Raw genomic sequence first — 72089 nt, 5'->3', positions numbered from 1 at the left:
GCCATTGTCCGTGTTGATGTTAAACATCCACTTCTAAACATTCTTTTGTTGCCGAGATTGCAGGCAAGCTGCAATTTTCTGACTGATGGAATATTTAGCAATAAAAATCGATCAAAAGCTTTACAAGAAACAACTCAGTTCTAATAAATCACTGCTGTGAGTCTCTCCTACACACAGTGTTCATGTAACTTCAGCAGCTTGTGTCCCATTTTATAGATTTGGACTGAATGGCAGCTGATGGAATTGTAATTTTCAAACTTATGAACGTGATTGACAAAGTTGATCCATGTAAATTGTTCATTATAGGAAAGGATTCATGCAACAGGTGACGCATGTTAAAAATAAGTAAGTTAGAAGTAAGTACAGGAAACTCGTTTAAACGGCACCTAAATATCCGGAATTCTCTATTAACCGGCAAAATTCATACTCCGAAAACAACACCTCAATAACCGGAAATGTTGCCGAGTCCGAGTCTCCCGCAGTGGCCAAGTTAGTCAGTGGGGGTAGTTCTCCAAACTGCCACTATTCGACTTCTTGGCGCTGTCTGAAGTCCGAACACCTCAATAACAGGAGTCTGACTCTCCCGCGCTGTAGGTGAGTACTCAATTACTGTATACTGCACATTTCTTGATTTTTTTATTTTTGTTTGTTAAAAATAGCCTCGGTAGATAACCCTCTCTGTCATCCGGAATTTTTAATCAACCGGCACCATCCCGGTCCCGTCGGTGCCAGATACCAAAGAGTTTCCTGTAATAGAATTGTGGAATATGTTATCAGGACAGGGCATTGGAGTAGACGTATAAGTGAGTTCAAGAGGTAGTCAGGTCTGTTTCTGCAGAGGGGATTATTGAATGTCATTTGAAAGCAGGCAAATGGGATTGACCTATGATAAAGGCAGGAGGAACTCCCCCGTGGTTTCATAGGCAAAGGTACCAGCTGGTGTACTGCACAGCCATACAGAGCAGAAAATCTCAGCTTTAATACTTGGTCTGTGCAGAGGTAGCTGATTCGAGCTGGGTAAGTGATTAGGGTATATTTTCGTGCCCCTGAACTAGGAAGGGAGAAATCAGCTAGGGTTCCTGCTCCTGATTGCTCTCCTGCTGGAGAGGGCAGGATTGAGCTTGGCTGTGGTGCCACATTAGGATTGACCAGCCTGAAGACGCTTGATAGCTAGGCTCATATATGAAGATAGGTGAGGTACTGGAGGTTGTCTTCAAGAAAGGAAAGAGAAATCTAAAGGGAGAAAAATGGATAAAGAGGTTTTTGTTATGTTCCTGCAAATTCTCCTGTTATTGAGATGGTTACTGTTACATCACCTGAAGACCATTTAACCTTCCAAATGACTCTTCGCTCCTGACCTTCTCAGCTCTTCACATTCAAAGTCTTTGCTTTAATATATCATCTGTAACCAATTCTCCTTAACACTTTAGTAAACATTTCTGTGAAGTTGATTTACAGAAATCCACAGAACCATGAACCATATCTTAACTTTATCGGGAGACAAGAGTGAAGGGCCAAGGCCCATAGTATAGGATATGACCAAAGTTGAAAAGAGTAGAAGAAGTGATGATGTAAATCAGGAAGTAGTGGTGAGCTGATGCCAAATTTTCCACATAACAAAAGAAAATTGCAAGGCATATTCTGTTTTGGAAAAGTTGCTGGGAGATTATTCTATTACTAAGCCAATATCTATGTGCAGGAAGCAGCATTTTTTGTTCCTAAGTGATATAAAGTCCATCTGGAATTAATTTTTTATGAGTTAACTCTTCTCTGCCTTGATCTAATCCTGTCCCTGCCAAATAAAGGACAACTCCGTATAGTTACACAGTGAGTAACCCTTACCATGCTGAATAAACAGGAACTCCATACAATTATGCAATGAGAATCCATGATCTTGTTGAATAAACAACAACTCTGTATAGTTACACAATGAGTAACCCTGGCCCTGCTGAATATGCAACAGGCAAGCAGGAGATGGGAAATCAGGCAGAAATCCATGTTACCAGATCTTCCCTCCTGCACAAAGTGCATGAGTGCTTTATATAAATATTACAATATTTGATCATAGCAGTATAGGCCAGACTTTTCTTTATCTTGGTGGGTCTGGTGCGGGCGGTGGCCATGTCGGGTCCCGACCCCACTGATGGCTCCATCCAGCTCTTGAAAATGAACTTACCTTAATGGGATCTATAAAGCCAGCCCAATGAGATGGAGCCGGGTGATGTCATTCATGACGCTTTTTCAGCCGGGATCTTTAAAGAGACCATGGCCACATTACATTTGAAGTTTAATCTAACAAAGTGGGTGTTGAATCTTTACTCTATAATAATAAAATAAAAGTTATATATGAGTGACAAAGAACTAGTTAAATAATATTATCATTAAGTAATATGATGCCATCTACAAATAGGATCAAGAACATAATTAAAAAAGCACATTATTTGGGAAGTTATTGATGCTTTAACCACAAATCTATAGACTTTTGTATCAGTAATTGATACAAATAAAAGATGTGTTTGTTTAGGTAATATATAAAATTAAGAAGATTTAAAATGTAATTGTAAAAGGGTGGATTAACAATCTTTTGCAAGTTCAGCAGAAGAGCTGCGGAAATCCTGACAAACAGTGCAAGTGGTGCTATAATAAAAACAGAAAATGCTGGAAATACTCAGCAGGTCAGGCAGCATCTGTAGAGAGAGAAACAGAGTCAATGTTTCAGGTTGATGATCCTTCATCAGAACTGGAAAAAGTTGGAGATGGAACAGGTTTTTAAGCAAGTGCTGGGGCAGGGAAAGGGAGGAGGGGTGGAAAGAACAAAAGGGAAGGTCTGTGATAGGATGGAAGTCAGGAGAGATGAAAAGCTGGCGGGACTGCTGGGAAAATCCCCAAAAATGGAAGCAGGTCCCAAACCCGCTCCCAACCCGCCTCTAACCAATCTTCCCGGGAGTCGGGTCCCAGATTTGCGCAGGGACCTGACTCCTAGTGGCGGGAAGAGGATTATAGCCACTTAATTGCCTGTTAACAGGTAGTTAACGGGCAGTTAACAAGCTTTTTCCAATTATTCAACTGCTGCTGTGGGCTTCCCAGCGTTGGGAACCCCACCAGGGTAATTGAGGTGTGCTGTGGGTCTGTTGTTATGTTGGTGTTTGGATGACAGCTGCAGAAGTGGTGTGAAGGATGCAGTGGAACATTGGTTAGTATCAGAGGTGAGGAAATGTTGTGAAAGTAATTTTTAATGTGGTTAGGTGTTTCTGCAGGTGACAAGCTGTGAAGTGTTTGTGTGGCCTCAGCTCATTGGGAGAAGTGACAGTTCACCTCTGCAATCTCAGCTGCAGCTGCCATCTGTTTTATCCTAAGGAGAGAGTAATTGGAGAGCCTGGATGAAAGGGCTCACCTGTGTACAGTGATTGTTGGTGTTTGACAACACCTCAATGCTGTCAAACACTGTCAAATCATCTGTCAAACAAGTGTGGTGCATATGCCTTTTAGAAAACCGGCAGATGAAGCGTCATCAACTGACGTCATCTGTTACCCACTTTCCCTTAATTGGCCGGCAAGCCTGCAGGGTGGGCTTAACAAGGCCAATCAGGGCAAAATAGCATCTGCTCATCAGACGTCGCTGGGGGCGGGACTGGAACCTGAAAACCAGCAGTCTTGCCTCGAACTTGGCCTGGAAGGTAAGATTCCACCCTTTGAGACAAAAGGGATGATGGTGCAAGGCAAAAGGAGATGGTAATGGGACAAATTAAGAAACAAAAGATGACTCTAGATGAAGTGTAAATGGCACTGGCAGAATGATCGACAGCTGCCATGTGAGAGAGAGAAAAAAATGAAAAAAAAGGATAGGGGCCGAGGTTCTGGTCTGAAATTGTTGAACTCGATGTTGAGTCCAGAAGGCTGTAGAGTCCCGAGTGCCTTTCAAGTGCAAGTGGTGCTTATGTGTTTCTGGGATTTCTGCAGCTCTTCCGTTGAAGTTAACAATGGACAAGTGAGAGAACCTCTGCAGAAATTCACCCCCACAGTCTCAGACTGAAAAATTTAATTAGTCATATTCAGGGACTGAAAGCAAATTGAACCAGTGGAATGAGTGATGAGAATGAACTTGTTACGGTTGATGATTTGATTTAATGTGTAACTGGACAATCACAGTATACTGTGAGGAAAAGCCTGACCAGAAACAGCACAAAAATGTATTTAAATGGTATCTGGCATTTTTTATAATGCAGATCAATTCACTGCCGTTACTGTTGCATTGGAAGGCAACAGCCGAGAATGGCCAGTGAAAAATGTATTTCCCTCATCATCCAGGGTAGGAGGGGAGTCTTCAGCATTCACATCCCTTCAGGAATTTCTGAATTAACATTTAGCAGTAGCTTTTCAAGTAGAATAGAATCTCCATCAATCTGTTAGCTGATGTAATCAACATGTTTTTATTTTGGTCTGTTTTCCATGCTCTCAAGTAATCAGCTGGAGCAATGGCCATGGAATTCATGCCTTAGGTTGACAGACGTGGTTCCCGAGCCACGTGAATCCCGTGGCCATGCAGGGAAATTAAAAAAGTAAGAGGAAAAAGGCTCCTAAATGCCTGTCAACTACCTGATAATGATCTTAATTGGGTCCTCCTCTGCTGCCGGTTGGGTCGGCTCCGCGATGACAGATGCGCCTGTGGGAAAGACGTGTGGGAGCGAGATGACACTTTTACACCCGACCCGCCACCGATGTCGCCCGCTACCACCCCGGAAAATTCAGCCCATAATGTGCACACGCATGATTTACTCATGGAGAATGCATTGTGTGCTTAATTCACCCATATAAAATGGGCGTTCGGGGTCAGGTTGGTCTAGAGCAGATAGGCAATGGCTGCTTAAAGTACGACTGTTATGTTCGTCTCAACATAGAATTTAAAGGCCTGATTTTTCTGGGGCCCATAGACATGAGCACCATGTGTGGGCAGTGCACTGGAACAGCCCTATGCCTGAAGTCCATTCTCTGTGTACCATTTCCTTTAAAAGCAAATTTGCATGTCATGGATATTACATGGATGTGCGTTAAAGGCTTTATTTGGGCTGCAGTGCATCCTGTAGATACTACATACTGCAGCCATGGTACACCATTGAAGACAGGGATGGATATTGAGTCCTATGGCAAAGATGCCAATCAAGCTGACTGGGAACTTTCTCATCCTGGCCTGGCAGGCTGGCCGCAGGCTGGTGCACCGAGTGAAAGCAGGCGTACCCATCTGCTGAATGCCTGGGGCACAGCCTGGACCCACGAAGAGTTTGAAATATGAACGCATTTCATAGCCTCTTATAATGGGGGTGGATGGGCACAGTTTTGGGATATTTTTGGGGAGGGCAGCACCTCACTTGGATCTAGCACCCTCTGCCACACTTTCGTCCTTTCCTCTCTGGCAGTGCCCAAGATGCGCTCCTTGTTTCACAGGCACCTCCCCCTGGGTTTGTGTGCTTAAAATAGACAAAATGTGTGGCCCAGAAAACTTCCACCCTCAAGTCTTAGAAGTGATCGGGGCTGAAATGAGTAAAGCTTCATCTGATTTTTTTTTTGTAAAGTTACTAATGCAATTCCTTTGGTACTCCTCCTTGTCTCTATATTGAAGGTTGAATTTTAAAAATGTCATAAGCTTTCTATAACATTTTATGAGCCATAGTTGTCAAGATTGCAATCAGCACATCTGGATTATTGAATCGTTCAGTTCTTATAGGGGTCAAGGGACTCGAATCCTGCTTGTTGCTGTGATTATGATGGCTTCGCACTGGATGGTTTAATTCACTGAAATGCGTATTACTGGGCTGCTCACTAGAAACAATTGTGTCCATTTATATGAGTGCTTTGCACAAAAAATACTCCATTAAAATCCCTGATGAATGACGCTCGGAAACATGTGCACAATATTTCTGTTCAAGGTAAAACAATGGCTTACATTGAGTTTCCCATTTTTGTACCATATTTTATGTATGATATTGCCAGTAAACCATGAGAAACTGATACTCAATTAATGGAAAAACCTTGTAGAGTTTTGTCATTTTTGGGATAGGAAGGCTGGCACATACATGGCAAGATGTGGTACCAGTGGTTGTTTTCTAATTGTTGCCATCAAACCGTGGGCATTCAGAGTCTAGTCATAGAAATTGGGGTGGATTTTCCATGGTGTCAAGTGCATGTTTGACCATATTTTAGCACTGGTTCCATAGACCATGCATGGCTTGGTAAAGGGCTGGCATGTTGGTTAGATTGACAGCCAATTTTGACCATGGTAGAATATTGATAACTTACTAATACATTTTATTTTTCATTTTTAATTGTAAAAAGGGTAACATAACTGAGACCAATTGAAGAATAATAAGAGGATAGACAAAGGAATGAAAGACTTGTCACTGAGTTGTGGGACAGAACTGTTGGATGAGAGACTGAATGGTGGGATAGGGATCTGCTCTGAATGAAAGGTTGGAGATCCAGTCAAATTGCGGTTCTCTCTTAGTGGTAGGAAAAGTTATCAGCAGTAGAGCATTCCTGTGCAGTGGCTATTGCTAGCTCCATGATACCCAGCTACCTTCCTGCAAGGACTTACTGAATCCAGAGCCTCAATTTTAACTGGAAGTGGGAATCAGGCGGGCAAGGGGCGGTTGCGAGGTAGGCGCCAAACTCCCCTGGCCTTGGCAGGGTCAGGCCTGGGCAATTTTAACTCCAGGCTTCATCTGCATGTCAACACCAAGGGAACGAAGGCCGGAACCCAGGTAAGTCGCGGGAAGGGATTTTTGGGAAGATCTTATGGGAGGGAAGGGGGGCGGGTGGAGCCTAGGGCAAGGGAGGACTAAACTTTCCTTATGGGGCCTGGAGGAGCACTCTTGCTCCTCCTGGTCCCACAGGGAAAGTAAAAAAAAAAAAATTTGGGGGGCTCCTTCTGGCCCTGGATCCTGTTCCGGCTGCCTTGAACTGGTGGGAAAGCCACGACTTCCCTGCTCAGGCTACTGCTAAAATTTCAGTCAGGGCCCACTGCTGTCCTCAGACCCTGATCTGCATATTTAAAGAAGGAGCCCACCAGCTTCGGGCAAGTGTCCTCGCTGTCTGCTCAAAAGAGTGGGTTAAAATATAAGATAATGAGATATTAGCAAGTAAGTTACCTGGTTGATGTTAACTGCACGCCCGCCTGGTTTCCTTTGGGCAGGTAGGGTTAAAGTTGCCCCTCATATCTTTTAAGGAAACTGAAAGCATCCGCTAACGGAATATCCACTTCACAGCTCACTACTGTCATCATCTGATTACTCTGAAACAAATCTTTATCTCTGTTTCTCGATTTGCATTAATTTATGCCAGCTCTATATTTAGATTATCTTTGTACTTGGGACAACAATCTGCAGTAGGTGGGTAACTTAGGCAAGATGTCATGGGTTTAAATCCTTCGGAGTGAGTGAAATCTAGGGATGCATATCTTTCAGACTTCCTTCCTCTGCACTGACAATGCAATGACCTTGTAGGACAACCTTGTGCACTAATCCAACACACTGATTTTGCACTGACTCTGCGCACTGACCCACTGCATTGACTCTCGACACTAGCCTTTCACACTGACCCTCTGCATAATCTGGAAGACAGAGGTCAACATGGAGTAACAGCTAGTGACCTACACATGCTGGAGGTCTGATTACAGAACGTAAGGGGCCAAGGGCACCTGAGCATGTAGTGGGCCTGGATCATCTCTTAGACCTGAGAGATATTGAAAATTGTATGCATCATTTTACCATTATCTACTGCAAGCCACCATAGCACTGAGCCTACAGCATCTGTCTAACAGCTTTGAGATCTGCTAGGGATATATGAATGTTTACTGAGCACTTCACAACACACCCGACCGCTGCTTGTCACTGTAATAATTAAATTATTCTTCCTAAACAGTTTCAGCACATTATTTTCACATCTTGACGAGAGATGACTAGGAAATCCCTAATTTCTAAATTATGCTTTGTTTGTTTATAGAGCATCATTAATCTCAGACATGCAGTAGAGTCTCCCCTGAAATGTATGAATGAAGCTCCTTAGCAATACAAATACCATCTCTGTTTTATTTACTTCTCATTAATCACAGCAATTTTACCAGGGGCAAGCGAAAGGACCTCTTTAGCTGAGCTATGGCCCAAAGAGCACTCTGCTCATGTTTTAATCATGCCCAGACAGCCAACTATTTTGGGCAACCATTTGGAAGATAACCAACACCAAGCAGCTTGGCCATTGCAACCAACCCTTCATGACATGCATATTGGCACTATGGTCATGAGGAAGATACATCCATTGCATCCCACAACAAATGTGTGGATAAAGTACCTGCGGGTTATATGCCAATCAAATGGAACTGGGAAAAATTGGGCAACCTGTACCCCTTCATGGAGGCCTACTGAGCATGATCCTCCATAGGATTCCCTCAGTGTCATCCATAGTGTTTCTACTAGCCAGCCAGTAAAAACAGCAATGAAAGGACAATCTACAAAGTGAGAGTGAGGTGTCTCAGCCCAGGATGTCCACTCACCTGCTTACTCCACCCACAAAACTACAACCAACACCCACTCCAACTCCCTCATGCATAGCGCAGCCCAAATACATGCAACCTTGCTATCATATGCAATACACATTTGTACGATTTCAATGTACAAAGTATTATAGGACTGTAAACTGTTAGCATTACCCAGTTAACAAGCTGGAATAATAAGTTGACAGAATTCATTGACCAAATTATTGAACTCTTTGTTAATGTTCGAATATTGATGGACTCACCCAAAAGCCTTGCGTAACCCAAGGACAGGACCTGAGGAGCAACACAATGCAGTGCACATCTCCACCCCGTGTTTACTATAGCACACCGTCAGCATCCTCAAGCAGCAATTTAGATGTCTGGACAGATCGGGGGAGTGTTAATGCATAACCTGGCCGAGTTATCAAGAATTACTGTAGCCTGCTCTGTCCTGCGGAAATCAGTCATATAAAAGAGCAAAGCTATGGAGCCAGCAGAAGATGAAAGGCAACAGCAAGCAGAGGAAGAGGACGAGCACAACCACGAGACAGAAGAAACAGCTCTGTTAACAACAGTCATCAGCCAGGATCTAAGGCTTCAACTTTGCGAGGTTCCATTTCACAGGTAGCGGGTATGAACCAAAAATCGCATGATTGAATCACTGTGTGCCGGATTTTGCAATGTGCCATTTGGGGCCAGTAAGTGAGACCATGCTATCAACGTGCGTGGGCCTCATTTATATTGTAAATTGATTCCGAACAAGCAGTGTCCTCTCAGTCATATGCTCTGCTGCATATACTCGGACAGCTGTAGAAGGCTTCTAATGGCACACAAAAGATGTAGCAAATGCCTTCTGCCACTGCATCAGCTGCCATCTGAATGTAGGCCCAATAGGATGCCAGTCCCTTGCCCATAATTAGACACATGACTGAGTTAGCAGTTTGCCTAGGTCTTTTTTTTCCTCTCTGGCCACCTTCACTTGCTCATTCCCATTTGTGACCTTTGCTTCACCCAATGGCTCTTCACCAACCTCATATACTATTTACTGTGGGGTGATAGTATCTGGGCTGATGCTAGGGGAAGAGGGAATGTTTGACACAAGGTCCTGTAATATGTAACCCCTCTTGGTCTGGCCACCTCATCTTATAAAGACCCTGCCAGAAGAGAAATATGGTACTACCTCCACCTCCAGCACTACCTTCTGCTCCAGTACCATCCAACACACTCACTCTTCCATGCACCCCATTCCTCCCCTCCACTCCTACATGCTGGTGCCCAACCCCCTGCCAAGCTAGTGTAAACCCTCCCCAACAGCACTAGCAAACCTCCCCGCGAGAATATTGGTCCCAGCTCTGTTGAGCTGTAACTGGTCCGGCTTGTACAGGTCCCCAGAAATGGTCCCAATGGCTCAGGAATCTAAAGCCCTCCCTCCTGCACCATCTCTCCAGCCACGCATTCATCTGTTCTATCCTCCTATTCCTGTACTCACTAGCACGTGGCACCGGGAGTAATCCGGAGATTACTACCTTTGAGGTCCTGCTTTTTAATCTCTTTCCTAGCTCCCTATAGTCTGCCTGCTCAGACTCCCTCCCCTCTGCCAGAATTTGCAGAGTCAGCAGGAGGGTGCCCCATTAGCATGGGGCAGGTGGGTGCAAGCGCCACTTCGGGTGTATGTCTGGCATTCACCTGCCCATGGTGGCTGGAAACTCCGGCGCTCATCTGTCCTGGGGACAGAGTTAACCAGGCCCCTACCCCAGTCCCCCTCCCTTAGCCTTGATCCCCTTAGTCAAGGTGGGCTATCTATGAAAAGGTTCTTACAAACACTTCTCTCGGGGGATCCAGGCTGGCCTGGAACTCACCAGTGGGGTCCACATCTGCATTTGTGAAAGCTAGTACACCTCAATGGACACATTGGCCTCCAGAACTATACCGGGTCTGTACTGTGCCTAAGGAGCAGGAATACCTAACATAGGAAGTCCTCATCTCTGGCTCCATTTCCCTGATATCACTTGCCTTGTAAGGGACTGACAGAGGTTCTGCCCCTAACAAGGCAAAGAGGAAACTCCCGAAAATGGCAGAGACCAGCGTAACTGGGTCTCTGCTATTTTCCAGGGGTTCCACTGATCTCTCACCAGAGTTATAGCAGGACACCAGCAGAGCCCTGCCCACCTTGCATTTTACAGAGGTGAAGGTGCTCACACAATGCTAGGTATGGAGTTGTACATCAATAGGCAGTTAAGGTAAAGCATTCCATACTGTAATACTCCTCTATGTGGAAACAATTCTTGTAACTTTCCCATCATTCTTCGAATAATGATCCTCAGTACATGCTTCCTTGTTACTCATCTTCCAAGCAGCAAAAACAGTCTTTCACTATTTAGCCTCTCAAAACCGTTCCTAATTTTGAAAACCTCTGTTAAATCCCCCTTAGCTTTCTTTGTTCTAGTGAAAAAGTCCTGTTTTTTCATAACCGTCGCCTTTCATTCCAGGTATCATATATCTTTGCTGCACCCTTTCTATGGGTGTAACATCCTTCTCATACTCGGGTCCCCAGAACTACACGCTATTCAAATAATGACCTAAACAATGTTTTGTACAAATTTAACATCACTTCTTGTTTTTATGTTCAATGCTGCTATACACAAAACCCAGAATCCCAGTTGCATTTTTATGGTCTTTTCTATCTTTAAAGATCTCTATATCTGCAAACCTAGATCTCTCTGCTCTACCACTCTGTGAATTTTATCATATTGGGCGTACTTCTTTTCACTTTTTTTCCACAAATGTACTACACATTTCTCTGCATTGAACTAACTCTACCATCTATCTATGCTGTCTGCTAACCTAGCTGTGCCTGCTTGCACTCTGCTGCATCTTTGTGCATCACTTGCCATGCCATTAATTTGATATCATTGGCAAACTTCAATATCATTTTTCTTTTTGCCTAGAAACAAATAATCTGTACAAATGGAAAACAAAAGAGGTCCTAGCACATATCTCTAGGTATCAGGATCCCTATGTTAGGATCTCTGTGTTAGGATCCCTACATTTGAATCCCTCTGTTAAGTTCACTGTATTAAGTTTCCTGTTCTGATCCTTTCTGATCTCTGTATTACTCTCCCTCTATAAGGATCAATACACTAAGATCTCTCTGTTAGGATGCTTGTATAAAGATCCATATATTAGGAGATCTTATTAGGACCCCTATATTAGGATTTTTATAAGATCACTCTATCAAGATTCATGTACTAGAATATGTGTATTAGCTTTACTGTATTAAGATCTCTTTATTTGGATTCCTGTACTAATAGCCCTCTGTTAGAATCCACATATTAGGATTCGTGTTTAAAAATTGTGCTTCAGGATTTTTGTGTTAGGATTTATCTGTTAGGATCCCCATAGCACGATTTGTATTTTAGGTTGCCTGTATTAGCATCCTACTGTTATAAATAATTCCTGTGTTGCATTTCTGGCTTCTTTCATTCTGTGGCTGTTGAAACAATGATTTTTCTGTTTGAAATGAAGGTCACTTTTATGTGCCTTTGAAATATTCAACGACTGCCTCTTACAAATGCTGCAGTAACTGTGCTGAGCTATTCAAATACCAAGAACACAACTAAAGGAACCCCCTGTGTTTTCTACATTTCAAAATCTAACAAAAATACTCTTGTACACAGCTTAGAATATGGATTTCAGGGTCCACTAAAACTTCCGATTGATTTTCAAAGGGGTTGTTCCTATCCTGTCAGCAATTATAACTTCATTGAGATGTTTTAATAGAGCTCTCCAATCAGAGACTAACCTGAGTACAAGGGCACTAACGAAACCCCTGAGAAATCGCTTCTCAATGTGAGAGCAGAGATTTGCAGCCTATTATTACTGGGAATCAGACTCTGTGCTGTTAAAAGATTTACTTTATCTGTCCAATTCAGGTACATGTTTTGGAGCAGAGTGAGCTCCCTCCTGCAGGCCAGACTACAAGACTAAGAACAGGTCCTTACTCTAGCAGCAATTCATCTCATCCCGTTACACCTAATTCCAAACCATTCTAATCCAACCCATCTAAAACAATTCCAAACCATTTCAAGTCAGGACGTTCTGAACCATCTCATCCCAAAGTTTCCACACCATCTCATTTCCAAATCAACCCGTTCGAAACTGCCCCATTCCAAGTTACCCCATCCCATTTCAAGGCACTTTATCCCATTTCAAACTTTCCCACTCTAAACAATCTCATTACAATCCAAACCATTCTGTTATTTCAAATCATTCCATCCCATTCCAAACTATTCTATCTCATCCCATTTGATTCCAAGCCATCCTATCTCATTCCAAATCACCTTATCCTATTCCATTACACTAAGTAATGTCTGGCAAATGTTTCTTCTAGGTTTGGATATGAAATTCATGGCTGTGTAAAGATTTCTGATCTATAGTAAGCACTAATTGGATTTTACCTGTCAGGGGCTGAAGTTCAGGGTCAGTACTTAACCAGCTCCTGTCTCATCCTTTACCTCGGGAACGGTGTAGAATGCTCATATTTTATACAAAAAACAACTTGTACTAGCATAGTGCCTTTAACATAATGAAACATCCTCAGGTGCTTTACAGACAAGGGACGAATTGAACACTGAGAAAGAGTCAGAAAAGAAATGGGGGCATTGCCATAGACATGGTCAACAAGGCTTTTTAAGGTGGGAATTAATGGAATAAGGCAAGCCAATTTAGGAAGAGAGTAGGGAAATGATGGCTGAAGTTTGTTATCCATGGTGGAGGGGAAAGGTAGGCACAGTAGGCCAGAGTCCGAGGAGCTGAGGATTTGAGCTGAGGATGGAGGGTAAAGGTATGGCAGAGAAGGAGGAGATTGAAATAGCCAGCAGATAGTTTTGAAATCAGAAAAAGAGAAACCTACGACTTGTTTACATTTGGCATTAGAAGTGTGGATGAGGAAAGGGGCAGGGTAGGAGATACAAGGAAGTGGTTTGTGATTGGAAAAAAAAGAATTATGGGGATTTTGTTACCCTCCAGGATGATCCTGGAGTAACAGGAGTACTTGGTCACGGAGGAGTAGGCAAGTTTACTTGAGGTAGTGATGCAGCTGGAGAGGATTGACATTCAATCCAGACTTGTGTTATAACTTCAACATTTCCACAAATACATTTTTTTACAGGTGTCAGATGCAATCATGTGAAATATGCTAACTTACTTTCAGAACAATAACATGCCTGAGATATCACTTTAAACAGTGAGGCAGAGGCATTCAGTTGAGGCGCATCTTGAAGAGGGGTGCATCAGCATACTACTGAATATTTCTCAGTAGAGTTTGGGGTGGTACACTGAGGAGCAGTATATAGGAACAGTGCCCTGTAAATTGCCGAAGGGCGCCTTCGAAGTTTGTAGGGGCAATATGCTTAAAGTGGAGTTTTAGGTTAAAAGCTGATCATACAAAATGGAGTTCAGCTGTTGAATTGAATGCTGGGAAAAGGCCTTTAGATAAAACTAGTTCTCAGCTTGTTCAAACCATCACCCAGGCTTTTGGCTATGGAGTTTTACCCCAATAAGCTGGCAATATAGTCTTCTAAGCTAAAGGCAATAAACTAGCCATGGCTCAGTGGTAGCAATCTTGCCTCTAAGTCAGAAAGTTATGGGTTCAAGTCCCACACCAGTGACGAGAGCACACCATCTAGGCTGACACTCCAGCGAAGTGCTGAGGGAGTGTTGCACTATCAGAGGTGCCATTTTTAGATGAGGTGTTCAACCGAGGCCCTGTCTGCCCTCTCAGCTGGCCCTAAAAGATCCAATGTCAGTATTTCGAAGAAGAGCAGGGGAGTTATCCCTGATGTCCTTGCCAACATTTATCCCTCAACTAATATCACTAAAACAGATTATCTGGTCATTATTGCATTGCTGTTTGTGGGACCTTGCTATACATAAATTGGGTGGCATGTATCCTACATTACAACAGTGACTACACTTCAAAAGTACTTAATTGGCTGTAGAGTGCTTTAGGGTGTCGTGAAAAGCAATGCAATGTGTAGATTTTAAAATGCTGCAAGCCTGTTTGGCCCAGTGGTAAGGGCATGAAATGGTTAAACTTTGAGGCACAGAAAAGGTACCAGTCATTAAAGTCTGTAATTCTTGGAGAACACATTGATACTGGACAATGAAAGCTTGGACTCTTGATCATTTCACAATCCTTCAATCTGATTGGTTAAGGAGGTACACAGTTGCTTGCCCTGATCAATCAGATCCAAGATGACCTATAGCGATGATGGTACTGTTTCCATCTTGCACTTCCAGCAACTTGCAGGGCAAAATATCACAGAAATGAAATGGTCAACGGCATCTAACTAACAACGGGCACCGCTCGTTGGCCTGCCACAGCAATTTTGGGGCCATCGTCGACACAAAATCTGTCTTGCTGGAGGAAAAGCCATGTCTCAGTGATTCAATGACAGCCACAGAACTCCACTTTTATTAGGTTTGATTGGCAGAAGGGGAAGCCAAACCTTCTGGCACCAGTATCATTCTGATTGGTTAAGTGAATCCCTCCAGCACTGACCCCACCATGTGCAATCCCAGTGTAACCGCTGGGATTGTGACTTATGGATTTTCAGTCCCAGTGTGTGTTACGTTGCTGTGCTTTTTATTTTATTCATTTATGGGATGTGGGCATCGCTGGCAAGGCCAGCATTAATTGCCCATCCCTAATTGCCCTTGAGAAGGTGGTGGTGAGCCACCTTCTTGAAACGCTGCAGTCCATGTGGTGAAGGTACTCCCACAGTGCTGTTAGGGACAGAGTTCCAGGTTTTTGACCCAGCGACGATGAAGGATCGACGATATACTTCTATGTCAGGATGGTGTGTGACTTGGAGGGGAACGTGAAGGTGGTGGTGTTCCCATGCACCTGCTGCCCTTGTCCTTCTAGGTGGAAGAGGTCGCAAGTTTGGGAGGTGCTGCCAAAGAAGCCTTGGCAAGTTGCTGCAGTGCCTCTTGTCGATGGTACACACTGCAGCCACTGTACGCCGGTGGTGGAGGGAGTGAATGTTTAAGGTGGATGGGGTGCTGTAGTGTATGTCTGTGTTTCAGTAAAAAAAAATGAATGAGTAAGTGAACAGGGGGAAAAAGAATGTTAGCGAAGGTTGAAAGTATCCTTCATCTGAGGGACTTCAGTTACGTTGATAGATTGGAGAAGCTGGGGTTGTTCTCCTTGGAGCAGAGAAGATTGAGAGGAGATTTGATAGAGGTGTTCAAAATCACGAGGGGTCTGGACAGAGTAGATAGAGAGAAACTGTTCCCATTGGCAGAAGGGTCGAAAACCAAAGGACACAGATTTAAGGTGATTGGCAAAAGAACCAAAGGTGACATAAGAAAAAACTTTTTTACGCAGCGAGTGGTTAAGATCTGGAATGCACTGCCTGAAAGGGTGGTGGAGGCAGATTCAATCTTATCTTTCAAAAGGGAGTTGGATAAGTATCTGAAGGAAAACAATTTGCAGGGCTACGGGGAAAGGACAGAGGAGTGGGACTAGCTGAGAGTCGACATGGGCTTGGCGGGCCGACTGGCCTTCTTCCCTGCTGTAACCATTCTATGATTCTATGATAATTCTTCAACCTCTGCCTGCTCCACTGCCTCAATGGTGTCCAGCCCCAGAACTTCAAGGACAGCCCTTCATAGTGAGTCAAAGGATAATAGATGGGCTGCCTCTAGTCTACTCTTGCACTTGCCTATTATTTGCAGCCTTTTCCTGTAAGCAGATACAAAATATGCAGATGTTGGAATTTGAAAGAGCAGATAAAGTATCAATAAAGGGCTCAATCTACATTCCATCCTGTGTGAGTCCATGAACATGTATTTTGCAAGTACTGTAACTTCTGTTGGTGGTATGCTTGGTAGTTCCAACTTGCAAGATGTATGTGCAACATTAAAAGCATATTTCAGTGTCTGCAACAAATGTTGCCCTGCAGCCAAATGGACATACATGTGCATGTGTGAACGAGTTGAAAGGTGCACTGAGTACTTTTCATACTGCCTCAGTGAAGCTGCACCAAGTAGAAAGAAAACTCTCTGTTGGCAGCTGGCATGCATCCTACTAGCGATATACTTAGAGTAGGCAAATTCTGGGTTCTTCTACTTTTACAATCTTCCTGAGTCCTAAAAACTTTTTTTCCTATTTGTTCCCTATGGACATGGGAGACTGTAGTCATTTGCTCAGCCACGCCATGTCAGGTATTTCAAAGACTGGTCCTGATAGGTGGGTGACTCTGAACTTTGAAGAGAGAAACCCTCCTTGCTGCAATTTCTGTATCCATACATCATTGACAGCATCTCAAATAAGGCAGTGGTGCCCCTTTGCCTTGTGTCCTCCATTCTTCTATAACTTAAATTCTATTTTCAACGGTCTTCAGTATATCTGCCCTTTAAATGTAGGCAGTATCCCTTGCATAAGTGTTCTCCTAGTGCCTGAGCCATGGAGAAGGAGGGATAGGTAGACTAAAGGAATGGTGGGATAAACACACTGAAGAGTAAGAGATGGATTATAAATACATTGAAGGCAGGAGATTTAGCAGAGGTGGTGTAAAAGACACAGCTAGAGGTCTTCAAAATTAAGAAGGGTCCTTATTACAAATTCAGGTTTGCCATAGATACCCTCTCAGGTTTCGTGGCAACAGTCACTCCCATCAATGTTCTAAGCATCTTGCTCTTATGAAAGTTGCCCAATATCTACTTGTACGATAGCATAACCCAGAGACGTAACAATAGTACGCCCTGAACTCTATGATATGAATTGTCTTTAAAGTAGGTGCTTCTTCAATCTCTGAAGGCAGCCTGAGTAAATACTTGGTGAAGTGAGGCATAATACAAACCAATACATTGCTTTATTTCACACTGAGGCAAACATACAGAACAGAAATAAGAATGGACACAATTTAATTCAAACAGTACAACTTAGCTTCGCATAATAATACAAAATAAAGAACACCACTACACTTCCCCACATCAGTGGGACATCTTATTTGATTTAAAAAAGATAATTTCTGACTGTTCTCTCCTGTACTACAACCTTCCACAACCTTTTCTCCCACTTGATTACTTTGCAATACTCCATCTAAAAAATTTCCCTAACTACCTGTGACCCTGTCTTCGCCTTATCTCCCTCTGTTCACAGCCAGGGGACCAAAGACTTTCCAACACAATGGATGGGAATTGTTTTCCAATAACCTAGACAATCTACTGAATTACAGTCAATGCCTGTTTCAGCGCTGTAGCATTCTATGATACTATGAGATGAAATATAATCACACTGAAGGACTGGAAAAGGAGGCGAGGGCACACTGAAGGGTAGATGATGGGGTCATAAATGCATTAAAGGATTGGATTGAAGAAATCTGCAACTCTCTCCCCCCAAAAACTGTTGAGGCTGGGGGTCAACTGAAAATTTCTAAACTAAGTTTGATAGATTATTGTTAGGCAAAGGTATTAAAAGTTATGGAAAATTCAGTTGGTTTGCGCCTCCCATTAATGCCTTAAGAGGGCGCTAATGGGGCGCAAAGCAACTAGTGCCCATGCATGGCGATGTTTGCGCCGCACACGAAATTAACGAGACATTTTGCAGCGGCACTAAACACTACTGCCACGATCTCCTACGCCGGCAGATCATGACATCAGTCGAGTGTGCAACGCCCCGGTAGCGCCCTGGACCGGATATTGAGTGGCGCCCCCTGCCTTACTGCCTGCCGTTAGCAACGACAGGTTGAGGGGAGCGTTTTGCAGTCAGGAAGGGACTGGGGGAGCGCTATTTAAAGGCAACCGCTTCCTGCCTTTTTTTGTTGGTGACATTTTTGCACCACGCATTCTGAGAGAGAGAGAGAGAGAGAGAGAGAGAGAGAGACTTCTGGAGAGATTCAACGCTGTGTGAAGGAGTTTTGGGTACTGAGCAGCACTTTGCAGGTTCATTTTGATTTGCCCTTCCTTGTATCGATTTAGAAGAGACTGTGGGGGCTACACTCTGAGCTCGTTCCCTGGGTCTCTCCACTGTTCATTCCAGCAGAGTTGATGTACAGGTCTCTCCAGGCTGAGATTCAAGGCTGCAATGAGCAGGATGTGGATGGAGAGCAAGATTATCCCTCCCCTTTAAGAACTGGCCGGCGCCATTGTGTCTGTGTTCCATTGCTGACTGACATCACATGAGCTTCGCCAGCGCTTTGAGGTAGCACCTCGCTCCTCGGCCTTTACGCCTTAAGACAGGTGTGAAGCACCTGATTTAGCGCTCCAATCACCTCCAGGGGCGATAAAAGCCAAGTTTGCAGTCGGAGGCGATAATTAGCGCCAGGCACTAATCTTTGCGCCCGGCCGATAATTGCGCCCCAAATGGGGCGATTCTGAATTTCTCCCCCATGTAATCAAGGGGGGTTAATGGAGTTAAGATACAGATCAGCCATGTTCTTATTGAATGGTGGAATGGCTCGAGGGGTTGAATGGCTTACCCCATCCCTATGTTCCTAAGGATTGGAGGTAGAGGGCAGACATACTGGAGGATATGAGGACAGAGGAATCGACACCGTGAAGAGTTGGAGGTAGAGGGTGGAACACACATATGTCAGTCTCAAGCTGGTGAATTGTTTTTCATCCCCTCAGCCAAAGGTGACCCCTTGCCCCAGTTGGCAGATTAAATTTTCCAACCCTGATTTGTGCCACAATAACACAGAGCATTATTTAGCCATCACGTTGCAGGGGTCAACTCCAGTTAGATGCTGAAACACTGGATTAAGGGCAATTAAGATGTTCACTGCCAGTGAAGTGAAATTGAAAATCCTGAAGTATTTTCAGTCTATACTTACTGTATTTCCTCCTGCTCATTATCCAAATACTTCTACTTGTAATTTCCTGTTGCATTACTGTAAGTGATATTTCCCCAGACTCCACAGCTTACCCGCTCTCGGTTGTAATGAGACCCTTGCACAGTCTGCATTATCTTTTCCATGAGTGATTCATTAGCTGACTTTCCACACTCACAGGCTGAGGTTTCATTGTGAAAAACAGGAAATAACTGTATTTACCCTGGCTGCCTTTACCCTGCATATTCTTCACCGGATAAAGGCGCTGACAGGCAGAGAATTAAAGTCTCTTCAGATATGCGGCACTCCTTCATTCATTACCCTCACAATGCCAGAGGAGTCAGAAATGAATGTTACATCTGACAGTGGGGAGCGGAGGCTCCACAGAAGTCCATCCCTGGCTCCTAAGCCTGTGGATGCGGATCTCTGGAGTCCTCCTCTGAAAAAGAGAATGGTGGATGAGCATCACACTCTCCCACTGCCATTTTCAGTGTCAATACCCAAGAAGGATTCAGCACAATGGAATGTTACTTGAAGTGAGCATTGGTATATTTGCAACTAACCTCCCCCTGAAGAGGCCTCCAACCAGTCAATGCAGCCCTTAAGGCCTTTGAGGACCGTTTGCAGAGAGCAATTGAAACTGACTTTTGAGAGCTTCGAGGTGGAATCTTTCAGAGGCTGCAGGATCTGACTGATACCATCAGATCTTCCTTCCCACTGCTCAGTGGGCACTCAAATCCTGGATCCAGTTTAAGTGGCATGGCTAATGCCTGCCTTCATGATGCTCTCCTCTCTCCAGTTGGGACTTTTCTAGCCAGCCCCCTCAGATGCTTGCTCATTTCGGTTTGAGAATACATAATCAGGCTGTTTACAAACCCGCAGTGGCGACACAGCTTGCTGAAGAGTCGTCCCAGGCCTCAGATGCCCTGAGACAATGACTGTACTGGCCGCGCTAGACGTGCTCCTATCTAGCTATCCAGCAAGTTAAACACTCATTCATAATAATTCTTCGTGAAGCGGTTTGCTGTTTGAAGCTTTTACTTGAACGAATTTGTGAAACTGTAAACAAAGACAAAGTATGTTTTGTACATAAACTGAGTACTACACATTCGATATTACACAAGATACAAACATATTTACAACAGTAGAATAGACTAATTGTATAACTAACTAACATTTGAACTAACTTCTGTAACTATTAAATATTAACCTTTTACAAACATAGTATTATCAAAATATTACTCTGACAACATTGCTATTATGCTAAGAACTAAAGATACTCACAGATATTGTGTTTGGCCTAACATATGAACTCAGATTACACTGGATTGAAAATCCCTCATGGAATTCTCCATTACTTAAGTCAGGTTCTTCCTGGTAAAACTGCTTCCTGGGGTCAACAGGAAGAAAGGTAAGAAGGTCAAATGACCTCTCACAGGAAGAAAGGAACAAAGGTCAAATGACCTCACACAGGAAGAAAGGAACAGATGACCTTTCCAGCTTACAAACTGTTAACACAATAACCGCCACCAGAGGGTGCTATTGCATGTAAAAACATCCAGGATGTCACAATGTCCATCAGTCCAGAACAATGACCACTTCATTTGCAAGGCTCATGAAACTACAGCACAGCCAAGCACCACAGAAAGCCACCAGGGCTAGGTATGGAGGTCAAATGAGGCACCTGTTGTAAAGATATGTGTGCAAATAAAACCACTTTGTGATATGAAGTCCAGTGTTCCACGGTTTATCTGTTCTTCATTTGGATTTGGTGTTTGAAAGAATTTTCGGAGGTCAGTTTGCAAGGGACGCATAAGGGGTAGATTTCCCCCACCCCAAGTTACCGTTAAAAGTAAGTTCCAGGCTACAGAGAGGTACTAGGCTATGTCTGTGCATTTACAACAATAAAAAGGGATAGGACTAACAGAAGTAGAAAGAAAGAAAGAAAGGTGAGGAGAGATGTAATGGAAAGCAAAAGTAATTCCAAGCAACAGAAAACACTGGAAAAATTCAGCAGGCCAGGGCAGCATCCGTGGAGAGAGAAACAGAGTCAATGTTTCAGGTCGATGACCTTTCGAAAGGTCATCGACCTGAAACGTTAACTCTGTTTCTCTCTCCACGGATGTTGCCTGGCCTGCTGAGTTTTTCCAGCGTTTTTTGTTGTTATTTCGGATTTCCAGCATCCGCAGTATTTTGCTATCGTAATTCTAAGCAACACTTGTCTTCTATTCTGTGGAGTCATTATCCTTGAGGCTACTGCACCGATGGCTTGTGGGAAAAAAAGTTCTAAAGTAGGGTCCTGCAGGTAAGAGTTCTCATGTTGGGAGATAATTGGTGCAGGCCAATTGCCCTACAAACTATCACTTTAACCTGTGAGCTTATTTTTGTGAGGGCCATCACCGGGGTACGTGGACAGCATTAACTGGGCGGTTATTGAGTTTCTTATGAAGTGGCAGCATTGGATGGGGATCTGTAGCATTAAGAGCAGGGGTACATCTTTTATTCATGAGATAAGGTCACTCACTGACACACCAGCTGATGACATTTACTTTTAGTCGCATATCCTGGTTGCTCAGAGAATGGCACGTTGAATAGTTCCAAGCCACGCCTTAGTGCCACTCACTCACTTGCTGCTTTTGGCATATTGCTGTGCTGACAACCAAATCATTCTATTTTTGGTATGCCTATAGATTGCATCATTGCGATCCCAGACCAAGACTGGCAAATCTTTAAATCCAATCTACTAGAATTCATAGCAGCGGCACGATACCCTGGGTGTAATGTGGGAGGAACCTTGGCAGTGTGACCCCGTGTGCAGTCAGAATGTAAATGATTTTACACAGAGACCTGCTTATAAATTATTGCACTTACTGCTGAAGCTCAGGAAATGCACAGAAAGATTCTGGGGCCTTTCCAGGAATAATTACACGGCTCTCATTTGAAGAGTGGAGTGCATGAAGGAAGGAGGACAGCAAAGGGATTTCAATGTTTGTGTAATATTGTATACCCTGTAAGGGTGCATGATATTTGAATCTTAATTACTTCATTTATGAGCTGAAGATGTCTCCAGCTAGTTTGAAGAGATTTGCCCTTTCTCTACTGTCACAGCAGGTTTTGAAGAGATTGGTTTATAAATGTGAATCATGTGGTTACAGAGTTAAAATTTTATTTAAAAACTAAATGAAGTAATTGTTCCAAAGAGGAAGATGTGAATGGTGTTTACGTCTCATATTATTGTAGAAAATTAGCTGGTTTGCAGACAGAACACTTTATGAAATGTCTCGGTTCCCCTTCAGGACCAGTGAGATGTGCCCAGGAGTGATAGCACCAGCCTCAGAAGGGCTGACACAGCTGGGTCCTTATATTCCAAATATTGCAAATCCAGGATATCTGCAAATGGAATCTGCTTGGATCCATCACAGTTCAAATGGGTCCTGTGCTCAGGTGCGCTCAGTAATACATAGAGCACAAGTCCAATGGCTTCGGGGCAGCAGAGCTGACATAAAAAGACTTTGAGGTGAAATTCCTCCACATGTTGCTTTTGACCCACAAGCAAAGTAAGTGCGAGCATTGTAGGAATGGTTAATGTGTATTTCTGACCTGCGCTCCCATTAAGATGGGGAAATTCAAATACATTGAGAACACATTCAGATGATTAGCTGGATAATTCCTACATTACAGAACAATTAGGAATTTGCTGTTATATGCCTAGGGTTTAATGCATGCAGGCCAACTCTATGAAATCATGCTCCCAGCAAGGAACCTCATCTGCATATTGACAAATTGCGGCATACGCCCCACAATTTACTGAGCATTAAAGTTAATGGATGGAAAATTGTGGGTCATGCACCTGCATTTTCTCAATATACACTCCCAGCAGGTGAGGCTCCGCATTGGCAGTATGCATTTATGAGAGTAGCCCCCATGTATTAAACTTTGGGCATAAACAGCTTGGTTTAAGTTGTGTTCAAGACAGCCCCCCAAGCTCACCCACCAGCAGCCCACCCCATACAAACACTACTCCGCACCCCGCACCCCGCCCTCCTCGGGGTGGCCAACGGACCGCCGCCACCCCCCTCCCCACCCCACAACCCCCCGGATCAAAACTCCCCCCATGTCGGGGATCAGACCCCCTGGGGATTGGAACCTCCCCCTGGGGTCGGGGATCGGACCACCCCTTCCCGGGGATTGGACCCTCCCCGGGCTTGGAACACTCCCTTGGACCCCGCACCTACCTGTTTGTTGTGGCCAACTGGAAGCCAACCTGTCATTCAGACTGGTTTCCAGGTGGGGAATCTACCCCTGACGTCACACGCACGCTGTGGAGTTACCGGTCTACCAGGACCCCTGCCCCAGGTGGGTCGGAAACTTCAAAATTCCGGCAATAATTTCAAAATTGTGTTGTAATGAGCATTAGGGCTGCACCAGACTATGGTGTGATGGAATAAGCCATATTCCATGAAATACACCATAATAGGAACAGAATTCTGATTTTATTAATACATGGGTTCTGATATACTGGGTTTAAAAATCTAAAGCCTCAGCGACACAAGCTGTGTCAAAACAGGCTCCTGAGATGGGTGGTTTGATAACACAAGCTGTAAAAACCACACAAGCTTTGAAATGGGAAATGATTGTTAATGCTAATACAATGGCCCTATTGAAATAGTAGTTTGGTACTTCCAAAAGGTCTGGTGTTTGGGAGAAACACAATGGAATGACCCAAGTAAAGTGTTAAAAGCTAACACTCAGGGAAACAGAAACAGAATATTAAAAGAGGCATGTGCCTTTGAAAAGATGACATCAAGTAAAAGAAACACCTGCTGGCCAAATAGTTTCTATGTTAAACTTGGAAGACAGGAATCATAAGATGTATTATGCAATCAATTGAGATAGCTAGAAATGCATGAAACACCCTGGTTAAAGTGGTTTTAATTTACATATTGTAAATATGATACCTACAGAACACTTTGAAGATATGACTTCAATAGATGCACCAAGCAATCACATAGTTTTTGTATTGAACTTGGAACACCATGGAGTCACAACATCTGCTAATAAACAGTTAAGCCAATATTAAGAATTGAATGGAAAACCTTCGACAAGAATGACATCAAAGAGATACATAAGTTATAACCATTTTTTATGATAACTATTGAACACCTAAAGGTAGAGACAGAAGTCTAAGAGTTGGCAGCTGAAATGGCAGTAGAAATAGAAAGAAGTCAACACAAAGAATGAATAAAAATAATTAGCTTACATCAGCAGAAAACTTCAAATAATATACCATTCAAAAAAAGGTATAAAAATAAGAGCTTTTCAAATGGAAAGTCAGAGGTTGCTGGAGACGTGCAAGCGATTCTCGGCTTCAGAACCACTCTGTAAGCCTACAACTTTGAGTCTCGGGTAATCAAGGTGTTTGATTTTGGTGGATATTCTGGATTAAGAATAAGTAGAAGTGTGGAAATATAATGAAGTTAAGATTTGAGAATAAGGATCTCTGAGAATAAGATTGTGTAAGCTAATTGTATTTTGAATTGTTAATACGATAGCAAAATACTGCGGATGTTGGAAATCCAAAATAACAACAGAAAATGCTGGAAAAACTCAGCAGGTCAGGCAACATCCGTGGACAGAAATTTGAGTTGACGTTTCGGGTCGAACCCTTCTTCAAAACTGGAAAGAAAAGATAGATCGGAGGCAGGGCTGCGATCGGACAAAAGAATAAAAGAAACAAAAGAAGTGTGGTAAACCACTGTTTGTATTCCTGTTTGTCCTGTTTGTATCCCACTGTGTACATGCCTGGACATGCCTCGGCTGACTCCTCCCACAGGTCCTAGTATAAAGGTGACTGCTCCCCAGCCCTTTGTATCCTGGGCCTGTCGACCACTCGAGGCAGACCTCCATTCTGTTGTTAATAAAAGCCTTTGGTTACTCTTCTAACTCTCGGTCTTTTATGAGTAATTGATAGCGCATCAATTTTATTAACAACATTTTTATAATGGAGAAGATCCTCACACCAGCATGCCTGGACTTAGATCATCGGGAGGCGGACTCATCCACCAAGTTTACTCACTGGCTTAAGTGTTTCGAAAAATTCCTGACCGCCTCCGAAGCAATCAAATCGGACGAGGACAAACTGGATGTCCTGACCTCCAAAGTGAACCACCGAGTGTACTCGGTCATCCAAGACGCGACCTCGTACGCGGACGCTATCAAGCTCCTCAAGGACCAGTACACGCGCCCAGTGAACGAAGTGTACGCCAGGCACCTTCTGGGGAGTCGTAAACAACAACCTGGGGAATCGACCGTGGAATACCTTCAGGCACTGTCTGTGCTTGGCCGGGCCTGTGGTTGTAAGGATGTAAAGGCCGCCGTGTACACAGAGGAACTTATCCGGGACGCTTTTGTAGCGGGCCACAGATCCAATTACACCCGACAGCGACTGTTGGAGCAGAGTAACCTCGACCTCAACAAGGCCTCTGAACTCGCACTATCGTTGGATGCAGCCTACCAGGGCATGGATGCCTACTCCTCTGCACCGTGGACGCCGCGGGGAATGACAGCCTGGGACACGGTAGGACCGCCTCATAGCGCCGTGCCACCCCAGCCACACCCCAACAACGGCCCAACTACCGCAGCAGTGTCCCAAGGCCAGACAGCAGTGCCCCAAGGCCAGAAATGCTACTTCTGTGGCCAGGCAAAACACCCCAGAGCGCGCTGCCCGGCGAAAAACGCGATCTGCTCGGGCTGCGGGAAGAAGGGACACTACGCTAGCATCTGCAGGGCCAAAGCCACCCCGAACCCCAGCAGCGCCGCGTGTGGGCCATGCGGGCCGCCATCTTGGACCTCCCCGGCCATGTGCGAATCACCGGTACAGCAGCCATTTTGGACGCCTCCAGCCACATGGGGATCATGGACGCCGCCATCTTGGACGACAGCCGGGACGCAGCAGGCCCCCGACACCGCCTCATCTGATACCCGCAGCGACACACCGACCCCTACGCTGGCATCCGTTACACTGGACCAAGCGAGACCGCACCAACTGGCCAGTTCCACAATGGACATTAAGGTAAATGGTCACGATACAATCTGCCTTTTTGACTCTGGGAGCACGGAGAGCTTCATCCACCCCGACACGGTGCGGCGTTGCTCTCTCCCAGTCCTGCCTGCACAACAGCGGATTTCTATGGCCTCCGAGTCCCAGTCGGCGGACATCGGCGGCTACTGCGTGGTGACACTCGTAGTAGACGGGACCGTGTACGATCATTTTAAACTTCTGGTCCTGCCTGACCTCTGCGCTGCCGTCCTGCTGGGGTTAGATTTTCAGTGCCACCTTAAAAGTGTTACGATGGCGTACGGTGGACCCCTACCCCCACTCACAGTCCGCAGCCAGCAGCTTCCAAATTGCCCGCCGTGCACCAGGTGCAACCTCTCCACACTCAGAGTCACCCCCCCACCACTGTTTGCTAACCTCACCCCCGACTGTAAGCCCATCGCCACAAAGAGCAGGCGATACAGTGCCGGGGACAGGGTTTTCATTAAAACCGAAGTGGAGCGGCTCCTGAAAGAAGGGATTATTGAGGGCAGCACCAGCCCCTGGCGAGCCCAGGTTGTGGTCGTTAAGACCGGCGAGAAGCAGCGCCTGGTCATCGACTACAGCCAGACAATAAATCGCTACACCCTGCTGGACGCCTACCCACTCCCCCGTATAGCTGATATGGTCAACCAGATCGCGCAGTACCGCGTCTTCTCGACCATTGACCTGAAATCAGCGTACCACCAGCTCCCCATCCGCCCTGAGGACCGCCAGTACACTGCCTTTGAGGCAAACGGCCGCCTCTATCACTTCCTTAGGGTTCCCTTTGGCGTCACCAACGGGGTCTCCGTCTTCCAAAGGGAGATGGACCGGATGGTAGATCAAAATGCGTTGCAGGCCACTTTCCCATATCTGGACAATGTGACCATCTGCGGCCGTGACTTGCAGGACCATGACGCAAACCTCGAAAAATTCCTCCGCACCGCCCAACTCCTAAACCTGACATATAACAAGGAGAAGTGCATATTCCGCACAAACCGCCTCGCCATCCTTGGCTGTGTTGTGGAACACGGAGTCATCGGCCCCGACCCCGACTGGATGCGTCCCCTTATGGAACTTCCACTGCCCCACTGCCTCAAGGCCCTGAAGAGGTGCCTAGGGTTTTTCTCCTATTACGCCCAGTGGGTCCCCTACTATGCGGACAAGGCCCGTCCGCTGATCAAGTCCACCTCTTTTCCCTTGACGGCAGAGGCCCGCTTAGCCTTCCACCGTATCAAGGAGGACATTGCCAAAGCCACCATGCACGCAGTGGACGAATCCATCCCCTTCCAGGTGGAAAGCGACGCGTCCGACTTTGCCCTGGCCGCTACCCTCAATCAGGCGGGGAGACCCGTGGCCTTCTTTTCACGAACCCTCCAAGGCCCGGAGACCAGACACTCCGCTGTTGAGAAGGAGGCCCAGGCGATTGTGGAGGCTGTGCGTCATTGGAGGCACTACCTGGCTGGAAAACGATTTACCCTGCTCACTGACCAGCGTTCAGTTGCTTTTATGTTTAACAACAAGCAGAGGGGCAAAATCAAAAATGACAAGATCTTGAGGTGGAGAATCGAACTTTCCACCTACAACTACGAGATCTTGTACCGGCCCGGGAAGCTAAATGAACCCCCGGATGCGCTATCGCGTGGCACCTGCGCCAGCGCGCAGATCGATAGACTACGGGTCCTCCACAATGACCTCTGCCACCCGGGGGTCACCAGGTTCTTCCACCTCATCAAGGCCCGCAACCTGCCTTACTCTATTGAGGAGGTCAGGACCATGACCAGGAACTGCCAAGTCTGCGCTGAGTGCAAACCGCACTTTTATAGACCAGACAGGGCCCACCTGATAAAAGCCACTCGCCCCTTCGAGCGCCTGAGCGTTGATTTTAAAGGGCCTCTCCCCTCCTCCGACCGCAATGTGTACTTCCTCAATATTATTGATGAGTACTCCCGTTTCCCGTTCGCCTTCCCCTGCCCGGACATGACCAGTGCCACGGTCATTAAATGTCTGAACAACCTCTTCACCCTGTTCGGCTTCCCCAGCTATATCCATAGCGACCGGGGCTCATCGTTTATGAGCGACGAACTCCGTCAGTACCTGCTAACTAGGGGTATTGCCACAAGCAGGACCACCAGTTACAACCCCCGGGGGAACGGACAGGTGGAAAGAGAAAATGCGACAGTTTGGAAGGCCGTCCTGCTAGCCTTAAAGTCTAGGGGCCTTCCAACCTCCCGCTGGCAGGATGTGCTCCCCGATGCGCTCCACTCTATTCGGTCACTGCTCTGCACTGCCACTAACGCCACCCCTCATGAGAAAATGTTTGTCTTCCCAAGGAAGTCCACATCGGGGACATCGCTACCGCCATGGCTGACGTCCCCAGGGCCGGTCCTACTGAGAAGACACGTGAGGACCCATAAAACGGACCCCCTGGTCGAGAGGGTCGACCTCCTCCACGCCAACCCCCAGTATGCTTACATCGCATACCCGGACGGGCGGGAGGACACAGTCTCCATAAGAGACCTTGCACCCTCGGGGACCACAGTAACCCACTACCCACTACCACCCCCCCCACGATCCGATATCCAGCCCCAGCAGACGGCAGGCCTGGGCCCCGCGACCCGCTCGACATCTACGAGGACGACACGTCTGTGCCACAGCCTACGCTGGACTCGACGCTGGAAGCTTCACTACCCCTGCCGTCGCCACGCCGATCACAGCGGCAGACAAGACCTCCGGAGAGACTCCAATACACTAACTTTTAATACACTTCACCCCGCCGGACTCAATTTTAAACAAGGGGTGAATGTGGTAAACCACTGTTTGTATTCCTGTTTGTCCTGTTTGTATTCCACTGTGTACATGCCTGGACATGCCTCGGCTGACTCCTCCCACAGGTCCTAGTATAAAGGTGACTGCTCCCCAGCCCTTTGTATCCTGGGCCTGTCGACCACTCGAGGCAGACCTCCATTCTGTTGTTAATAAAAGCCTTTGGTTACTCTTCTAACTCTCGGTCTTTTATGAGTAATTGATAGCGCATCAAGTAAAAAAGAGACAATAAAAGGTGTTAGAAGCTAGACAAGATGGTAATAGGCTGAGATTGGGTGTAAAGTGTACTGGCAGGGCAAGGGATAGCTGCCAGGTGTGAGAGCGAAACAAAAGGTAAGGGGGGGGGGAAAGGAGTGGAAAAATTACAAGAAAAAATGAAATAGGGGCCGAGGTTATGATCTGAAATTGTTGAACTCGATATTGAGTCCGGAAGGCTGCAGAGTGCCTAATCGGAAGATGAGCACCTCATCTTCCGATTAGGCACTCCGCAGCCTTCCGGACTCAATATCGAGTTCAACAATTTCAGATCATAACCTCGGCCCCTATTTCATTTTTTCTTGTAATTTTTCCACTCCTTTCCCCCCCCCCCATACCTTTTGTTTCACTCTCACACCTGGCAGCCACCCCTTGCCCTGCCAGTACACTTTACACCCAATCTCAGCCTATTACCATCTTGTCTAGCTTCTAACACCTTTTATTGTCTCTTTTTTACTTCTTTTGTTTCTTTTATTCTTTTGTCCGATCGCAGCCCTGCCTCCGATCTATTTTTTCTTTCCAGTTTTGAAGGAGGGTTCGACCCGAAACGTCAACTCAAATTTCTGTCCACGGATGTTGCCTGACCTGCTGAGTTTTTCCAGCATTTTCTGTTGTTATTTTGAATTGTTAATGTTGCGACTGACTCAACAGCTGTTAAATGAATGTCGGCTCTTAAATAAATCTATATATATTTAGAATTGCCTCACAGAGTATTCCTGTATCAACCTCGTGAACTCAATTTCTGTACACTCTTTTGTAAGGAGTTGCAGAATTCTGGTGGGTATTCTGGACCCTTATAATATCCGGAAGGTTACAGTCTAGTTAAGCTTATTAAAAGTGCTATCCGGAGGACAGTAACATCTTCAGTCATTCCTTTCCTTTAGGGAGAGATAGCCTGAACCTTTAGACCCATTTAAGCGTCTTATGGAATTCGGCTATCTCTAACTTTAGTTGAAGGTGAACGTCTGGGGAATATGCCTGATCTGGGGTAGCCCGAAAAGGGCTAGGACTTGTAATTACCCCTTCACTGGCACGCTCAACCCTGAGTGAGAAATAAGGAGTGCTGGCCTTAACTCCCATACAAATCAGGCAGATCCATCAAAGGATTGAAGAAGTGCCAGTTAGTAGGTAGGCAGTGGCAGCTACTGCAGACTATAGCAAAAGAAAATAGAGTATTAGGGTGTATTGCTAAGGCAATCTAATACAAAACAAAATGCACTGTACTGTCCTTGTATAAGACGTTGGTTAGGCATTATCTGGAACAGTGAGATAGATTTTCATCTTCAATGCAGGCATGAAATCCTGCGAATGGATCACTCGCCCTTTATAGAAACTGCTTGATTTTCATTCCATTGGAGGAGGTATATTTTTTCAGATTTGGCCCAGCCAGTACTCATGGAAGATAGAAGTCCATCTCCTCTGCTCCAGAAGACTCCAGCAAAGACTGGGAACTGAGCAACTGTTTTTGCAACACCTCAGACCAATGAAATCTTTTTTCCTTCTACCTCGATCCATTGATACTGGCATTCATGCTTGCATTACACAGGTGTGAGTCAAGTTGTGCAGTACTGATGGACATGAAAGTATTTTTGATGGATGATGTTGGCCTTTCATTATCGCAGCATCCATAGATTTGCTAGTTGGCGGGCAGGAGCTTCTGACGCCCATGCCCACTTCCAACAGAACTTGTAGCATGACATTAAAGGAGCGGGACTTTGGCCTTTCCAGATTCCATCCCCCAATTTCCACACCCCTTATATTGCACAATTTCTGCACTATTTTGTGGCATGATTTTTAGGCTCCTGTATTTTAAGAACTTCTGTTGCTATGTTAACTTGTCCCAATAATTACTAAACTTCTCTCTGCACTGAACTGAATTATTTTGACTTCTAACTTCTTCTCTTGCACCAATTTCTTTCTGTTTCTCAAGTGCTTTGATTGTCTTCATGAGTCTCTTTTTCAGTCTTCCTTGTCTCATTTGCTTTTCTAGTCTACCCTAGTCTTGTTTTTTTCTTCTTCCTGTTTCTATGGAGATATGAGATTAAGCTGCTTCTCCTGCACCTGAGCAGCAAAGGAAACCTCAGGCACTCTCACCTGTCAAACATTTTTTTTTACCAAGATTGGAACACTTTTCCTTTTAACCCGTCTAGGCTCATCTATAAAAACACTACAGCCTTGGTATGTCGTAAGAGCCAATTTAACTATCCCTGCCCAGCAGGAACGGTGCGGGCGTGGGTTTAAGATGGCAGTGAAAGGGGTCGCGCCACATTGCCACCCCTCATCATTTTAACTTGCCTGACTTTAGGCTTGAGTAGGCCACACACCTCAGTTGCGCAGGAGCTTAATTTAAATGGTAAAGTCGAGCCCCGATGACATAATCGCGGCAAGCAAGCCATTTTAACTGCAGGCCATCTAAGGGCTGCACAGTCTCAGGCCTGCCAACTAAACCTGGCAGCAGCAAGGATCCTGGTCACAGGAGGCCCAGGTAAGTGCTTTTGTTTATCTTTTAAATGTTCCTTGTGGGCCAGAAGTGCTCCTCCTGCCACCACAAGGATAACTTGGACTTGCCCCGTGCCAGCATTCTCCCCTCCCCGATTGCAGAGTTCCCCGATACTCCCAATTACCCAATATTTATTTACCTTGCCAGGGATTGTATTCATGGGTACCTGGCAGCGCCCTCCCCATCAATTTTTGAATCTCACCTGTAGGTGGTGAAGTCATTCCTGCTGGTGTCTGGTGGGAGTCAGTCTTGGAATATGTTAATATGTCACAGGAGTTAAAATATCCCAGGTCTCACGCTCCCGGGGCCGGATGGTCCATCGCCCACTTTAGCCCTTGCATGTACGGTACCTGCCCAGAGTAAAAATCAGCCCTATTGTGGTACATTTTGGCTCCAATTTTCTTGATTCTGCTAACTCTTAACTTTTCAATTGTGACTCCAGGCTCCATTAAAATTAACAATCATCTTGGGGTGGGGGAATCTCTTTATTACCTCACCATTTCTTTGTGTTGTTAAAGAAAGACTTGCATTGTTAAGAAGATACTTATTAATGAAATGATATGTGAAGGACGATTTTCCAAGGCTCTGCTGGCAGCACATATCTGCTGGCTGGGAGTCTGGCTTCCAAATTGGGCACATCCATACTTTGAAATGAAGCAAAAGTGGGCTGCACTATTCATCAAGCTCCAGATTTAAATACTTCAATGCTCTCCCAGTTGGCTACCCATCCTCCGCCCTTCATAACAACAACAACAACTTGCATTTATATAGCACCTTTAATGTAGCAAAATGTCCCAAGGTGCTTCACTGGAGCATTATCAAACAAAATTTGACACTGAGCCACACAAGGAGATATTAGGACAGATGACCAAAAGCTTGGTCAAAGAGGTAAATTTTAAGGAGTGTCTTACAGAAGGAGATAGGTCTAGAGAGGTGGAGAGTTTTAGGGAGGGAATTCCAGAGCTTAGGGCCTAGGCAGTGAAGGCATGGCCACCAATGATGGAGCGATTAAAATCATAACTTCAGCGCATCAAAACTCTGCTTCCTGTATCATATCCTGCACTAAATCCCACTCACCTTCCTTGTCCTTGCTGTCCTACAATGGTTCCCAGTCTCCCAGCACCTCAAATTTACAATTCTCATCCTCATGTTTAAATACCTTCTTGGCTTCACCCCTCCATATTTCTGTAACCTTCTCCACCCCGACATCCTCCCTACACCCAAACTCTTTGTTCCTCTTACTCATGTGCATACTGTTGAATCCGTGAATGTTGATGTATGGTGTTCTTCAATAAATCGAAAGAGACTGCAGAGGAACAATTAACAGGTGTTTACTGGATGCAGGTTACTCTAAAACTAAAGTACAGATCCCTACTCAGGGTTTATATACAGGTGTGGTCACTGCCGGTACTACAGTATACAGGAGCTGTAAAAAGTAGTTCTCCCCTTAAAGGTACATACACCACAATTCCTCCCCTTTTAGATTAACAGTACCATAACATTCATTTAACAATTAACACTTTTAACATGCAACATTAACGGCAAATAGTCCATTTATAAATTCAGTCTTTGGGGCGGCTTCCTGATCCTTTCTGGATAGTGCCTTTCCTGAGTGTCTTGCTCTTGGTGCGGAGGCGATTCTGGCCCCCTGTCGTCGGTTGGTTCATCACCTTCCGATGCTACTGTTTCTGGGGTAGATGCTACTGGTATGTTGGGTTCATCACCAGGTACACGAGACCTGGGGTTGACTCTTTCCTGTGACTCTAGGATCTGGTCGCCATGGCGTCTCACAATGTTCTCCCCAACATCCACGGTGTACATTAGTGGCCCCTGCCGTGTGCATATCATTCCTGGTTGCCATTTCTCTGTTCGGTAGTCGTGAGCCAAGGCTGGTTGCCCTACATTGAAGCTCCTTGTCGGCTTCTCATTGATGTGCTGGAATTGCTTATTCTCAACATCTCTTCGTACATTTGGTTTGAGCAAATCCAGACGAGATCTCAACCTTCGGTTAAAGAACATCATGGCCGGGGTCTGGTTGGTGACTGTATGTGTCGCATTTCTGTAGGCTAACAGGAAATTGTCCACATTATGCTGCAGTGGAATGTCGTCATCGCACATGGCCCTTACTGCTTTTTGAAAGGTTTGTATGAACCTCTCAGCCAATCCATTGGTGGCTGGATGATATGGAGCGGAGGTGTAATGCCTTACACCATTCCTTTTCATAAATCTTCAAAACTCTTCGGACACAAACTGTGGTCCGTTATCAAAGCAAATCTGCTCTGGCAAGCCGTTCCTGGCAAAGATGGTCCGTAGGACTGCAATAGTTTTCTCCGTGGTGGTGGAGGACATTTTGATCACCTCAGGCCATTTCGAGTGTGCATCCACAGCTATTAAAAACATTGAGTCCATGAATGGACCAGCAAAATCAATATGCACCCGTTGCCATGGAGATGAGGGCCACTCCCATGGGTGTAGAGGGGCATGTGGTGGCGCATTTTGGACCTTCTGGCATCCTGAGCAGCTCTTTGTCAGGTCCTCGATATGCTGATCGATCCCCGGCCACCACATATAAGCCCTAGCAAGGCTTTTCATTTTCACCCCTCCCAGATGGCCTTCGTGAAGCTCATTGAGCACTCTCTCCCTTAACTTGGGTGGAATTACCACTCGGGATCCACACATCAAGGTCCCCTGGCATACTGACTGCTGTTCTCTTCTGGATGAGAATGCTGGCAACAGTGAGTCGCCATGTGCTGGCCACCCCTTCACCGTCAAATCATATACCCGAGACAGTGTCGGGTCATTTCGGGTCTCCTTCTCTATACCAGCATTAGTTACTGGCAAGCATTCAATTATAGTCGAATAAAATATTTCGACAGGGTCCACTGCTGGTGCTTCCTCCGCAGTAGGCAGTGGCAGGCGTGATAGCCCGTCAGCGTTTCCATGCTGTTTCGTACCCTTATACTCGATTTCATATTGGTTCGCCCCTAGAAAAAGGGACCATCTTTGTAGCCGTTGCGCAGTCATCACCGGAACGCCCTTCTTTGGGTTAAAGATGGAGACAAGTGGTTGGTGGTCAGTCAGCAAGGTGAACTTCTGCCCGTGCAGATAGTGGTTGAACTTTTTCACTCCCCACACTAGGCTGAGGGCCTCCCTGTCAAACTGGGCGTAGTTACGCTCGGCTGAGGTTAGTGACCGAGACGCAAAGGCTACTGGCCTCTCCGAGCCGTCCGGGAATTTGTGCGACAGCACCGCTCCAATGCCATAGTGTGATGCATCACATGCCAGCCGAATTGGTAGTGCTGGGTTGAAATGAGCCAACACCTCTTTTGGTGTGATCAATTCTTTGCACTTCTCGAAAGCTCGTTTACATTCGTCATTCCACTTCCCCGTTTGCTGTAGGGTGTTCAGTGGGTGTAGAACTGTAGACAAATTCGGCAAGAACTTATGGTAGTCGTTCACCAACCCGAGGAACGACCTCAGTTGTGACACATTTTCCGGTGCTGGAGCCTTGACTACTGCCTCAATCTTTTCAGGGGACTTATGTAGCCCAGCCCCTCTTCATCAATAACCTGGCCACAATACGAGATCTGCTTCTGGAAAAACTCGCATTTGTGGCGATTAGCTCGGAGCCCATAATCCTTCAATCTAGTGAGCACCTGCTCCAGGTTGGCGAGGTGATCACTCTCATTTTCGCCCGTGACCAGGATGTCGTCCAATTAACACTGGGTCCCTGGAATCCCTTGCAGGACTTGATCTATTGCCCATTGCCAAATAGCCGGAGCTGATGCTACCCCGAACACCAGCCGGTTGTATTGGTAGAGCCCTTTATGAGTGTTGATCATGAAGTACTGTTTCGAGGCTTCTTCTACCTCCATTTGCAGGTACGCCTGGGCCAGATCAATCTTAGTGAAGCGTTTCCCTCCAGATAGCGAGGCGAAAATATCTTCAATCCGCGGAAGCGGATATTGTACAGTGAGAAGGATTGGGTTCACTGTCACCTTAAAGTCCCCACAGATGCGAACCTTCTTTGGTTCCCCAGGCGTATTACTCAATGACCTCTTCATTACAGGAATGATGGGTGTAGCCCAGTCGCTCCAGTCCACTTTGGATAGCACTCCTGAACGTTCCAAACCTTCCAGCTCTGCTTCGACGGCTGGGCGGATCGCATAAGTTACCGGTCTGGCCTTAAAAAACTTTGGGCTTGCATTTTCTTCTATTTTGATCATTGCTGTTATGCCTTTTAGTGTTCCGAGTCCCTCCTGGAACACTTCTTGTGCGTCAGTTAGCATTTTTGACAGTCGTCCCGGTGTGATGTTGTCATCCTTTTTGGCATCTACAGTCAGTGCTTGTATGGAATGCCAATCTAGCTGTATCTTCCGGATCCATTCACGCCCTAGTAGTAGCGGTCCTCCATCTGGCAATACCTATATGTCCATTTTTGGTGTTTCCTTGCCGTTGTATATCACGTTCACCCTTATTTTTCCTTTGGGGTAGACTTTTTGCCCCGTGTACATCTTCAAGACAATCTCTGTATCTCTCAAGGGTATATGTGAGAACAGCCGCTTGTAGTCCCTTCGGTTTATGACTGTTAGGGCTGATCCTGTGTCCAATTCCATTTTCACTTGGACTCCATCTATCTTGAGCGTGACCCAGATAGTTTGGTGATCCTCCATTTTGATTACATGATGTAGTTTCAGACAACCCAGCTCCTTGCTTCCGGAGTCTGTATCACTTTTCTGTTCGTCTGAACTACTCTCTGTCACCTTATGTACCTTTTTGTACTTCTCCTGTGGAGATTTCTTGCTGCTGGTTTTCTTGCCCGACCTGCAGACACTTGCTCTGTGTCCTACTTTTCCACACTGTCTGCACACTTGGTCCTTGAACCAACAGTCCTTGTGGTCGTGTGTTGTTTTCCCGCAGCGATAACACTTCACTGCTCCATATGACATTTCATTTGTGCCATATTCTTGCGATCTCCGTTGTATCTCTGCAGCGCCCCGTGTGGCTGCTTCGTGTGATACTGCCATGCTGAAAGCCTTGTCCAGCGTAAGATCCTTTTCTGATAGAAGCCGTTTCTGGGTTCCTTCACTTTGAAGACCACACACAAACTTGTCCCTTAAAGTATCTGCTAGTCCCGTTCCAAACTGGCAGTGTTTCGATAGTTTGCGCAGTTCTGTTAAATACTCAGCATTACTTTCGTCTTTATGCTGGTTCCTTTTGTGAAACTTAAATCTTTCGGCTATCAGCAGCGGTGTGGGGTTTAAGTGGTCCTGTAGGATTGCCACTATGCTTTCAAAATCCTTTTCCACTGGCTTCTCTGGGGTTATTAGGTTTCGCAGTAAGCCGTACATTTTTGCACCCATGGAATTCAACAATATCAGTGCTTTCCTGGCATCTGGCACTTTATTCACCTTGTAGTACACTTCTACACGTTCTATATATGTTGCCCAATCTTCGACTTCATTGTCGAACGCTGTGACACTGCCACTCTTCTGCATCCTTGGGTGTGGTTAGACGGGCTAAAAATGGCATCTCCCGCGCTCTCCCTTCTTCTCCGCTGGCTCAAAATGGCGTCTCCCGCGCTTCTTTCTTCCCCCGCGGACGCTGCTCAGCCCTTGAAACCCCGGCCGTGCTCTGTGCGTTTTCCCTTCTCTCGTTGACGCCGCTCGGTCTTCAACCCCGGCTGCGCCCTGTGCGCTTCACCCTCTCTCTTACCCCGTCGACGCTGCTCGGCCTTTTTGTGTGCCGTCGGTCGGCTCCAGCCGCTGCCGTCCGGGAAGGGTCTGCGCCGTACCTGCTGCCAGCCCGCTGTGCTGGATCGTCTCGACTGGGGAACCAAGCCCAGCTCTCCACAGCCTCCTCTGCGATGTTCAAGTCCTCTCCGGATGGTCGACGCCCGCATTCGTGGAATCGGCCTTCTTCTACAGAATTGCAGGTAGGTTCGAATCAACTCGTCGCCACTGTTGAATCCGTGAATGTTGATGTATGGTGTTCTTCAATAAATCGACAGAGACTGCAGAGGAACAATTAACAGGTGTTTACTAGATGCAGGTTACTCTAAAACTAAAGTACAGATCCCTACTCAGGGTTTATATACAGGTGTGGTCACTGCCGGTACTACAGTATACAGGAGCTGTAAAAAGTAGTTCTCCCCTTAAAGGTACATACACTACACATACCTCCCTCCCTTTTCTTCTCCATTGGAGGCCAGGCCTTCAGCTGCGTCAGCCCCATGCTATGCAATTCCTTCTCCAAGCTCCTCCACCTCGCCACTTCCCTCTCCTCCTTTAAGACCCTCCATAAACCCCACCGCTTTGACCAAGCTTTTGGTTCCCCCCATCCCCTACATCTCCTTTGGCTTGGCATCCATTTTTTTCATCACACCTTTGTGAAGTACCTAGGGATGTTTTTCGATGTTAGCGGCTCTATATAAATGCAACTTGCTGTTTAAGAACTGTTTGAATGGGTGTCACACTGCACTTGGAGCTTTATTGCTAATTTCCCATTGATGGAGCTGCTTGACAGTTTGAACGTGGCGCAATAGTGTATGGATGGCCTGGCCTGCAGAGATAGGCCCTTTAAAGGTGTCAGTATTGACTGTTTTGTTTCAAAGGTAGATGTTGTGTGCTGTTTTTTGAATTGGTGTATTCATTTTTGTTGCTGGTTAGGTGTGATGTTTTGCAGTGCAAGATTTTTATTTCCAAATGAGTGTATCTTGCTGCCAGCTGGTATCGAATGGCTGCTATTTCATTTGCAGCAATCAGAATGGCCAGGTGGAAATTCCTTTGTGAGTTTCAACATTGCTCCTAAATTTAAAGGAGGGGACAGAAAGGCAGCTGTAATTATAGCTCATAAGTTATGTACACACCTGTCCAACCCCAAGACCTGCATTTTCTGAGCCAGATGGCCCTTCCTGGGTATGTCATTGGTATCTCCACAAAGGGACTGCCACATAGCTATACATCTTTTGGAAACTGACTGCAGTTAACACATACCACAGGGACAGCACTTCCCATGGGCATGCATTAAACGTTTATGCCACCATGGTGACATATGCCAAATCATTCGGCATGCATTAAGCAAAAAAAAAACAGAGCCCTTGGTTGCAACGGGCAACTTGTTTATTACTTTCCTTGTGGAAAGGAGGTGTTAGCTTCACAAGCACAAAACATTTCCCACATGCCAAGGTTCCCAAGAATACAGAGTGTAATAGATGGCACCCAAGCACTGTACAAATGCTTGAATCTGGCTGCCACTTCTTGACCATCAAGGTGCATTGCTGTCCTCTGGGGAGGAGTTCCTGAAGTATCAAACAGTGCAACCCTTCTTGCAACCTCATCCACTTTGCTGGCCATCAAACACGGGATCAGATGTTGTACCACTCCATCAGCTTCTCAGAGAGTCTATTTCATTCCTCCACATTGAGTTTTTTAAATTTCATTTTTGCCTGACATTTCCTCCACCCCCAGCCTTCTAAAGAGCTGACAAATACTTAAAATTAGCTTTGAAGCTTTATAAAGATTGACACAATATTTGACCCCATGTGTAGCCACTTGCCTTGCAGTGTGCATATCCCTTTAAATTTGAGCTGTTGGCCAGATTTGTAAGCTCATATTTGACTTACTTCCAGCACAAGTTCAAAGCTTTGCTGGAAATATCTGTTAATTATTCAAGTCAGCTGACCGCAACACTCCACCCCCCCAAAAAAAAACTGGGCACACTCACCTCACGGCTCAGCGGGTTACCTTGACCAGTCTTTCCTAGTATATTACTGGTCTCATAAAATCAGGACTGGTAAGTCTTATTATTGCAATTGTCCCCAAGCTTGAGTGCTCAATGGCTCATTAGTATGAACAGGGAAACTATAATACTAACATCTCAGTTTATGAATATCTCTGTATCGTCGTTAAGGTACTTTAAATCAGAAGTTCATTGGTTACATCGGGATCTTATTGAAGTATAGAAATTTCAGCACAGTGGATGGCCATTCAGCCTATCATGCCACATTGGAGCTATCTACTATAATCCCAATTCCCTGCTCTTTCATTGTGCTCCTGAAAATTTTTCCTCTTCAATGGTTTATTAAGTCCCTCTTAAATGTTGTGATTGATTCGCTTCCAAGATCCACTTGTGGTAATGCATCCCACATTCTAATAGTCCTTTCCATGGGAAAATGCCTCTTGACTTCCCTCTTTGTGCTTCTATTATTGATCTCAAACTTATGCCCCCTTATTACTAATTTACCAACCAGGATATAAATATGAGGAGAAACTTGAAAAACTGGGATTATATTAATTACAGTAGAGAAATTTAAGGGAGAACTAACAGACATTTTGGTAAATTAGTAATAAGGGAACATAAGTTTGGGATCAATAATAACAGAAAAATGTTGCAGCTCATTTTGATACAAAAATTGTTGTCAAGTCATGGTAGTTGTTGGGCTGATGCTTGCGCATGGAGCCAAGCCATTCAGTTCTGATCCAAACATCTTTGGGATTTGTTCAAATATATTTTTGATTGGCAGCTCCTTTTGAATTTAACAGACATTTGTTAATGACCATCTGAAAAGCAGAGATAAGAAAAGACCGACTGGTCCATTTTGCCTGTCCCATCCAGACACGATGCGATCTATGTGGGACTAAATGGGACTAAAAGCCAACAAATCCCCTGGACCTGAGGCCTGCATCCTAGGGTTCTAAAAGAGGTGGCTGCAGAGATAGTGGATGCATTGGTTGTGATCTTCCAGAATTCCCTGGATTCTAGAACGGTCCCAGTGGATTGGAAGGTAGCAAATGTAACACCGGTATTCAAGAAAGGTGAGAGAGAGAAAACAGGCAACTACAGGCCAGTTAGTCTGACATTAGTCATCAGGAAAATTCTGGAATCCATTATTTAGGAAGTGGTAACAGGGCACTTAGAAAATCATAATATGATTAGGCAGAGTCAACATAGTTTTATGAAAGGAAAATCATGTTTAACAAATTTATTAGAGTTTTTTGAGGATGTAACTAGCAGGGTAGATAAAGGAGAACCAGTGGATGTAATACATTTGGATACCCAAAAAGGCATTCGATAAGGTGCCACATAAAAGGTTGCTACGCAAGGTAAAGGCTCATGGGGTTGGGGGTAATATATTAGCATGGATAGAGGATTGGTTAACAGACAGAATACAGAGAGTAGGGATAAAAGGATCATTTTCCAGTTGGCAGGCTGTAACTAGTGGGGTGCCGCAAGGACCAGTGTTTGGGCCTCAGCTATTTACAATCTATATTAATGACTGAGATGAAGGGACCAAGTGCAATGTATCCAAATTTGCTGACAATACAAAGCTAGGTGGAAAAGTAAGCTGTGAGGAGGATGCAAAGAGCCTGCAAAAGGATATATGCAGGTTAAGTGAGTGGGCAATAAGGTGGCAGATGGAGTATAATGTGAGGAAATGTGAAGTTATTCACATTGGTAGGAAGAATAGAAAAACAGAATATTTTTAAATGGTGAGAAACTATTAAATGTTGGTGTTCAGAGAGATTTAGGTGCCCTTGTACAGGAAACACAGAAAGTTAGCAAGCAATTAGGAAGGTAAATGGTATGTTAGCCTTTATTGCAAACGGGTTGGAGTACAAGAGTAAGGAAGTTTTACTACAGGGCTTTGGTGAGACCACACCTGGAGTACGGTGCACAGTGTTTGTCTCCTTATCTGAGAAAGGACATTTATGCCTTAGAGGCAGTGTAATGAAGGTTCACTCGATTGATCCCTGGGATGAGAGGGTTGTTCTATGAGATTGAGTAGATTGGGCCTCTCTGGAGTTTAGAAGAATGAGAGGTGATCTCATTGAAACATATAAGATTCTGAGGGAGATTGACAAGGTAGATGCTGAGAAGTTGTTTTGAAAGGATTATTACTAGTCCTAGCCCCTTTCAGGCTACCCCGGATCAGGCGTATTCCCCAGACGTTCACTCTCAGCTAAAGTTAGAGGTAGCCGAATCCTAAAGACACTTAATTGGGTCTAAAGGTCCGGACTATCTCTCCCTAAAGGAAAGGAACAACCTGAAGATGTTACCATCCTCCAGATAGCACTTTTAATAAGTTTAGCTAGACTGTATCCTTCCGGATATTATGAGGGTCTGGAAAACTCCCCCAGAATTCTGCAACTCCTCACCAAGGAGCATACAGAGATTGAGTTCGTGAGTTTGCTACAGAAGTACTATGTGAGACAATTCTAAAAAAATATAGATTTATTAAAGAACCGATGTGTAATAACAGCTGGTGATTCAATCGCAGCATTAACAGTTCCAAATACAGAAAACTTACAATCTTATTATCAGAGATCCTTATTCTCAAATCTTAACTGAGTTACATTTTTACATTTTTTAGTCTTAGTCCAGGATATCCACCAAAATCAAATACAAGTACCCTTTTGATTCCTGAGATACAAAGAGTTGAAGACTTGCAGAGCTTGCCTCTGAAGCCTGAGAATCGCTTTGCCCCTTCAATCGAATCTATCTTCCCATTTGAAAGTCCAATTTTTATACTCTTTCTCAGTGGTATATCCTTTGAAGTTTTCTGCTGATGTAAGCTAATTATCTCTCGTCATTTTTCTGTTGACTTCTTCTATTCTTACAGTCAGTTCAGCTGTAGCAAGCAGACTTGTGTCTCTACCTTTAGGTGTTCAAAACTTATCATAAAAACAATGTGGAGCAGATGTATCTATTTGATGTCATTCTTACGAAGGTATTCTGTGCAATTCTTTTTACAACGTGTAAATTAAAAACACCTCAACTAGGGTGCAATTCTTAATCACCTCAGCTGGCTGTACCACAGACTCATGTCTCCTGTGTTCTAAGTTTAACATAAAAACGATTTGACGGCAGGTTTCTTTTACTTGATGTCATTTTTACAAAGGCACATGTTTCTTTAATTTATGTGATTTCTTTCCGAAGTGTTGGTTTATAACACTTAAACGGGTATGGTATTGTGTTCTTTCGAAGGCTTCAGACTTTTAGGAACCTCCAACCTTCTACTTCAATAAGGCTATTGTCTCAGTGTCAACAACTTATTTTAGCTCAATATCCTGTATGCTGTTTACAGCTTAGGATTGTTAAGGCTTCCAGACTTCCAGACCCAGTATGTTATGTTTTAATAAGGCTTTTTCTTTCATAGGATGGTGTATTTTTCTGAATATGGCTATTCCTTCACAGTTTCTCCTGGCTGGAGAGTCTAGAACTAAGGGGCATTGTCTCAGGATAAGGGGTCGGATATTTAAGACTGAGATGAAGAGGAATTTCTTCACTCAGAGGGTGTGTATCTTTGGAATTCTCTACCCCAAAGGGCTGTGGATGCTGAGTCATTGAGTATATTCAAGGCTGAGATAGATAGATTTTTGGACTCTAGGGGAATCAAGGGGTATGGGATCGGGTGGGAATGTGGAATTGAGGTCGAAGATCAGCCATGATCTTATTGAATGGCGGAGCTGAGTCGAAGTGCTATATGGCCTACTCCTGCTCCTAATTCTTATGTTCTTATGTGCACCATCAACCTACCAACATTCCCAATTACGCTATCTCTTGGGAGAGACAAAAAAGAGGAAATAGCCTTAGGAACAAACTCTGGGAAATTCCTTTCTAAACCTCAAATGCAATCAAGCAAGCTTCAGTAGACTGCCTTAACTGATAACACTAATCACTTCTAGCCTCGCCTACCTTCTATAACTCGAGAGCCAGGATTCTCCTCTGTGATCTCACCCAAAGTCAATCCATTCACAGAGGAGAGTGAAGGAGAATGCAGACCACCGCCTCACCGCACAATCTGTATTTCCCGCACCATTGGGACTACCGCTGTTCGCACCTTCCTCACCCACTGCAGATAAATGTAGCCTGGGTCCCTGGTGGGTTTCCCTCCTGACTGCCCGTGTTACTGCCACTTCCTGGGGCTGCCATGGGGAAGGTAGCCCCAAGTTGTAATGGCCCTGAAAACCTCCCAGGTAATATATTGCAGATGGCTGATTGTCCTTACATGTCTTCATGGACCAGGATGCACACTTCCGTCACAGCCTCCTTGTGCTTCCTCATGTACTGTTCCTCCATTATACCTAGGTTGCTGGCTCTGTGATGTTAACCAATATCGAGCAGAAAATGTTGGGAAAAGGGAATGGTGAGGCCTGCTGCACCAACCAGGATTTCCTTCCCTCAATCCTCCCATGACCGCTGCTTGTAGTGGCCTCCTTTCCCTCGATTCTGTCCCGAGTGATAAATATTAAAGGCTCCAGTCTCCATCAAGGCCTTCAGTAGGTCTTTGTTTTTGCCCCTTTGGGGACCCTCACTGGATATTCTGGTGCTACAGCACAAGATGGCGGGAATTCTGCTGGGAGCCTGTATACCTAATGAGCCCCGACCCAGGAAGATGGCTTGGGGCTGGGGTGGATACGGGAGGTGGGTAGAGGTACAGCCCCTCGAGAACTCTACCCCGAAGAGTAGAATTCTTCCCCATTGGTACCCACTGCAACTCATATTCCTCCTGTGCCCTCTGAGCTCCTGGGCTGCCCTCGCCTTTTCTTTCTCTTAATGCACTGAGATATATCTACTAATGACCACTCCACTCATGCTCTTTGAGGGAAAATGGTTGTACCCGACTCACTTCTGTCAATGCTCCAAATGTTCGCATTCATTCAGTTCACTAACTAGGTAAAGAAGTAAACTACCCACTTTTTAATTGTGCAGTTACTGTATGAACTTTGAATGACCTTTTCTGGTAATGCACCACTGCTTATGCATGTCTACTTTTGATTAAAATTAGAACATACAATCCTAGATGTGTTTCTAGAGCAAGGTAATGTTGAGGGATACAATGTGAAGGCAGGCAAGTAGGCTTGAGATCAGTGATTGAATTGAAGTCAATTAAATCAACAATCTCAAGCAAGTTGTTAGGATCTGGAACGCACTGCCGTAAAGGGTGCTGGAAGCAAATTCAACAGTAACTTTCAAAAGGGGATTGGATGTATACTTGAAAAGAAAAAAATTGCAGGGAAAAGAGCAGAGGAGTGGGAATAATTGAATAACTCTTTCAAAGAGCTGACACAGGCAGAGTGGGCCGAATGGCCCCCTTCTGTGCTGTATCATTCTATGATTCAAATGAAAATCTGAGTTGTTAAATGGGCTTTCCCTATTCCTAAAATTTCTTATGTTCCAATATAGGCCCAAGCCATCAAATCTTATCTGACTTGTTGTCCCTAACAGCCCATGAATAAAATTGTTTCTTTTATTACAATAAAAAAATTCAATGAATTTTTTCCAAAAAATAACAGAAAGAAACAAATAATAAAATACAGATTACAAGGTTGTGCACAGTTTATTTCCTTTGCTGACTATGATGTGGCCCTAACTCATGGCCTCCAGTGCTATGCTTTCCACAGTGTCTCATTTGTACTAAAGGCTGATCTGCTGCCTCCCCTGGGTTTATTGTTGCAGCATAACCCGAATATATTCTGTCCAGTTCTTTGTTCTGTTTAAATGTTTTTGATAGATCACTAATGCCCAGTAATCTGATTCCAGGTATCTTCTTCCACCGTAGCTAATATCACTTGCGCACAGGGGGAGCAGTAAAGCTACAACAGCGCTTGAGTGATGCAATTATTAAAGGTACCATTTGTTCAATGAGTCAGTTTCGTTAAATGCAAAAGGTGACTGCACTACTGCAGTCCTAAGCAATCCCCTCGGTATCGATGCAGAAATCTAGGAGCAATACTGCAGCATTCACTCTGCATTTCCTGCCGTTCTTCTCTTCTTCTTCTTAGGCAGTCCTTCGGAACCGAGGATGACTTGATTCTACATTAAAAATGAGTTCGCAGGTGACTGATGAGTCCAATGCGGGACCTACAGTCTCTGTCACAGGTGGGGCAGACGGTGGTTGAAGGGGCGGGTGGGTGGGGTGCTTGGGTTGACGTGCGCTCCTTGCGCTGCCTGCGCTTGGCTTCCGCTTGCTCCTGGCGAAGAGACTCGAGGTGTTCGGCGCCTTCCCGGATGCTTCTCCTCCACTTTGTGCGGTCTTGGGCCAGGGATTCCCAGGTGTCGGTGGGGATGTTACACTTTTTCAAGGAGGCTTTGAAGGTGTCCTTGAAGCGTATCCTCTGCCCATCTGGGGCTCTCTTGCTGTGCCGGAGCTCCGAGTAGAGCGCTTGTTTTGGGAATCTCGTATCGGTCATGAGGACAATGTGACCCGTCCATCGGAGCTGATCGAGCGTGGTCAAAGCTTTGGTGCTGGGGATGTTAGCCTGAGCAAGAACACTGACGTTGGTGCTGCAGTAATCACTCGCCAGTCTTCCAACAATCCCACCGCAATCCATCTTCAATCTACCAGCATTCCTACTGCCATGCCACAGAAAGTTTCCAGCGGTCCTTCTATGTAAGCAGGTTATTTGGTAGAACTAAAGGACACCACATGTAATATTGGAGATTGTAAGTAGTTTAATCCCTCCCTCCTCCCCCCCCCCCCCCAACTGCCATAGTGTAGACGATATGTAGCAGAGACTCCCAGTAAAAGCAGCTGCTGTTAAGTCCATTAACAGTTTCAAAAAGGAGCTGAATAAATTTCTGGTTGACACTGGATTAGAAGATCTAGGGATCAGTATCAACAGAGGATTTAATAGTCGTCTGGACGCAATGGTTCCTGTACTACTGGAGAGAGGGGCCTTGCCCATGGCAGACCGCAGTCTATAGTTGAATAACAGAGATGAGACTGTACTTTAAAAAAAAAGTACTTCATTGGCTATGAATTGCTTTGAGACATCCTGAGGTCATGAAAGGTGCTATATAAAAGCAAGTTCTTTCTTTCTTCAGACATGATATGTGGTAAGAGTAACATGCTTGGGAGGAGCAGGTGACGTTGGCCCTATGGTTCCCAAAACTTTCCACCATCTCATATCATGCTTGGTTCTGTGTAGACTACTTGATAGAGATTGATTGCCATGATTAGTCAACAACTCTATTATCATATCTTGGGACTATAGAATGGTAAATGGCAAACTAGATGGACCTTGGCCTTTTTTGTCTAGCAATTCCTCTGCTCCTTTGTGAGGGTGGATGAATATCCTGGAGCTTTGCTTGGTTATCTTTGGTGATTAGGGAGCAGAAGAAAAGAAAGAACTTGCTTTTACTTTTTGAAGTATAGTCACAGTTTATATGTAGACAAAAGTGACAGCCAATTTGCACACAGCAATGTTCCACAAACAGCAAATGGATGACTCGGCAATCTGTATTGTTTGGTGGTGTTGATGGAGGGAAAGATGTTGGCCAGGACACTAGAACTACCTGCTTTTCTTCAAATAGCGCCATGCATTCTTTGAAATCCACCCAAGCAGGTGACTTGGTTTAATATCTCATCTGAAAGACAGTGGCCGGAAGGTTCATCCAGGATAGTACATCAGTGCACTTCACAATTGTACTGCTGCCTTGACCAGCAAAGATGACTGCACAGAGGCAGAGGGCTGCACCCAGATTCTCCGATGACTCCCTCCATATACTTGTGGAAAGAGTCAGAGCACGCAGGGAGGTCCTCTTCCCTGCTGATGGCCGTAAAAGACCTCCCCAGCAGACCAGGACAGCATGGCTCCAAATTGCAGAGGAGGTCAACAGCAGGGATGTCACCAGGAGGACCTGGTTGCAGTGTTGCAAACTTGATCTTGTTAGATCAGGAAACATGAGTCCAAAGCCACACTCACCTTTCCTGCTGTGCCTCTCATCACATCCTCATCACTCTGCCTTCCCAACCCTACTCCTGCACATCCTTACTCACACCAACATACCTTGCACCTCCATCCATCCCTCTCTCTCTATCTACATCATCACATCCCCATCTTACTAGCCACCCCTCACACTCGCCCTCATCCTAATGCAATCATACCAACTAACACCACACAAGGAGGCCATTTGGCATTGGCACCTCACTCCATCATAGTCACCCTCTATAGATGTAACCCATCCATGCCTTACACTCATTCCATCAATCTGACTCAACCTTCTCTTCTTTCCCTCCTTGCTGAAAAAGAGAACGCAAAATAAGAGAGAGAGAGTGAGAGAACTGGTGGTGGAACACCATCAATGACCACCCTCACAGCAGCAGAAGAGGCTGCATTAGAGCTGTCGGGAGTCGCCGAGTACCTGGAGGTGGGAGACGGAGAGAGGGGGACATCTCAGCAACCTGGTGACAGAATTACGTATCATACAGCTACATGGCATACATCAGTCACTCATATGGGGACTGATGTCAGCAGCCATTGAAAGGTCATCATGTGTATAATGGTATCTGTACTCAATCTACATATGACATATCTAACTCATGTCTTTACTCTCCCACAGGTACATCAAGAGACCACCCCCCTACTGTCCAGGAGCAAGAGGAAATTGACTCCTCAGAGGAGTCCCCAGCCTCTGAGGGTGTACCATCATCAGATAGATGCGCACCCAGCACCAGCGCAGAGACGCACATCTCGGTGGGTCCCTCGCGAGATAGAGTAGTGTTGTCACAATATATATTAATGATCTGGATGAGGGAACTAGATGTAATATCTCGAAGTTTGCAGACGACACAAAGCTGGGTGGGTGTGTGTGCTGTGAGGAGGATGCCGAGAAACTCCAGTATGATTTGGACAGGTTGGGTGGTTGGGCAGAAGCATGGCAGATGCAATATAACTTGGATAAATGCGAGGTTATCCACTTTGGTGTCAAAAACAAGAAGGCAGATTATTAAGGCTAAAGGGATCAAGGGGTATGGGGAGAAAGCAGGGACCGGGTACTGAATTTGGATGATCAGCCATGATCACATTGAATGGCGGAGCAGGCTCGAGGGGCCGAATGGCCTATTCCTGCTCCTATCTTCTATGTTTCTATGTTTCTATAAAGGATAAGGAGATAAATGTACACTCTAATTCTATACCCCTTAATCTTCTTTAATCTTCTCTAATAATCTCCTGTGTGGTACCTCATCAAAGGGTTTCCTAAAGACTGTCTACACTACATACATTTCCCCCACATACCATATCTGTTAACTCCTCAAAAAATGTTATGAGATTTGTCAACTACAATTGTTCTTTTTGAAATGCATGCTGGCTATTTCTATTTTCTCTTTATCTAGATATGTGGTAATTTCATCCTTAATTAAAGGCTGTAAATTTTTACCTACTACAGATGTTACATTAAATGGCCTGCAATTACCCAGATTAGCTCTGTCTCCCTTTTTAAAAGATATTGGCCACTCTCCAGTCCTCCAGCACACATCCTGATTCAATAGAGCCCGGAAATGTAATTTCTAGAGCCTCGGCAATTTCATCCCTCAGAATATATCCCATCAGGCCCTGGCTTTTTGTCTTCCTTTAGACTAACTAAATTATATAAAATTACAAATCGTACTATCACTCATCTTGCGCTCAACCACTTCAGGAATCACTTCTTCTCCGATTTCCTTTTTAGTAAGGAACAGTGAAAAGTAAATATCTCTACCATTTTTTTGATCATCTACAAATTGACAATTCTCTCCTCTCAGGAGTCCCACCTAATTTTTAACAATTCTCTTTTTACTGATATACTTGTAAAATACTTGAATATTCCTTTTGATGTTTTTGAATATTTTTCCTATATTCCATCTTTCCCTATCCTGCTCTGGACCTCCTTTCTTCTTTTCTCACATTCTCCTTTAGTTTTCATTGTTATTATTCTTATCATCCTTATAGGCCTTCTTCATTTTAACTGATTTCCCACCTCTTTATTTATCCATGGCACCCTGCTAATAGATTCTTTCTTTTTTAATGGAATATACTTATGGGGGGCATATATCCTTGGGGCTTCTCCCGTTTTGCTGCTGTAACTTCAGCAGGAGTTCAGTGGTAACCCCATTAAGCACGTAAATGTGACTTCCGCCAAACTTCCACGGAAGTGATGGCAGCAGAGTGGGTGAAGCCCCGAGGAAATTCATCCCCATTCTGTGCTTTAGAAATCTCTTTTTTTTTAAATGTCCCACAGTTAGGACACCAGGGAAACTGAAGTCGTGAGAACAGATAACAGTATTGGCAGTTGTTTTTTTCATCTTTAACTCAGTTTTATGTACTCACTAGAGTTTAGAAGAATGAGAGGGGATCTCATTGAAACATATAAAATTCTGACAGGGCTAGACCGACTGGATGCAGGGAGGATGTTTCCCCTGGCTGGGGGCTCTAGAACGAAGGGTCACAGTCTCAGGATACGGGGTAGGACATTTAGGACTGAGATGAGGAGAAATTTCTTCACTCAGAGGGTGGTGAACCTGTGGAATTCTCTACCACAGAAGGCTGTGGAGGCCAAGTCACTGAATATATTTAAGAAGGAGATAGATAGATTTCTAGACACAAAAGGCATCAAGAGGTTTGGGGAGAGAGCGGGAATATGGTATTGAGATAGAGGATCAGCCATGGTCACATTGAATGGCGGAGCAGGCTCGAAGGGCCGAATGGCCGACTCCTGCTCCTATTGTTCTATGTTTCTATTTTGTGTTCAAATTAAGGGAATGGATTCAGAGCCATTCCAATCTGAGTGAAAGTATAAATCCCAACTCTCAATTTAAAGGCAGCACAGCAAGTGGGTGTGTTTTTAAATTATTTTTTTCTCGCTGATGTGTGATCTTTGTGTTAGTGACAATAAATTACTCGCTCAATGTACAGAGTCTTCAAATGAAGTTGGATTTTCCTTGTCTTCACAGTATTGCATTCTTCCCAAGCCAATTCTTTACAAAAATCCAACTCTTAAACTGCACACAGCTTTGGCGATTTATTGTCACTGACATCAATGTGTTAAAACATTCTGTCAATTACATACAGTAATGTCCATTTTATAACTTGACCCTTTGGATATTTGCTGTTTTCAAAGAAGAGTTGTGTTTGCACCGAACTGACTATCATTTAATTTGGATCTGTTCCTTCTGTTTCCCACATTACAACAGTGACTCCACTTCAAAAAGTACTTCATTGGCTGTAAAGCGCTTTGAGACGCCCAGTGGTTGTGGAAGGCGCTATATAAATGCAAAGTCTTTCTTTCTGTCAATGACATTCCATTTATTTGTTGATTTGTTTATACTTCCAGAAACTCCTGTATTAGCGGAATTGTAATTTCTTTGCAATACCACATTCATTGGTTAGGAACAGGACAATTGCATCTCTTGTTTTGTTAACAAGTTTCACCTTTGAACATTTCCATTGCTGATTGAAAAATCAAACCGTTCACTTGAAGTCACCAAAGAGAATGAGGTTACAAACAGGAAGCAGAAAAGGTCAAGGCAGAAAATGATAAGATGTGAGAGTGTTAAATTAAATATAAGTACTTTTCCTGTTAACACAGAACGGCCTGCAATTCATTGTTTGCAATCAGTCTCTTATTTACTACAATCGTAAAATACTGAGTCATCAGGAGGGATTTCTGTGCATCTTAGTTGTCATTTAATGAAAATTGCCTTGCATGAATTTTTTAACGCTCGTTTAGATCAGCAAGCATGGCTGACTAGCTGCTGTGGGTGTTTTTCATTTTAAATATACTTCTGGTAGAAGGAGATAACTGGACATGTAATGACATCTCAACACTGTCAACAGTGACTTTTTCAATTTTCAACTGAAATGATGTAAAATTAATTAAAATAATTAACTGAATGCAGTGTGGAACATAATGATCCATGAGCTGCTGGGAGCACAGAAATGTTATGGCAGGAAGGCAACTAGCCTGAATATATATATATATACATATACATATATATAGTACGGCGTAAGAGTAAGCACTTTGGAGTTTTGTCTGATTCACCTTCCTCAGAAGACTAAATGGTGGGGTTGAGTCCAAGACAGAGAAGACATGCATGGTCTTTGGATGAAATCAGTTTGATCGATGAATGGCCTTTTCTCGTTCCACTATGTTCTTCAGAGTGTGGTATTCTGTAACCACAGCACTGTTTAATCAGTTTAGTCTGACCAGTTCATCCACATTTGATATGCTTGACCAGGCATGTTCAGAAGCAGGAGCAGCTGAAACTAAACAAAGCAGTTCCACATTAGAACAGCCATTGTTGGTGCTTTGTTTAATTTATATTGATCCCTGATGTACTGCAATGTCCTACTAAAGAATGCCAATGCCAATTTGTGCTTACTAAGTGGTGTGGTGTATGGCAGTGCATACCTATTAAACAGTAGGGGAAACACCTACTGAACAAGATGATGTTATTTACAATCTCACGTAGTGCAACTCCATAAATCAACCCTGGCTCTGAGAACAGAATGCAAATCGGAATCGAGTTGATTGGATTCCCTCAACTATGAACTAAAAGCATTCATTGATACTGTCTTCTCATAAATATTATTCTGATGTAGACTTTCATGGTTGTTTGAATTCTGAATGTCAATAATTTATTCATCTGTAACATACATTGTAAGAAACAATCCACCCTAATTAAACCCTGGAGGATTTAAGGGCAGCTCGTTGCAGGTATTTTTTGTTTGAATCTACACTAATGACTAATATTGTGTCTTAAAGACTTCCCTTTTGGGCTCTTTAAAAAAGCTGTTCATCCCAGCATCTGTAAATCTGGCCAAACGTGGCTCACTTCTGCCATGAGAGACCTCTTGTCCTATGGGTGAATGACTAACAAATTGTCCTGTTGGTGGTGAAGCTTTTCACAAGTGAAAGGTAACAGAGTTGGCTGGCAGAATGCTGACTCTTTCTTTAGCATTGGCAACGGCCAATTAAAAGTCAATCATGTGCCCCCTTTTTAAAGGGGCACAAACAATAAGGACTGTAACTTAAAACAAATAAAAAAGGAACCTTCAAAATGCTGTTGACAATGAAATTGCCCCACAATTGTCCCAATTAAGCACAGCCCAACTACAGTAAATCCACTGGGATTCAATCAGCTGCTGAATAAATCTCATTACCATTATAACGATGTGGCCCCATGAACCATGCCCCAATTAGATGACATGAAATACATTTCAATTTTGAAAAGAATTCAATGACAGGCATGATTGAACAGTGTTAGTTGGAGTCCAGACTACATTCTGACTAAAAATAAGCTGTATCAGTCTCCCTTTGCCATTATTTAAGACTTTTGTGCTTAATTGCAAGGAGGTCAGATGGTTGGGTCGAGAAAGAACCATGGAGAGAGGATCACCGTACAGCTGAGACTACAATTGCCGCCCATTCAGTTTTTGAGTGGGCTGCCTGGAAATTTCTAATGTGCAAACTGGACACCAATGGTTGGATTGCCCTCCATGGTCCTGCCTTAAACTAAGCACGGTAGCAGCAGAAAATGGGGGGCGGTGGTGGTGATGGGAGAAATCACTCAGTGAGACCGACCCCTGCATCCTTGTCCCAACCTCAGGTTTCCTCCCTCAACCGCAGCTGAGAAAGCTGTTAGCTGCCACTTCACTGCCTGACACATGTATGTCCCAGCAGGGAAGTGGGATCTGGCAATCACCTGACTAGCACCGCTATCTCCGCCGACCGCAGAGGTCACCAAAAGAAAGATGGCAGCAGTCCTGGGGATAACCGCGGCAAGCTCTCAAGTCACTGGATGGAGGGAGAAAGCCCAGTTAATGGCCTTTTCTCCCTCCATATAGGCCCGATACACTTACCTGCTGAAGACTTCAGTCCAGTCTAAGGCCTTGAGACTATAAGCTTCGGGGCTCTTTGGCCCCCTTTATGGCTTCTCGTGCCACAGCATTGGGCTCCCTCTTGGAGGTGGAGATCCCAATCAAGAGCCCACACTGTATCTTTAAGGAGATTCAGAGAGAAAACTGGGGTGGACTCATGGCTGGTTCGGGCAGGCAGCCTGGCAGGCCAACACTTCTAGGACAGGTTTAGAAAAACCTAGCCCCAAACATCTGTTTTAATTTTTTAAAATCATAACATCATGGGCTAGATTTTCAGTCGCTTGCGCCAGCAGTTAGCGCCTTAAGAGAAGTGTTTTTCGGGCGCTATGCGTGTAGCACCCAGGCGCAGCGCAGTTTGCGCCCCGCCCCAAATTAAGTTGCCCGTTAGCGCCGGCGCAAAGTTTAGCGCCCGCCCGGATGCGCACGCAGAAAATGACGTCACATCCTCGTGCAACGCCCTTTGTGCGCCCCGATTCCAAACTTCAGTCGGACCGCCCCATTGTGCGGCTGGCGGCCGGAGCGTTTGGAAAAAGGAACGCAACACAACCAGCGCGGGCCCTGGGGGGCGCAAATTAAAGGGGACGTACTCTCCAGTATAAAGGCCAGCCTTTTTTCAGAAAACACTCTTGTGCAACGCATTTCTGGAGACACAACAAGGAGGATAGCTAACTGGTTTAAAGCAGCAAGAGCCAGGTATTTTTGGACTCAGGCCAGAGCGCTGCAAGTGGCCTTTTGGAAATTAGAGTGTTTGCCAGGATTTGATGGGGGTTGCATGGGGTGCCAACGCGGAGCTGCAGCTCCATGTCCGTAGGGCTCGCAGACGCATTGTGAGAGGGGCAGCCCTGGCTAGAGGCAAAGGGGGCTACAGGCGTCGGCCACGTAGGCCTTACCCAGTCAGGCTATACCGCCAGCAGCGCTCCTACCTAAACATGAGTGCCGCGCGATGTGTTAAAAGGCTCCGATTCCGAAAGGAGGTGATTGCAGAGATCTGCCACCTGCTTCGCCGAGATCTGCGGCCAAAGCTCAGGTGCAGGACGTCTCTGTCGGTGGAAGTGAAGGTGACGGTGGCATTGAACTTCTATGCCACCGGCTCCTTCCAATACGCTGCTGGGGACATAGCAAACATCTCCCAGTACGGCGCGCATCGCTGCATCCGCCAGGTGACCGAAGCACTGTTCAGAAGGAGAAGCCAATTCATCTCCTTCCCCATGGCCCTGGAGAGCCAGCATCAGCGCGCATTGGGATTTTCCAGACTCGGGGAATTCCCCTTGGTGCAGGGCGCCATTGACTGTACGCATGTGGCTTTGCGGGCCCCTCTGGAGCATGGCGAGCAGTATCGCAACAGGAAGGGCTACCATTCTCTGAATGTGCAGCTGGTCTGTGACCACAAGCAGCGCATCATGGCAGTCAATGCCAGCTTCCCAGGCAGCAGCCACGATGCCTTTATCCTGCGGCAGAGTACTGTGCATGACATGTTCCAGGCACAGCCTCCCCCAAGAGGGTGGCTACTCGGGGACAAAGGCTATCCTTTGTGCACCTGGCTCATGACCCCGCTCCGCGCGCCCAGGGCCGCTGCTGAAGAGGCCTACAACGAGAGCCATCAAACCACCCGCAACATCATCGAGCTAACTATTGGGGTCCTCAAGCAGCAGTTCCGCTGCCTTGATCACTCCGGAGGAGCTCTCCAGTATTCGCCGGACCGGGTCTCCCAATTTGTGGTGGTTTGCTGCATGCTACACAACCTGGCTATCCGCAGGACTCAGGCACTGCCACCTGACGTTGGACCAGCACCTCAGGAGGAGGAGCAGGAGGAGCATGAGGAGGAGGAGGAGGAGGAGCAGGAGTACGTTCCCAGGAGGGAGCGACCAGGGCCAAGGGCCGCATGACGCCACCTTATTACACGGTACTTCTAAGCCCCCTGTCAGGGAATGGCCAGGGGCCATGAGGGAAGATGAATGCAGCCGCTCCGCAAGCCCTCAGCCGGCGAAGCCAACAAACACTAAGAAGAACAACCATGGAGACTGCATGAATAAAGATAATTTTTTATTACACAAAAATGAAAAGCCCTTCCCACATGAATCCCCAAAAACAATAAACAGGCCCCACAAAAAGCCCAACAAACGACTCACTCCCACAAACTGGGGAGGAGTCACTCCACCTTTCTTCAAACCGGGCCTCAACGTCGGCCTAACGCAAAAAGTAAGCCCTCCAACAACACAACCATGGGCAAAATAAAGATGGCCACCGCCATATAAAAGGAAAGCTGGCCACACCCTCTACTGAGTGGCCCGCGAGGGCGAGACCTTGCCCAGCCTTTTGCCTCCCCTGCCCGGCCTGCTGCTCCTTCGCAAGCTCTGCCCAGTGGCTGCTGCGAGGCTGGGGGAAGGTGCCTGAGGCTCAGATGCCCTTCCGCCAGATGCCACTGGGGGGTGGCCTACACGGCGTTTGGGCCTCGAGGGGCCGTCTGCTGAGTGGCGCACCTGAGCCTGGCCACCATCAGCTGCAGCCGCTTGCCCTTGACGCCCCAGTGGGGGAATGGCGGCGACGGATGGCGCAATGTGGGCCAGCTGGCGTGTGGGATGCGCTGGCTGGTGCTGTGGCGCGGTGGCACTCGGCCGGGCCCGCACTGCAGGATCCGCAACAATCAGCCGAGGGGCGGCTTGCTGGGATGGTCCAGCGCGGCGGCTGCCCTGGCGATGCCTGCCTGAGACAGCGCGTGTGGCAGCAGTGAGTGCCCCTGTGGTCCTGGTGTGCGCGCGCATCACAGCCGCCAGGGTCTTGATGGCATCAGTCAGCATGCAGCCACTCGCGGCAGTTGCTGCCCCGAACTCGCGCACACTGGTCGCCAGCGACTCGATGGCCTCAGGCATGCGCCCCACCACGCTCATGAGCTCCGTGTGGTGCCGGTCTGAATCCTCGGCCATCTTATCCAGCTTCCGCACCTCCTCCGAGGTGAAGGTGTCCGGACTGGAGTCGCGACTCTCCCGCTGGGGAGGAGGGGGCCGAACTAGGGGACCCTTGCCGCGTTGGTGGCGGCGAGTGTGCCGAACAGCAGCACTCCCCTCTGATCCTTCCCCCCTTTGGGGGGAAGGCCGCGGGCCACGCGCACGGCTCCTGGGTGGCTGGACGCCACTGGTCCCAGAAGCTGCATTGCCCTGCGACAGTTCCTCCAGGCACTCGTCCAGTGAGGAGGTGTCAAGCATTTCCTCCTCTCCTGCGGGACGTGACTGTTCCCCCGAAGGTCCGGCTTGCTCCTCCTCCTCCTCCTGGTTGGAGGTGCTGTCACTGGCAGCTTCAGGGTCCTGGTCGTCACCAGCTGAAAGCAGGAATGCACAAGAGTAGCTTCAGAGTGAGGAGACGGCGTCAGCGAGGGAGTTAGGACTGGTGGCATTCAGCGCATTGGTGGGACAGTGGCAAAGGAGGTAGCTCGGATGGGCCAGTGCGATGCGAGAGGGCCAAAAGGCGAGGTCCTTACCATTGCTGGGCAGTGGAGGGTCGGATACTCCGCACGCTGTGGGGACAATCACACGGGCTCCCATGAGCACACACACGCGCTCCTCCAGCCGAGTGAGCTTCTGCAGCTTGGCGTGGCCACCCCTGGCACGCGCCTGGCGATTAACCACTACTTTAGCCTGCAAGAGAAAGGACGGGCTGTAAGTGCGCAGTGAAGCCCTGATGTAGTGTGCACTGCCTCCCATGGTGGAATAGCATGGACAGAGTGAAGCCCTGATGTAGTGTGCACTGCCTCCCATGGTGGAATAGCGTGGACAGAGTGAAGCCCTGATGTAGTGTGCACTGCCTCCCATGGTGGAATAGCGTGGACAGAGTGAAGCCCTGATGTAGTGTGCACTGCCTCCCATGGTGGAATAGCTTGGACAGAGTGAAGCCCTGATGTAGTGTGCACTGCCTCCCATGGTGGAATAGCTTGGACAGAGTGAAGCCCTGATGTAGTGTGCGCTGCCTCCCATGGTGGAATAGCGTGGACAGAGTGAAGCCCTGATGTAGTGTGCACTGCCTCCCATGGTGGAACAGCTTGGACAAAGTGTAGAGTGCCGAATGGCCATGTGATGCTTATGACTGTCCCAATGCTGCTGGCTGAGGGCTGGCCAATAGGACTTTCAGCTCCCTTTGCCCATCATGTCAGGTGTACATGCAAGAATGAGGAGGAGACTGGAAAGGCTACTCACCTTGACAATCCTGGTCAGATCGTTGTATTTTTTACGACATTGTTTGTGGGTCCTGGGGGCATCGCCGGTGAACGTCACCCTCTGGGCGATCTGCTTCCAGGCTTTGGTGTAGTCGTGGTGGGTTGGATTCCTCCCACTCTCTGGGAACAAGATCTTGCGCCTCACCTCCAGAGCTGTGACCATTATGTCCAGATCACCCTCTGAGAAGCGCAGGGCACGCTGACGGGCCTTCTCTGGCGTTGCCATGACTCCCTGGGGCTGAGCAGCAGTGTTGAGGCCTCTTTGCAAGGCTGCAGTGTGCAGGGCGTGGCAGCAGACCAATTCGTCCCTTCCCCCTTTAAGAGCTGGTCGGTGCCACGGGGTCTGCTGTCAGTCCAAAAATGACCGCACCCGCGCTGCGCCCCGCCTGGGCGCTATCCCTCTGGACCGCTGGCTTAGCGCCTAAAGATAGGAGTGGAACGCCTCTTTTAGCGCTCCACCAATCTCTTAGGGCGAAGCCACTGAATTTCCGGCAACGGGGCGCTACTTTGGGGCGGGCGCTAACTTCGGGCGGGCGCTAAGGTTAGCGCCCCAAAACTGTCTATACTGAAAATCTAGCCCCATATCTCATAATCTCTAGACATTAACTATTGAGATTATTATAGTTTTTGATGAATAGTCATGAGCAGCATATCAAACATTAGAACTGATTCCACCATAATCCCACGCCTTGTCCTTAGTCTGCTTTTGGACTTGGCAAAAAGTGATAGCCCAAGCTGGGACAGAGTTATTAAATATCTGCCAGTTCCAGTACTGATGAGATGGGATCTCCTATTTCAGCTATTTATAGGTTGCTGAATGCTTTGTATTAGCTATTAGCAGTGATAGTATATTATGGGAGCTATTGGACCTCACTATCCTGGGACTATTCTGAATTACTCTGCTGTCTTGTGTATCCATAAAGAAGGATGTAAAGCTTCTGAAGAATTTTATTTTTAATTTAATTGTAACCAAAAGGTATGAGCAGCATTTCACCCTGAATGCAACATGTTGCCATGTGTACAGTTGAATAAGCTCTTCTATTTTCCACATCTTGGAGGAAGAGGTCGACCACTCTAATGACTACCTGGACATTTCAGGAGCCTCAGCTTCTGTCACTTCCAGATCTATTATTCCTGTCACTGCTTCACCAACTAAGTCACTTGAAAGAAATTGGTTAGTGAGTTAGAAGGACTTTCCCCTTGTTGAAGCACCGAGCAATCTTGAGCAAGAGGACCTCAAAGTGGAAGAGAGGGGGAAAAAAAGAAAGACTTGCATTTATATAGCACCTTTCACGACCACTGGATGTCTCAAAGTGCTTTACAGCCAATGAATTACTATTTCAAATGTAGTCATTGTTGTAATGTAGGAAACGCGGCAGCCAATTTGCGCACAGCAAGGTCCCACAAACAGCAATGTGATAATTACCAGATAATCTGTTTTAGTTATGTTGGTTGAGGGATAAATATTGGCCAGGATACCGGGGATAACTCCCCTGCTTTTCTTTGAAATAGTGCCACAGGATCTTTTATGTCTACCTGAGAGAGACGGGGCCTCCATTTAACGTCTCGTCCGAAAGACGGCACCTCCGACAGCGCAGCACTCCCTCAGCACGGCACTGGAGTGTCAGCCTAGCTTTATGTGCTCAAGTCTCTGGAGTGGGACTTGAACCCACAACCTTCTGACTCAGAGGCGAGGGTGATACTAACTGAGGCCTGTCACTTAGGCCCAACACTCTGGAATTTCCTGCCTAAACACCTCTGCCTCTCTACCTCCCTCTCCTCCTTTAAGACCAGTCTTGAAACCCACCTCTTTGATCAAGCTTTGGTCACCAATATAACCTTCTTTAACGCAGCTTCCATTTTGTCTTTATCATTTTGTGAAGTGTCCTGGGCCTCTTTTCCTATGTTAAAAGCACTATATCAATGCAAGTTGTTGTTGATGCTACTTGGGACAGGTAGAACGGGAGGCAACCATATAAACTGAGGAAGCAGTGGGTAAAGGTTGGATGTTGGGTAGTTTTACTTTTCCTAGAGGGTGATTGGCCTGTGGAACAGGAATCCAGAAGAAGTACTGAAAACTGATTCCCTAGAGACCTTTAATAAGTTGACAGGTGGACTTCTGGAAAAAGGGTTCATCACAACATATGTACGCTGAATAAATCTTTTTTGGAAATTAAGAAGTTTGGGGCATCCTGATTAGCCATGGGAGATTAGAGAGAATTTTTTGACAGAGGACTCCTGAATCAGCTACTGGTCTCTGTGTTTTTTCTCTTTCCCAGAAGGGGAAGGGAGAGTTGATATATGGTATATGTTAACGCACTTTTGGAGAAGCCTTGTAAACCGGTGGCAGTGAGTCAGGAGCAGCCCGACTAGAGCGGGCCTGTGTGGGAACACAGCATCGGCAGCAGTTCAAATCGGTGGCAGTGAGTCAGGAGCAGCCCGCCTAGAGCGGGCCTGTGTGGGAACACAGCATCGGCGGCAGTTCAAACCGGTGGCAGTGAGTCAGGAGCAGCCCGACTAGAGCGGGCCTGTGTGGGAACACAGCATCGGCGGCAGTTTGAAACCGGCGGCAGTGAGTCAGGAGCAGCCTGACGAGAGCGGGCCTGTGTGGGAACACAGCATCGGCAGCAGTTTGAAACCGGCGGCAGTGAGTCAGGAGCAGTATACCAGTTCAACAGCAGGGGAGAGAGGTAAAAAGTAATCAAAGTGTGACGTCACCAGGAAGCAGGTAAGTGATTGGTTGGTGAGTATTTGGTTGGTGAGTATATCTCTTTTTTTTTTAAACTTTAACTCTGGTTTATAGGCCTAGAAATTCAGTTGGCGCCGCGCCAGGGCTTTAGCGCCGGAAAGTTAGCGCCGGCGCTAAGTCCCCCTGCGCGCGCCAAAAATTCAGTAGCGCCACGCCCAAACGGCTGCCGGCGCTACTGAAGGGTGTTTGCGCCTGAAAATGGGCGCTACCTGCCGCATTGCGGCGCTATTCCGGCGCTGCGGCGCCCGATGCGGTGCGGCAGGCTCGGGAAGTGCAGGCCTCCTCCTTCAGTTAAGGAGGAGCTGCCTGCACCCGCCCGCTGGCCGGTAAAATCTTCACAAAAATGAGCCCGGCACCTCGGGGAAGTGCCGGGCTCGCAGCCCAGAAGCATCTGTTCCGCGGGGGGGGGGGGTGGAGGAGTCCGGGGAGGGAGGTGCGGGCAGACGGCCGGCGGGAAAGCGGCCGGCCGCCGCGCGACCTTAATGCGCCGGCGCAAACTCCTGTAAGACTCGGTTGCCAGAGTCTTAGTTGCGGCTGCCACGGGCGAGGCGGCCGCAACTCAATTTCGGCGCTGGGGCCCGTCACCACGGCAACCGGGACGCTGCGCACACCGATGACGTCATCGGTGCCGGCGCAGCGCAACCGGTCTACCACCGATGGTAGGGCCCCAGGGAATTTCTGAACCGGCTGTAAGTCCAGCGCAATGACCTCTAGCGCCGCAAAATGGGCGCAAAGCCCACTCAATTTCTAGGCCATAGTTTCTAAGGTCTCTCTGGTATAGCAGGGACTGTTCGTAAACCAGTTAACTGTAGTGTAATTAGTGGGATTGATTGATTTAATTTAAATTCAATTAATTAAAGGGTAAGTCATGGCAGGACAGCCGGGCCCCGTGATCTGCTCCTCCTGCGATATGTGGGAACTCAGGGACACTTCCTGTGTCCCTGACAACTACATGTGCAGGAAGTGCATCCAGCTGCAGCTACTGACAGACCGCATTGCGGCGCTGGAGCTGCGATTGGACACATACTGGAGCATTCACGATGCTCAGGACAACGTAAATAGCACATTTACGGAGTTGGACACACCGCAGGTAGAGGTTGGACAGGAAGAAAGGGAACGGGTGACCAACAGGCAGAGTACTAGGCGCAGGCAGGTAGTGCAGGGGTCCCCTGTGGCCATCCCCCCCTCCAACAGATACACCACTTTGAGTACTGTTGGGGGGGATGGTTTATCAGAGGAAGGCAGCAGCAGCCAACTTCCTGGCACCAGGGGTGGCTCTGCTGCACAGAATGGGAGGAAAAAGAGGGGTAGAGCTATAGTAATAGGGGATTCAATTGTAAGGGGAATAGATAGGCGTTTCTGCGGCCGCAAACGAGACTCCAGGATGGTGTGTTGCCTCCCTGGTACAAGGGTCAAGGATGTCTCCGAGCGACTCCAGAACATCTTGGAAGGGGAGGGTGAACAGCCAGTTGTCGTGGTGCATATAGGCACCAACGATATAGGTAAAAAGCGGGATGAGGTCCTAAAAGCGGAGTATAGGGAGTTAGGAGATAAATTAAAAAACAGGACCTCAAAGGTAGTAACCTCAGGATTGCTACCAGTGCCACGTGCTAGTCAGAGTAGAAATAGAAGGATACTTCAGATGAATACGTGGCTAGAGGAATGGTGCCAGGGGGAGGGATTCAAGTTCCTGGGACATTGGAACCGGTTCTGGGGGAGGTGGGACCAATTCAAACCGGACGGTTTGCACCTGGGCAGGGCTGGAACAAATGTCCTAGGGGGAGTGTTTGCTAGTGCTGTGGGGGAGGGTTTAAACTAAAATGGCAGGGGGTTGGGAACCTGAGCAGGGAGACAGAGGAAAGGGAAACAAGGATAAAAGCAAAAGATAGGAAGGAGAAAAACAAAAGTGGCAGTCAGAGAAATCAATGGTTTAAATCAAACATGGCCACAGTAAATAATAATTCTAATAGGTCTAAGAGCGTTAAAAAAACAAGCCTGAAGGCTTTCTGTCTTAATGCAAGGAGCATTTGTAATAAGGTGGATGAATTGGCTGCGCAAATAGAAGTAAACAAATACGATTTGGTTGGGATTACGGAAACGTGGCTCAAGGAAGGCCAAGACTGGGAACTCAACATCCAGGGGTATTCGATATTCAGGAAAGATAGGCAAAAAGGAAAGGGAGGTGGGGTAGCATTACTGGTTAAAGAAGGGATTAACACAATTGTAATGAAGGATATTAGCTCTGATGAGGTGCAATCTGTATGGGTAGAATTGAGAAATACTAAGGGGAAAAAAACGTTAGTGGGAGTGGTTTATAGACCTCCAAACAGTGAGGCGGAGGTTGGGGGTGGCATTAAAAGAGAAATTAAAGAAGAGTGCAATAAGGGCACAGCAGTCATCGTGGGTGACTTTAGTCTACATATAGATTGGGCCAACCAAATGAGTAACAATACTGTGGAGGAGGAATTCCTGAAGTGTTTACGGGATGGTTTCCTGGACCAATATGTCAAGGAACCAACCAGAGATCAGGCCATCTTAGACTGGGTATTATGTAACGAGAAAGGATTAATTAGCAATCTTGTTGTAAGAGACCCCTTGGGTCGGAGCGATCATAATATGATTGAATTCTGCATTAAGATGGAGAATGAAGTAGTTGACTCGGAGACTAGGGTCCTCAATTTAAATAAAGGAAACTATGATGGTCTGAGGAGCGAGTTGGGTAGGATTGATTGGGGAATGGCACATAAAGGGTTGACGGTGGATAGGCAATGGCAAACATTCAAAGACTGAATGGATGAACTACAGAATTTGTTCATCCCAGTTTGGCATAAAAATAAAACAAAAAAGGTGACCCAACTGTGGCTAACAAGGGAAATTAGGGATAGCATAAGGTCCAAGGAGAGGGCATATAAATTGGCCAGAAAAAGCAATAATCCTGAGGATTGGGAGCAGTTTAGGATTCAACAAAGGATCACAAAGGGATTAATTAAGAAAGGGAAAATAGAATATGAGAGTAAGCTTGCAGAGAACATAAAAACTGACTGTAAAAGCTTTTATAGATATGTGAAGAGAAAAAGATTGGTGAAGTCAAGCGTAGGTCCTTTGCAGTCAGAATCGGGGGAATTTATAATGGGGAACAAAGAAATGGCAGACCAACTAAATACATATTTTGGTTCTGTCTTCACAAAGGAGGACACAAATAACCTCCCAGAGATGCCGGGGAACATAGGGTCTGATGAAAGGGTGGAACTGAAAGAAATCAGTATTTGTAGGGAAATGGTGTTAGGAAAATTGATGGGACTGAATGCCGATAAATTCCCAGGGCCTGATAATCTACATCCCAGGGTACTTAAGGAAGTGGCCCTAGAAATAGTAGATGCATTGCTGGTCATCTTCCAGAACTCGATAGACTCCGGAACGGTACCCATGGATTGGCAGGCAGCTAATGTTACCCCACTATTCAAAAAAGGTGGTGGAGAAAAGGCGGGGAATTATAGACCAGTAAGCTTGACATCGGTAGTGGGGAAAATGCTAGAGTCCATTATAAAAGATGTAATAGCAGAGCACTTGGAAAGCAGTGACTGGATTGGACAAAGTCAACATGGATTTACAAAAGGTAAATCATGCTTGACTAATCTACTGGAATTTTTTGAGGATGTAACTGGTAAAATAGATAAGGGAGAACCAGTGGATGTGGTGTATTTGGACTTTCAGAAGGCTTTCGATAAGGTCCCACATAAGAGATTAGCGTGCAAAATTAAGGCACATGGGATTGGGGGCAAGGTATTGACTTGGATAGAGAACTGGTTGGCGGACAGAAAGGAAAGAGTTGGAATAAACGGGTCGTTTTCCGAGTGGCAGGCAGTGACTAGTGGGGTACCGCAAGGATCGGTCCTAGGACCCCAGCTGTTCACAATATATATTAATGATCTGGACGAGGGAATTGGATGTAATATCTCCAAATTTGCAGATGACACAAAGCTGGGGGGGAGGGTATGCTGTGAGGAGGATGTCGTGAAACTCCAGCACGATTTGGACAGGTTGGGTGATTGGGCAGAAAAATGGCAAATGCACTATAATGTGGATAAATGCGAGGTTATCCACTTTGGTGGCAAAAACAGGAAGGCAGATTATTATTTGAATGGTAATAGATTGGGAGAAGGGGAAGTGCAAAGAGACCTGGGTGTTCTTGTACACCAGTCGCTGAAGGTAAGCATGCAGGTGCAGCAGGCGGTTAAGAAGGCAAATGGTATGTTGGCCTTCGTAGCAAGAGGGTTCGAGTACAAAAACAAAGATGTCTTGCTGCAGTTGTACAGGGCCTTGGTGAGACCACACCTTGAGTATTGTGTGCAGTTTTGGTCGCCTTACCTGAGGAAGGACGTTCTTGCCATGGAAGGAGTGCAGCGAAGATTCACCAGGCTGATACCTGGGATGGCAGGAATGACGTATGAGGAGAGATTGTGTCGATTGGGCTTATACTCACTGGAGTTTAGAAGATTGAGAGTGGATCTCATCTAACCCTATAAAATTCTGTCTGGCCTGGACAGACTAGATGCAGGAAGGATGTTTCTGATGGCCGGGGAGTCCAGAACCAGGGGTCATAGTCTAAGGATAAGGGGTAAGCCATTTAGGACTGAAATGAGGAGGAATTTCTTCACCCAGAGAGTGGTGAACCTGTGGAATTCTCTGCCACAGAGGGCGGTGGAGGCCAGTTCATTAAGTATATTCAAGAAAGAGTTGGATATATTTCTTAAGGCTAAAGGGATCAAGGGATATGGGGAGAAGGCAGGGACTGGGTACTGAATTTGAATGATCAGCCATGATCTCATTGAATGGCGGAGCAGGCTCGAAGGGCCGAATGGCCTACTCCTGCTCCTATCTTCTATGTATCTATGTATCTATGTAACATTGACACGAAATACAGAATTCTCGAGATGCTGTACTCATGGAGCATCGTGCAGTCATAAGGACATAAGAAATGGAAGCAGGAGTAGGCCATTTGGCCCTTCGAGCCTGCTCCGCCATTCAATAGGATCATGGCTGATCTTCTACCTCATCTCCACTTTCCTACACTATCCCCATATCCCTTGATTCCCATAATATTCAAAAATCTAATGATCTCTGTCTTGAATATTCTCAACTACAACCTCCACAGCCCTCTGGGGTAAAGATTTCCAAAGATTCACCACCCTCTGAATGAAGACATTTCTCCTCATCTCAGTCCTAAATGACCGACCCCTTATTCTGAGGCTGTGACCTCTGGTTCTAGACTCCCCAGCCAGGGGAAACATCCTCCCCTCATCTACCCTGTCAAGCACTGTAAGAATTTGGTATGTTTCAATGAGATCACCTCTCATTCTTCTAAATTCTAGAGAATATAGGCCTCGTCTATTCAATCTCTCCTCATAGGACAATCCCCCCATCCCAGGAACCTTCGTTGCACTCCCTCTATGGCATGTATATCCTTCCTTAGGTAAGGAGACCAAAACTGTACACAATACTCCAGGTGTGGTCTCACCAGGGCCCTATATAATTGCAGTAAGATGTCTTTACTCATATTCTCAAATCCTCTTGTAATAAAGGCCAACATACCATTTGCTTTCCAAATTGCTTGCTGTACCTGCATGTTAACTTTCAGTGACTCATGTACAAGGACACCCAGGTCCCTCTGAACACCAATATTTCCCAATCTCTCACCATTTAAAAAATATTCTGCTTTTCTATTTTTCCTACCAAAGTGGATAACTTCACATTTCTCCACTTTATATTCCATTTGTCATGTTCTTGCCCACTCACTTAGCCTGTCTATATCCCCTTGAAGCCTCCTTGCATCCTCCTCACAACTTACATTCCCACCCAGCTTTGTATCATAAGCAAACTTGGATATATTACATTTGGTCCCCTCATCCAAATCATTGATATAGATTATGAATAGCTGAGGCTCAAGCACTGATCCTTGTGGTACCCCACTAGTTACAGCCTGCCAACCCGAAAATGACCCGTTTATTCCTACTCTCTGCTTTCTGTCCGTTAACCAATCCTCAATCCATGCTAGTATATTACCCCCAATCCCATGAGCCCTAATTTTGTTTAATAACCTCTTGTGTTGCACCTTACCGAATGCCTTCTGAAACTCCAAATACACCACGTCCACTGGTTCCCCCTTATCTATTCTGCTAGTTACAACCTCAAAAAATTCTAACAGATTTGTCAAACACGATTTCCCTTTCATAAATCTGTGTTGACTCAGCCCACTCCTATTATTATTTTCAAAGTGCCCTGTTACCACATCCTTAATAATAGATTCTAGCATTTTCCCTACCACTGATGTCAGGCTAACTGGTCTGTAGTTTCCTGTTTTCTCTCTCCCTCCTTTCTTAAATAGTGGGGTTACATTTGCTACCTTCCAATCCGTGGGAACCGCTCTAGAATCTATGGCATTTTGGAAAATGACAACCAATGCATCCACTATCTCTAGAGCCACCTCTTTCAAAACATTTGCTACTTTCCAGTCTGTTCTTTTTAATTCAAAGTTGCTTAATTCAAATAACCCATTAAAAGGCTGGCGCTATTTTAATTAAGTTAGGATTAGGGTTAGGGTTAGGGGCTAATTTTTATTTACTGGATAATATGCTTGTGGAAAAAACAGCTTTGAATTAAAAGGGCTGGACTGCATATCTGATGCCGACAAACAGCAACCTGATTGAGCTCATCAACCCCAATGGGTGTGTGTGAGTGAGTGTATATGTGTACGCATGTGCGTCAGCAAGTGTGGGATTTTTCACCATCGCGGAATGTGGATGCACCTTCGGCTTGACAAGACTTCTGCCTGCCACAACAACAACAACAATCTGTATTTATATAGCACCTTTAACGTAGTAAAACATCCCAAGGCGCTGCACAGGAGTATTTTAAGACAAAAAATTTGATACTGATTCACATAAGGCTAAATTAGGGCAGGTGACCAAAAATTTGACCAAAGAGGTAGGTTTTAAGGAGCGACTTAAAGGAGGAGAGAGATGTAGCGAGACGGAGAGGTTTAAGCAGGGAATTCCAGAGCTTAGGGCTTAGGCAACAGAAGGCATGGCCACTGTTATAAATCTCATCATCATGAAGAAATGACTCATGAAATAACACTGGACGGCCAGCTGGTGGCGCCGTCCAAGGAGTATAAATACTCGGGCGTGGGCCCAGCTTGCCCAGGACATTTTGTAAGACAGGAACTAGTGAAGTACAACTAGACCTCCATGTTTTGAAACAAGTTGATTAAAGCCTTGCTTTATACTCGAACCAAGTGCATAGTGAGTTTTATTACGTCAGCCACCAAAGGTTGAGCGATTATAATCAGGGATGCTCAAGAGGGCAGAATTAGAGGAGCGCAGATATCTCAGGGGGTGCACCCCTGAGCCTGCTTGATATTCCAGCCTCGGGGTGATGCATATAAATTTGCTGGACTACCTGACAGTCCAAAGATCTGCTGCAGCACAGTACGGCCTCTGTGCTGCCAGCTAATAATTTTTTTAACTTTGAATTTTCATAATGAGTACCTAATCCTGTGTAGTTGATTACCCTGCGTTTGATTGCACAGCTTTCTGGTTTTTAAAACTTAAAATACCCTCTCTCACCGTAATCACAACCCGGGATGTCAGGGATGAACAGGACCACATTACATCCAGCATCACCCATGGCGAAAATGATGGGATCTGAATATTATAACAATAACGCCCACCCGAATATGGGTGAACCTATTCTACATCACTCACTGTGCCTGATGGGAAATCAGAGGACCAGAGAAATGGGCAGAAGCCCAGCAGAATAGTTCCCTGAGAAAGTTTCCCACCGCTGTTAGCCCCAGTTCCACCACAAATCAGCAGAGAGAGGATGGAAAATCAAGGCCTTTATATATTATGTTTCCAGAAATTAGTATCACAGAGAAATGGATTTTTGAAAGATTGTGTTCAATTTTCCAGTTTAAAAAATCAGGAGAACGGCCATGAAGATTTTCTTGCAATTCTGGATACCTGTGTCTTTAAAGAAATTGTTTTTCATTTGGGTGGACTGCCTGTGAAATTCTCTGTATGAGTCGCACCTTGCCCTGTCCTGTGCCAGTCGCAGTTTAATATCTGATCTGAAATGGCTGATTGATTGAGCTGAGTGAGAAAGCAGGTTTATTACTTTATGCTGGGATCAATCCCCCACCCCACAGAACAGGCTGTAATATAACAATCAGACTGTTTGTTTCAAAACCTAATAAAGTGCAGAAGCTGTGCTGACAGGGCAGCTGGTTGGATTTTTGACATTTGTGACTGATTGCCTCAGTACTGATCAGGAATAATTTACTATGAAGGCAAGCAGATAAAATATCATTCATACTGCTCATATTCCCCTTTCCTAATGTTTTCCCCTCTCCTAAAGACACGAGCCTAGGTTTGGAGGTGGTAATCAGGCAGGTGGAGACAGGAAATGGGCCGGGGGTCCATTACATCATGGGCTCATCCCAGTTCTCCTCCATCGTTTCCAATGGATGGTGCAGGCACCCAACAGTTTTTGGGCAGGTCCTGTAAATCAGGCAATAATAGGGGGTGATTTTCATCTTGCTCTGCTTACGCCTAAAAACAGGGCAATAGTCGGACCAAAACTGCGTGAACGATTGACCCGCTGACTTACCGCGGGGTTGTCTGCCAGCTTCAATTTTAGCACAGACTTCGATTTGGGTGACTAGAGCTGCCACCGACAGCATGTAGAGGCCTCACTAACATGTGCAAGGCGGGGTTAAATGATGAAGTTAAGACCCCCAAGCTCGTTTTCTTTACTGTCCTCATTAGTACCACCAGTTCATCAACCTGCCCGCAAGCCATGGGCGGGTGCAAGTCGAGAGGTAGGCATTTCCAGCAGGAACCCCTAATAGAGCCATGGTGCAGCAGGTATAGCAGGAAGTGGTGAACTAAGTCTGTGCAGTCTCTCCTGTCCATAGACCAGGGGAGCAAAAGGTTCTCGGGACTGAGGAAGAGTGCCAAGGCGAGCTTCAAGACATGGCGCACACTGGAATGAAAATAACACGTAGTCTGCTTGCGCCAAGCACTCACGGTAGCCAGAACAGGTGCACGCGGGAGCACTGAGGGCATGGGCTGTTTCTTGCCCCAAGGGAATGAGCCTAATATCAAAGGGCCGGTAAGTGTGCACAGAATTTCACAGCGAATCTTGCAACACAGATAATTGCAGCCAGAGGAAAATAGTGCGGCAGCAGGGAGGGATAGGTGGGACAATAAAGTGAAGAACAACCAATGCAGCATCAGGCAACTAAGGGCGATGCATCTGATAGAAGTCATCCCTTGTTGAGTTGCTTTTACATGTGCTTCAATATAAAATCGATTGAAGTTAAATACCTGGGGATGTGTGAGCCTGAGAAATGACTGTAATTCTATACCATGCCATCTTATTGTTAATGAAACATTCAGGACCGGTTACTGCTGACTGAGCGTAAATGGATACAATTTAATCTCACTGATCCAGGTTACCTTGTGTTTCTGTACAGTAACTTGTGCTCACTATCGGGGTGGGTGTATTTACTCCTGATCCAGCACCTGTCCCTGGATCCCTGTATTACTGAGAACATTTGTCCAGCAAACGAGATGAAATGTGAAATTCCGCCCCTCCTCCCTTTCCTGATTTACCACAGTAATTCCTTTTATAGGGATGTTACCAGCTGTAAATTTACTGGAGTGACTACGGATATTGTTGTGTCCAGATTACAGCATTGTATCATGTTTACGGGGCTAATTACGAAGGTGTCACATTCAGCATCCCTCACTGAATGCTGATTAGATCAGAACTCAGAAAGAAATGTTGTCCATCATCTGCCCATCACGGGGTGAATGTTATTTACAGATTTTTGCTCTTTTTGTTCCTCTTTAGGCTGCCCAGTATTATTTTGCAGATTAATTTGGTCTTCTCTAGTGCTGTCGTATAATCTTTGTCCATTATGAGGTAACAGGGTGAGGTTCTGGGGCACAAGAACAGTCCTCTTGGCTTCTGCCAAGGACATTCCTCAAGGTTATCTATACCAAGCTAGAGCCGGCACATCAAACACAGTGCTAGAAGTACTTATTTGGGTTGAAATGCATATGGAAGGGCCTTATGTGATTGAATTTGGGCAGTTTCAATCCAGTTCCTAATGGGCATGGTCCCAGAGCACGAAATTGCCCCAATAGACAATTTTACTTGGAAAAGTTGCAGTACAATTGGTTCAGAAAGTGGAAAAATGTTACACTGGTGCATAATGGGCACTTTTCTGAGCTGAGGTGCATTGTTGGAGCTGAATAATAGGCACTTCACTCCGCATATATTGCATGCTGTACCTGATCTAGGAGCACCAAGATAGCTTTATTCAACATCAATAAATTCTGTATGTGTCCTAGGAGTGCTTGTTGGCATAGTGTTGAGTGAGCTTAACCCTGCATCTAACTCATGCTGTGCCTGACCTGAGATTGCTTGATGCTGACGCTGGGTGCCTGAAATGGAAAGTGTTCCCAGCACCAACATCCTTCAGCTTGATGTGCACAAAATTCATTAAAAAAATTGGCTTGGTAAAAATGACTGACTCACTGCCATTATGAAATGTTCTCAGAACACAAGTCACTACAACAATTTAATGCTTGTCAGCTAGCCAATAATATGGCTGAGTTTGAATAAACCATCTGCCGATGCTCTGTCTGGAAAGGCTGCTGTCTCTTTGAAGTAATTTCATATTTCTTTTTTGACTTTAATACCATGGAGGTGAACACATATTATTAAATCTTTCTCTGCAGCATGGCTCCATGTATTACTTCACAGCCATTTCGTTTGAATTATAATCATAATTAGCATTTCTTTGATATCAGTTTGAGTTGAGGCTGTTGAAAGATTTCTTTTTTGATGGGGGTACTGGATCCTTTTCGCAGTCACATCATCGCTCCGCCTGTAACTTACGATGCGACCCAACTCCCCTGCAAGTCATTAGATTGTTGTAAGAATGATATCATCTCCTCACATTAAATCTGAACAAAGGCACAAACGTTATCAATCAGGCGCAATCAAAGAGACGACTCCACTTTCTATTTCTGCATATACTCATGTGATGCATGGAGCTGAGAAAAAGTTTTATCAAAGCTGTTCTTAAATCTTAAATCCAAGTACACGGAGCAAACACAGAGATCTAAACAATGCTGAAATCTTGTTGTAGCCCCCCAACCACCCACCCCGGCCCAGAACTTGATATTATCCACGTTATCCACCCAAGGCACAATAGCATGGTCCTGAAACAGCATTACAAGCTCCTGTGCCCCACATAGCTGACTGTAGTCAATAATGCAAGGTCAAACTTATTAATGTATTGGTAGAAGGTAAGTCCAGAACATAGCACTTGACATGAATTGAGGTTGCAGGAACTGATTATCGAGCATCAGCAGCTGTTAAGGGGCTGTTGGAAG

This window comes from Somniosus microcephalus, chromosome 19 (genome assembly GCF_052327205.1).
Source record: "Somniosus microcephalus isolate GS21.2 chromosome 19, FLI_Smic_1.0, whole genome shotgun sequence".
In the NCBI taxonomy this organism is placed as follows: Eukaryota; Metazoa; Chordata; class Chondrichthyes; order Squaliformes; family Somniosidae; genus Somniosus; species Somniosus microcephalus.
The sequence above is the reverse complement of the archived record's forward strand: the minus strand, read 5'-3'. Positions refer to the sequence as shown.